This window comes from Onychostruthus taczanowskii, unplaced genomic scaffold, assembly GCF_017590055.1.
Source record: "Onychostruthus taczanowskii isolate IOZ18803 unplaced genomic scaffold, ASM1759005v1 scaffold1, whole genome shotgun sequence".
Taxonomy (NCBI): Eukaryota; Metazoa; Chordata; class Aves; order Passeriformes; family Passeridae; genus Onychostruthus; species Onychostruthus taczanowskii.
Window position 1 is genome coordinate 18,048,557 of NW_024496525.1, and position 71,526 is coordinate 18,120,082.

Genomic DNA, 71,526 nt, shown 5'->3' on the forward strand with positions numbered 1-71,526 from the left:
ACATGAAGAAATGTAGGGGGGAAAGTATTTCAAAGCCATAACTGGGCATTCTCATATTTCCTCCATTATTCCTTCATTTTTAGCAATATAATTTGCTCTTATGCTCTCTGCTGTGTGGTGCAGAGAAGGTCACCAGGAGCCAACATGCCAAAGCACACTTTCTGGCCAAAATGCTGGATCAGTAGTACAGGAGAAGACTGAAAATTTATATTCTTGGTGTAATTAAGAAAATTTCCAAAGCTTAAGAACTTTATCCTTAAGGATAAAGCTGTCTATCCCAAACCTTACACTGGTTTGGCTGCAGAGGTGGCCACAAAGGCCAACAGCATCCTTGCCTGTATCAGAAACAGTGTGGCCAGCAGGACTAGGGATGTGATCCTCCCCCTGCTGGTGCTGGTGAGGCTGCACTTTGAGTCCTGTGTTTAGTTCTGGGTCCCTCAGTACAAGACAGAACACTGAGGTGCTGGAGCGTGTCCAGAGAAGGGCATTGGAGCTGGTGAAGGGCCTGGAGCACAAGTCTGGTGAGAAGCAACTGAGGGAGCTGGCATTAGTCTGGAGAAAAGAAAGCTCGAGACCTTAAGACTCCCTACAACTACCAGAAAGGAGGTTGTAGCCAGGTGGGCATCAGTCTCTTCTCCCAGATAACAGGTGACAGGATAAGAGGAAGTGGCCTCAAGTTGTGCCATAGGAAGATTGGATATTGGGAAAAAATGCTTCACTGAAAAGTTGGTCAAGCATTGGAGCAGGCTGCTTAGGGAAGTAGTAGAATCACTGGGCCTGGAAGTGTTAAAGTGTGGATGGGGTGCTTAGAGACATGGTTTAGTGGTGGATTTGGCAGTGCTGTGTTAATGGTCGGACTCAGTGACCTTGGAGGTCTCTTCCAACCTTAACGATTCTATAATAGCTGAACTTGGCTGTCTGTATGCTGGACAGCATGCAGTAAAGATAATTTCCTGTCTTTGGGAAATGCTCTGACATCCTGGTAACTTCCTTGCCACCACCATACCTCTACAGATACTGCAGGAAACTTTGGGAACACATCAGACCTTCCTCTCGTGCTATCTCTTTGCTTGTTGTAGGCTCACCTATTAAACATCCCTGAAATAACAGCATACTGACTCTTTGAAAATTTAGTCCCTTCCAGGCTATCACAATTAAAGTTAATTTTCTCCACCTCTAGCCAGGAAGAAAGTAGCCAGCAATGGAGAGATTTTACAGTTAGTATATAATACATAGATTTCAAAAATAATATCCTTAGTTTTGTTATCTCAGTCCAATCCATATTTCTTTAAGCTAATGATCAAGTATTGTCATGAACAGTTGAAGCCCATGTTTAGTCAAGTGAGGACTGAGAAACAGTTGTAGGATCAGATCTCTGTAACTTGCTTTTCAGAATAATTCTGAAAAATTATGAAGAAGTCTAAAGACTTCTTTGAGTCAATAGTTAACTAGAATTGTTCCAGTGCAAATAGCTTCACTTGAATTAACCTAAGTGGAAGGAGACTGGGGAAGAAAGAAGAAAGGAATGGACACTTAGGGTAACATTTGAAAATAGTCTTTCTGGCACAGAAGAGGTCAAAGGTACAGCAGCCTGATGAATTTGGGGAACATATACCTGCCAGCAGAATGCCTTTTGCAGGGACTTCATGAAAATATATGTATTTAGCATGAACAGCGGGTAGGCATCAAGCTAAATGTGCTCATTTACTGAAGTCTTTTATTCTTTTTACTCTGCCTTGTTTTAGTAAAAGGAGGAAGAATCTGGAATAGGTATGAGGCAATTGATAAAGATGTGTTAGGAGGGTTGGAGGATGAGCAGAAGAAAGTATTGGCAGCGAGCAAACCCATCAGGACATTTTTATTAGTTGAGTATAATTGGTAAGACAAAAAACTTGGCTATTAACTCGAAGAGTCTGATCAGAAGATAAGTAGGACAGGAGAGGACCACCTGAATGATCAGGTGCTTCTCCTGCAATGCCAGACAGCCTGTGTACCAAACACTTGGTTCAGAGGAAAATGTTCACTCCACGCACACCATGGCACCCCAGTGTCTGATCCAATTCACAGTATGTCAGACGAGGAAAGATCATTGTCACAGGAAAGAGTTTGGTAAACTGGAACATTCTGATGTTCCCACAAATGCAGAACTCTGTCAGTCCAAACCAGAAGAGAAATTCCTTCCTGACTCAACTCTGGCAGTTGGTTTAAACCTGCACAGGACTTATATCAGATGCTTTCAGTGTTTCTTAGTATTTAGAGAATTCAGCCTCCCTGCTAACTTCCCATCTCTTGCTGTAGCCGGTTTCCATAGCTTCTGAAGACAGAGAACATACAGGAACACCACATAAAGAAAATCTGAATATATGCAAAGAATGGTAGAAAATAATTTCTACTCCTTTCTGGAGCCACCAGAAAGATTACTGCACCAGATTACTACAGCCTTACCCAATGAAGAAATTTAAGCTGCTGATCCAAGATGTAACACTTTAATTGAGGGGTAACTAAATGTGTATAATAGTGTTTGGAAGCAGGAAGAACATGAGCTATTTAAAAAAAATAACCCAAACCAACATGATGGCACCCATTAATATTACAGACTGAGCAGAATAAAAGAATAAAAATAACATATTCTGAATAGAAAAATCAGAGGGCATAATGTGAACTTAAAAGGGTTGCTTTTTTGGTAAGATTGGGTATTAAAGTCAGTGTACCTTGTCTGGTGGGAGTCAACTGTACTGCAGCCCAAACCAGATTTGAATATTGGAAAAGCATCTGTCAAGTTATTTGGAAGTTATATTTTGGCTTCCACAATGTAGGCTGGAAAGCAATTGCCCTGAAAGTGTTTAGGTACGCGTATTCCCTCATAAGGGAAGTAACAAGTCTCTTGACAATATTGAGTGACCACAACAAACAGCAAAAACAGCATGAAATAACTGTTAGTAAACTGATCACAAGAGAACTCACGTAGAGTGAATAGATCAGGAGGATAAATTAAAGGATGTTTGCAACAGGAATTCCCTGTATTGGAAGGACAGGGTTTCAAAAGCTTAGTGAGTAAACTGGCCCATAGAACTCAGGTACATAAATGCTAAGTACAGGATAATGAACAGTGGATGTGGGCTAAAAATACAAATGCTATCTGAAAGTCATATTCACTGCAAGAGAAATCTAAATAGACTGTCCTAAATAGAAAAGGATAAATAATCACCTCTAAATAAAAACAAGAGATACTAAAGAATAGAAAAGGCAGTTCTATAAGTATTAAGATAGTTTTCTTTAAGATTTGCATCTCAGTTTAATTTAGTCAAATATTTTCTTGCAGAATCATGGTGTATCTCCTCTGTGGATTTCCTGAAATTTAGCAACAAATGAACATAAAATTCAGCCTTTTCACCAGAGTGGATAAAGCTTCTTCTCTACCTAGCAATGTGATTTTCTTGATATTTCTCCTGACTGAAAAGTCCTAGGACCTTTCCTCCACACCTGCCTTTCTGCAGTGCCCAGGGATCCGTGATTCAGCAGGCATGAACTGCAGAGTGAACGTGACCAAAGTTGCTCGGGCTCGCTGTGCTGGCGGAGGAGGCCGAGCGCAGGCAGAGCACCGACGCCGCCGCCCGAGGGCCGCCACGGGGCCCGTTATACACAGCCTAGCTTGCGGAGGGCCTGCGGCACCCTACACACAGCGGAAGTCCCGGCGCCGGGCCCGCAGTGGCTCCCGTGCATCGCCAGCCCCCGTCCCGTCTCCTGTCCCGTCCCGATTGTCTGTCTGTCGCTCCGGGCTCGCCTCCCGCCTCGGCCCGCGCTGCAGGCAGCTGTCCGCTAGGCTGCGCTGTCCCCCGCCCAGCGGGGCGCTCTGGCGCGGCGCTCACGCTCGACTGCCCGGCGGGGGTGGGGCCTCTCCGCGCAGGCGCCGTGCGCCGCCCGCCGCCGCGGCCTGTGTCCGCTCCGCGCTCCGCCATGTACCCGGCCTGGGGCTTGTACGGGGCGGCCGGGCACTACCCGCCGCCGCCCCCCCCCCCCCCCCCCCCCCCCCACCCCGCCCCCGCCGCTGCCCATCCCTCCCCCCAGCGTGCCGCCTCCCGCTGTTCCGCCGATGCCGCTTCCCAGCTACCCGCCGCCGGGGCCCGCGCCCCCCGCCGCCGCGCCGCCGCCCGCCGGTTCCTCGGGGTTCCTGAGCCTGCAGGAGCAGCACCTGGCCCAGCTGCAGCAGCTCCAGCAGATGCACCAGAAGCAGCTGCAGTCCGTACTCCTGGGTCCCCCGCCGCCGCCGGGCCCGCCCCCGCCGGGGCTGCCGCCGCCGCCGCTGCCCGGCTCCTTCACCGACTGGCAGCAGCAGCCGCCGGTGCCACCGGTGCCGCCGCCGGTCCGCAGCTACCAGAAGCAGTACGCCCACCGTGAGCCACCGCCTCGCAAGCCGCCCCCCGCGGCCCGGGACCGCGACGGGCCGGAGCCGCCGGGCGGGCACGGCGACTGGGGCGAGCCGGTGCCCGCCGAGCCGGTGCCCATGGACATGGAGCTGTCCTCGCCGCCGCAGTCCCCGCAGACCGGCGCCCAGCCCTACCTGCCCCCCGCCCAGCCCTACCTGCTCCCTGCCTGCCCTGCTCCATGCTAAGCCCAGTCCCCGCCGCTCCAGCCCTACCTGTCCCGGGCGCAGCCCTCCCAGCCGCCCCCCTCCTTTTCCGAGCCGCCGCCCTCCTACCTGGAGCCCCCGACGGCCACCGCCTCCCAGCCCTACCTGCCGCCTCCTGCCCAGGGCTACATGGCACATCCCCAGCCCTACCTGCTCTCCTCCCAGGCCTCTCCCTCCCAGCCCGCCCTGGCCCCCTCCATCCCTCCCCCGGTCAAGCCGTCGCAGGCTCATTTCCCCCCGCCCCAGGCGTCCTTGCCCCCGCCCGCCGCTGCCCAGCCGGAGGCCGCGCAAGGTGCCGCCAAGGAGGGCGGTGGCACGGAGCAGCCGGACCCCTCCACCATGACTCCCCAGGTAAGGCCGCCCGGCTGGCAGCGGGGAGTCGCCAGGGCAGCGGTGGCGATGAGCCGCGGTGTACTGAGTGTTGCAAAGGTCCCCGAGTAAGGGCAGTTAATAAACACACTATATTTGCATAATATTGAAAGGATTTGGACGCAGTCCGTGGAAGTGTGGCAATGGCACAGCTCAGGGGAGCCTTCATAAAGGCTGATTGGTAGGGATGTAATAAATTGTCATTTCTCGAGAAAAAATGTTTAGGGAAAAATGTGAATCCTGGCTGACTTTAATTTTCTTGAGCGTGCGTTGGTCTCTGGAGAATGTATTCCAAAGTACAGCATGTGGGTGACCCGCCCCTAACCTCTGTTGGCTTTGTCCGGCCAGTTGTGAGATGCAGCAGCGTTTCCTTGTCGCGCATTGCAATGTCACTTGTTTTTAATGGGTTGAGTTGCAGTTGTCTGCCTGATCAGTGTAGAATTGTGACTATTTTAATCTAACAACACACAGTTAAAGTTGCAGAAATGTTTCTGTTGCAGTACGTACTTGCCCTCTTCTTTGTGCTACATGTGCTTGATCTTCCAGTATAAAATTGGATAGGGCATTGGAGGGAAACGTTCTGAAATGCCTTGAAGTGAAAAATGTTACAGTTGTGTGATTTTTATGTGTACACTCGGGCCAATATGCTGCAAGATGTTTGTGTGCTTCACTTCCTAAATGAGACCAGTTCCAGTGAACTTGATGGGACTATTCATCTGCATTGTCAGGGAGAATCCAGGCTTGAGGTTCAGCATGCACAGTGAGGCACGTGTTGGGGCCCTCAGCTATGTACATGGGTCAGGCAGATTCACTGAGGCTTTTGCAAGGGTTTAGAGTTATCTTATTGGGAGCCACTTGCAAGGACAAAATTGAACTGCATACTTGGAAATTTCTTTATTTCAATCTGTTTTTTTGGTAAATTGATCTTAAGGTTCTGATTTGAAGCTAGGTTTGCAAAAATCGTGTTGTGTCATATTGAAGTCACTGACACTTTAAATTTGATGATTGCTGGGCATGCCGTTTTTACATTTGTACCATATAACTAATTACTGCCTGGCAAAGTAGTGCTTTCAGTTCATACAGGTTTCTTTCCACTTTTTTCTCCAAGGAGATATTTTCTCCTGAACCGGTGCGGGGCGGGAGGGGCAATTGAATCTGCTTTTGTAGAGAAGCCCCTTTGGAGGTTATCTCCCAAACTTGCCCTAAACCAGGACAATCTCACTTAATTTTATGCAGGATTTGGACAGTACTAATTGATCTTTTACAGTGATAACAAGACTACTTCATTTTTTAATGACAAAACTAAAACCTCAAAAAATCACGTGTAGAAACTGGTGTTAATTTGGTATTGAGTCAGCTTGTTGACTTCTTAAGTTATTGAACTCAATGATAAAATATTGATAAAATATCTCCATAAGAGTTGCAAATAATGCTTTATTGTGGTGCACACATGGAAGCAGCAGAATACTGCCGAAGTTTATGTTGTCTGGTTTATGAGTGTTTATACAAACAGCTTCTGTCTTGAGTAGTTTGCTTGCCCTCATTCGCAGGTCAGTGTTAACCCAAAAGGAATATGATATTTTCCTGGTCATAACTTTGTTATAACAGATTGATACGATTTTGGCTATCATAGGCTGTAAAATGAGACAGGGTTTGGAGTAACAAGTTTTTACACTATAAGGAATGGGAAAAGCTAAGTGTAGTGATGCTTTCATGCCTTGTAGTAGTCTGAAAAGCCAAGTGAAGAAACAGTGTAGTTTGTCATTTGTAGTATCCTATTAAGCCGTTGTTTAAACTGGCAATTGAAAGCAATTATTTCTGTTTCTCATCCCACAGTAGCAGGGGCTGCAGACAAATATATCAGTGTTTTTCTCTTAACTCAGAAGATACTACACAATTTGCCACGAGTTGGTGTTTTATTATTTTCCTTTCCAGTCTAAAATACTGTTCTTTCCCTTGACAGTATCGTGAGTTTAGTGTAGTTTCTTCTGTGGGTATATAGTTAGATTAAATTGCTCTATTCTTGTCAAATGAAGTTAAAATAACAGTGGTATTTCCTTAGTGTTCCGTCTGATACTTGGGTAATGTGTGCTGCTATTTGTTTACCGTATCACAGACTAGGTAAGGTTGGAAGGGAGCACAGGGGGTCATCTGGTTCAACCTCCCTGCTCAAGCAGGGTCATCCCATAGCACATGGCACAGGGTTGTGTATTCCAAACAGTTCTTGAATATCTTCAGTGAGAGAGACTCCACAGTCTCTCACTGGCAATTGAAAGCAATTATTTCTGTTTCTCATCCCACAGTAGCAGGGGCTGCAGACAAATATATCAGTGTTTTTCTCTTAACTCAGAAGATACTACACAATTTGCCACGAGTTGGTGTTTTATTATTTTCCTTTCCAGTCTAAAATACTGTTCTTTCCCTTGACAGTATCGTGAGTTTAGTGTAGTTTCTTCTGTGGGTATATAGTTAGATTAAATTGCTCTATTCTTGTCAAATGAAGTTAAAATAACAGTGGTATTTCCTTAGTGTTCCGTCTGATACTTGGGTAATGTGTGCTGCTATTTGTTTACCGTATCACAGACTAGGTAAGGTTGGAAGGGAGCACAGGGGGTCATCTGGTTCAACCTCCCTGCTCAAGCAGGGTCATCCCATAGCACATGGCACAGGGTTGTGTATTCCAAACAGTTCTTGAATATCTTCAGTGAGAGAGACTCCACAGTCTTTCTGGGCAATCTGTTACAGTGCTCAGTCACCTGCCTGGTAAAAAAGTTCTTTTTTTTCTCATATTCAGGTGGAACTTCCGTGCATCAGTTTCTGCCCGTTGCCCCTTTCCTTGTTCCTTGGCACCACTAAGAAAAGCCTGGATCCTTCCTCTTGGCACCCTCCCTTCAGTTACTTGTACACATTGACGAGGTCCCCTCTCAGTTGTCTTCTCATGGCTCAGCAGGCCCAGCTCCCTCAGCCTGTTCTTATTACAGAGAGATGCTCCACTCCACTGACATTTTCATCGCCCTCCACTGGACTTGTTCCAGGGGTTCCAGTCTCTCTTGTACTGAGGAGCCCAGAACTGGACTCAACACTCAGGTGTGGCCTCACCAGGGCTGAGGGGCCGGATCACCTCTCTCAGCCTGCTGGCAATGCTCTTCCTACTCCAAGGATGCATGGGTACCTCTGTACCCATAAATATGCATTTATCTACATCTGTTAAAGCTACCTCAGCTTTACCACCTCACCATTTAGCAGACTGCTGTGCTCTTTAAACAGCCCTTTTGTTTTGTAGAGGGTACTAAACCATTATTTTGCAATTTTCATCTGGAAAGGACATAGTGTCCCCACAATAGGTATTATGTTATGGCCTAGGGTCACCTGTATTACCTGTTGAGATGAACTCTCTGTGTGTGGAGACACAAGGCTTGACTCCATTTCAGAAGGCTGATTTGTTATGTTATATGTTATATTAAAACACTACATAAAAACTATATTAAAGAACAGAGAGAAAAGAAAGATCAGAAGGCTGCAAAGAGCAGGAATAGAATAGAATGCATAACAAAAATCCTGTGACTGCTCACAGCCTTGGCACAGGTGGCTGTGATTGGTCATCAATTGAAAACAATCTACATGGACCAGTTGAAGATGCACTTGTTGCTTTCCACAGCAGCAGATAGTAATTGTTTACATTTCTTTGCTGAGGTTCTCAGCTCCTCAGGAGGGGAAAAATCCCAGGAAAGGATTTTTAACAAAATACCATAACTACAATTAGGTTTGGAGTAGTCTTTTGGTGTGGACCTCACATTAACGTTTTTGGTGGTATGTCCTGAGGCCAGGAGTTGATAGTGCTGATTTCAGTGTTCCTGTAAAATTCAACAGGCCTCATCTCTTGGTCAGCCAGAGATGGGAAGAGGCCTTTGTTGATGCTCATGGTTTCTGTGGGCTTAAGGATTATAATTAGACTTGAAAGGTGACAAGTTCAATTGAATGACAAGTCATTGTGAGGAGGTAAGCACTCAATAACTGAATTCTTCATTATGAAAAATTTTCTACACTAGCACTTCTGTTTTCTTACGACTAAGCTGTAAGGATCTACTTTCTGGTCTTCTTATACTTTCCAGATAGCACAGTAATAGATGTGACTGACTCATGTGCTGAAAATAATAGGTGATTATATTACCATAGCTCTGGAATGCCATGTCATATTATGAGTTCTAGCCCCATGTCCAGTTGGTGGAATGAGGAGGAAAAAATGGATCTGTGGGTGGAGACAAGAATTCTGTGGCAGAACATGTGTTCACCCATCATAGCATCTAGCACCGTGATGGCAGATCACCTCATAGTGGGTGCCTTTTGGGATGGATAATTGAATCAGGTTCTGTATAGCTGGGAAAGAATGCTCCTCCCTTGAGTTGCACTTACTTCAGCATGTTGTTGGAGTTTCTGACAGTCTGTTCCGCAGTGTGAATGCGTATCTTCCGCTCAAAACTATGGAACTCTTCTGAGACAGTCTTGTTTAAAAGATTCATGGCAGGAATAATTGCATGATCAATTTAAAGTCTGTGAAGCATAGTCTCTCATTTCATTGACCTCATTTTCAAGTTACAGAAGTATTTTTCTAAAAATACAGCTCCATATTTGTGTTTCCTACCTATAGAAAACATCATTTCTGATCTGAGCATGAGGTAGGTTTCTAGCAGAAAGTTACTCCTTTTCTAAACCTGTTTAGGATGGGCAGTGATTCACTTTTGAGAAATCTCATCAGACAGCACTTACTGCTTTGATGTTGTCACACTTTTGTTTTAAAATGCCTGCATTATTTGGAATCTTTTCTGTTTCTGACTGGCTTTATATAGGTGTTTTTTCTTAACTGTGCATGCTTGGATGGAAAGGAAAAACAGAAGGTATGAAGGATGGAGATAATGGAATTAATGGAATTGAGAGCACAAGAATGGTTGCACTAGGTGTCCTGGGTTGACTATATGGTGCTTTTATCCCCAATCGTCTTGTTCTGTTTATACTGAATAATAAGTTTTACACCTTTAAGACTCTCTTCCAGAGAGTGAAGAGGGGAGGGAAGAAGCGCGCAGTTTGTTTTCAGACTGCACTCACTCCTCCACATTCCTGCTCCTGGACTGTGTTGTCTGCAGATGTACAGACAGCAGGACAGAGCTCCTCTTTTCCCCTTTTTTTGCTTTTAGTTAGTTTTAGCTAGCTGAGGCAAAGAAGTTCCCTGGACTGTGATTTTTTCCTTTTTCTTGGATCTGTTCAAGCCTGCTCTGGACTGAACACCCAGAAGAGCACCGGCAGCTCCACCTGAGGCCCCTTGGCCCGGCCTGGGCCGCGGCGTTTCCAGCACCAGAGAGACTGATCAGAAACTGAGTGAGACGAGCTGCAACCCCGGGAGGGGACTGTTCTGAGTTTGTTTTTTTTGGAACAGTGAGAAGTTTTATTGTTTTATATTGTTTGGGTTCTATTGTTTAATAAACAGGTTTCTTTCCACTTTTCCTCCAAGGAGATATTTTCTCCCGCACCAGTTGGGGGGGGAGGGGGCAATTGAATCTGCTTTTGTAGAGAAGCCCCTTTGGAGGTTATCTCCCAAACTTGCCCTAAACCAGGACACTAGGTTAGACCAAAAATTAGAGTATTTTATCATTCTATCTTTGATAGTGACTAAAAGCAGATGTTAAGAGAACAACTTAAAAATCAAGGGTATAGCAATACTTTCCTAGGATACAGGAGCTGCCTTAGCTGTAAATGGTGTATTTATTTTCAAAATATGTAGATTTTTCTGAGCTATGTCTTGAGTCCACAAAATTTTAGCCCTTGGAGAGGTCTCTAGTAGGGACTCTGGTGGCACAAGATCATGTTAGGTGAAGAGTAGCCTCCCACAGATGTTTTTCTATTAATTTGGTGCCTGACATTTCTCATGTTGGGAGAGATACAGAACTGTTGATTCTTATTCAGGCTTCTTTAAGACATTACTTAAGTGTTGAGATACTTATCTCTAGTCTTTTGTTCTTTATGTTAGTGGCAGCTTATTTTTTGAAGCTTCTGTCATCTGCCTTGAGCACTTCTAATTCTACCCTGAAATATTTAAAACTGAAGGCTTGCTATTTCTTAAATGGATCATTTTTTGGGGTGCAACCATATCTGCTTCCCTCTTCAGCTGTTGAATGAATCAGGATTAATGAGAATTAGATGATACATAATCTTCACTGGTCTTTTACTTTCCATGGCTTTGTTCAAACATCTTCACCACAATTTCTCAGCTGCCATTTTCAGTCTACTTGATGTCTGTGTTCTCTGTTCATCCTCTTCATCTCTCCTGTACATTTCCTTCTTTTTCTCTTTACTGTAGTTCTTAGTTATAAAAAGCTCTAAAACCAATAGACATGGTACTTACAGCATGTCTGTAGTAATTTTGCTTATTATTGCCTGTGCTCCAGATTTTTGTTAGTATTGTTTGCTATAGTTATAGAATAGTAAGCTTGTTGGGTGTAAAAAGTAAATTCTGTTGTGGGTTCTGTACATCACATAATGGTTTATGGCTTTTGATTTAATATTCTGACATCCATTGCAGTACTGTTGCTGAAGAAGTGAATTTTGCCTCAAAACTTTTAAAAACTTTTCTACAGTATGATTCTAGTGGCTGTCATTAATGATTTTCTATTGTTTTTCTTGTGAAACTTAGAAAATCTATGTCTATTACAGGAACAGCAGCAATACTGGTACCAGCAGCACCTGCTTAGCCTGCAGCAAAGGGCAAAAGCCCATGCTCAGGGACAGCAGCAGATGAAAAGTCCAGTAGTGAAGGACTCTGAAGAAGAGAAAATGAGTGTTTCAACTCAGCAGTCTGAACCTCCTCCTCTTAATGAATCCCTGCCTCCAGCATCCAAAGAAGATGAGTCTTCTCTTACATCCACTGAAACTCAGGTAGGCTTTGTAAAGTGATGTCACTCCATTTGTATCCTAGATGAGCCAAAACCCCAGGAAAACTAATGCCATCAAATTCTCTTCTATACTTTGTAACAATAACTAAATGTTGTGAAGCAGTCTTTAAAAAACATTTACTAAAGCTGCACCAGTTAGAAAATACACTTCTTGTATATAAAATTGCATATTCACCCACACTTGCACCAAGCAAGTCTGAGCTGACTCCCCCACACCATCCACAACGTTGACATCTTTGTCTGTGAGATCACCTCGTGATATCAGAGTGCAAAACCAGGTAGGTACTCAGTTGAGGAATGCTATGTTTAAGACACTATTTCTTAATTTCTCCCTGGCACTTTGTGAATTCTGGCTCCCTTTCTCTCTGTGCGTTTGAATTGGTCTGAAAGCCAAGCATTTTGCACAGAGGTTTTTTTCATCATCATGCTCAATAACAGTTACTGTATAATAGATGGAGGTCATGATGTTTGAGCAGTATGTGCTCCACTTTAACTTACAGCATGCAGGTTCCTACAAAGTGGTGGAAATAATGCACTTGGAGTTACTTTATCATGAAAAACCACTGTTTCTCGTTAATTTGCTGTGAGCGACAGATAACAGATTTTCATTAATCTCTTTTCTGTAGGTAGTTTCTTTATGTATGAATAACCTAATTGCCATCAGCCTAACCTTTAGATTAGACTGTTCACATTAAGAAAAAATGTGTTCACATTCAGAAAAGGTGGGACTAAAATCAGCTTTCCAGAAGCTGTGTATGGCTGGAGCACTGAAATAGAGTGATAAAGTAAGGAACAGTGACAAAGTTCCTGTAAAATGTGTAGTGACCCAGTGTATTTTTTTTTCTGACAGAAGCAACTTTCCTTTGTTTATTTGCCTTTTTCTGTAGCTCAATATTGAACCTCCTGATGACCCTGAGGAGGATTTGAGATTGCAGCAATTGCAAGCAGCAGCAGCTCAATGGCAGCAGCACCCCCATCAGCGGGTTGGGTTCCAGTATCAGAGAATAATGCAGAAGCACGCTCAGCTGCAACAGATAGTACAGCAGTATCAACAGATCATGCAACAGCCTCCACACTTAGAGGTGAGACACTAAAGAGGTGGTGTTTGATATACATCCTGGGTGACCCAGCACTCGTAGTCTGCTGAAAAATACATAGTTGAATAATTTGTAATGGTTTGTTCATTTGTCTGGCAACTTTTTCTGCTTGGGTAGAAGTTTATGTCCATTTTCCCTACTGTCACTCGACTTCAGAATGAAAAAAGCATTGACAGATGGTGATGACGCTTCAGTAGGATGAGAAATACAATATTTTACACTTCTTGTAAAATTTTTTTGGATGTCCCTAGGTGATACAGGAGCAAAGCTGAAGACTGTATTGAATTTATTCAGCTTTGAATGTTTTGCCACTGGAGAAACAGTTCAGAAAGGTCAAGTAATTAGATGATTGCACGGAATAATTTGGAAGCTGCTCTTTTTTACAAAAATAAAAATGTACAATGATAACTGTAGATGCCAAAAATAGACAATAAATGTAATTTTAAAAATCAGTATCTCACATTACTTTTAACTCATGTAGTCAGTTGAAACCAGTATTGTAACCTTTAAGCTTTTAAGTAGAAGTTGATTATTGTATTAGAGAGTTGAGTCAACTCTTATTGGGTTGGAAGAGTTCGTACATTAAGCATTTCTTTGTAGGTTGGGGTGTCTGAGTTTGGATTTTTTTTTTTTAATCTTTTTGGGTAAACCTTAAAAATCTCAAGCAAAATCAAGCCTGATATTTTCACATGATGAAAGACAGAACTTGAAAGAAGCTTCATTTGTGCAAACAAGATCTGGCAAAGGCTTAAAGAAAAATAATTGCAGACTGCTGAGGCAATTCTGAGCAGGTTAATAGCAAAAACTGAAACCTTGAGAAATAGTCACATAATGTATATGTGAAGATTGATTTGAGCTTTAGCCATTGTTAGGATGTAGTAATAATACAGTTTATACAGATTATAGGTTTCTTCAGCTGTCCTGTTGAAGTCTTCTGTACATAGATATAGTATACAGTCATAAAATATATAAATTTTCACTATGTCTTTAGATGTCACTGTTGGTGTTTGCTTTTGTTTCGGTGTGTTTCTTCCTCAGGCTTGAGGCCAAGTCATCAGAAATTGTGATGTTACAAGTGATACTGAAATACATAGCTCTGAGAGTAACTGACTATCAAAGGTGTTTTGAACCTATTCTTGTCATCTCATTGCAGACAATGTCAGTGGACATGCAGCTGCGACATTATGAGGCACAGCAAAAACAGTTCCAGCAGCTTCATAAAGACTGGGAGCGATCAATGAACCAGCAGTGGCAGCATCAGCTTCAAACCTACCCTCACAAAGACCAGCTTCAAGAGTATGAGAAGCAGTGGAAAGCATGGGATGAACAGATGAAGGTTACTCAGTCACATCTGCAGGAAAAAGTGACGTCGCTCCAAAATCTGAAGAATCAATATCCTGCAAATGTTTCACTGCCACCTCCATTTATTCCATATTCCCAAACTGGTCAAGGTGGCATTCCTATTATGCCTCCAACTTTACCTTCAACCACACCTCCACTGGTCCCCCCGCCTCTCTCTTCTGTTTCTCAGTTATCCAATTCCTCTGTCCCTTCAGGATCCAGTTCTCAAAGCAGTCAAGCTACTGAAACACCAAGGCCAGCTCTCCTTCCCACCCCTGGTACCTATGCATCAAAAATAGCTAGTTCAGCTAGCTATTCACCTTACCATTCTCAAGTAGGTTCATCCTTTGGCTCATCTGATCATGGAAAGTCTCAAGGTCATCTTAGTAAACAAACTGTAAATATCTCATCCGAACAACAGTGTGGGGAACTGAAAGGCACTTCTGCAGTGTCTTCGACACACACGCCTATTGTGCAGGATAAACCGGTGAGGTCAGGTGGATTGCTTCCAGATCCTCCCAGATCAGCGCGTTTTGAAGGCCCTAGAGGCCCTAGGTAAGAATGTTTTTATTGGTTTATACATATTCCAGCCTACAAGATTTTCAGTGATTTATTAAGAAATTAAATACGTATCTTTTTCTCAGATTTTTTGAGGTTGTGGGAAGTGTGTATTTGTGCAGTGGAGGTTTTGTTTTTAATGTATGTACACCATGCTTTCTGTATTTATATTTTTAAAGCAAGGATACATAGAATGTCTTTCACCTGAGCATAATCTAGAGCAGTTTGCCTTTTTTTTTTTTTTTTTTTTTTTTTTTTTTTTTTGTAAAGTGCTTGGGGTTGCTGCCCCTTTTCATTCTCAAAGACACAATGCTCCTTCTTTGAAAATAGGAAAGCTGCTGTAAATATTTGGTATGTCTTTGCTGATTTTATACCTGCTATATAATTTAATCCAAGATCTTGTTTTTAGAATGTTTTTCTTTAATACATGATACCAGGGTGTAAAAACAACATCTGTTCTATCTGCTCATTAGTTCGAGGTGGGTAGGTGTGATGACTGCTGAATCAAAAGGCAGTGGTGTTCTGTTCAGTTGTTTCTATCCTTGCATACTCTGCTAGACTTTACAGTAATGTCTTCATGGTTATTCCCCTTCTCTTTGCTTCCAAAGTGATCGATCATGAATCATAATTTGTGAATTGCTAGCAATGTACATGAGCTTTATATAAATTAATTATTTTCTACCTCCTAGTAGTTTTAAAAAAGTGTTTCTGTTCCTCGGGATTTGTTGGATGTACAGTTCTGAACAGACTGTTTTCATGACTTGCTAGTGCATGTCTTTTATGTGTGTTGGTTTAGAGCTCAGTGATACGCAGTGACAGGCACAGGTTGTCTTTCTGGGCTGTGAGCAGGCATTTCTGGTTCATGTCCAGATTTTCATCCACCAGCAACCCCAAGTCCTTCTTGGCAGGGCTGCTCTCGATCCCAGCATCGCCCAGCCTCTATTGGGACCAGGGGCTGCCCTGCCCCAGGTGCAGGATCTTGTACTTGGCCACATGAGGTTCCCATGGGCCTACTTCTCAAACTTTTCTAGGCACCTCTGGATGGCATCCTGTCCATCAGGCATGTCACCCACACCACTCAGCTTGAGTCCTCTGTAAACTTGCTGAAGGTGCACTCAGTGCCACTGTCTGTGTCATTGATGAAGATAAAAAACAGTGCCCAGTCATCTGAGGGACACCACTTGTCACTGATCTCCCGCTGGACATTGAGCCATTGTCCCCTACCCTCTAGATGTGACCATCCTGCCAGTTCCTCATCCACCAAATAGTCCCATCTATCAAATCCATCTCTCTCCAGTTTAGAAAGAAGGATGTTTTGGAGGTGCATGTCAAAGGTCTTTAAAAAGTCCAGACAGATGACATCCATAGCCCTTCCTTTATCCATTATTCAGTCCATCATAGAAGGCCACTGGGTTGGTCAGGCAGAACTTGTCCTCGATGAAGCTGTGCTGGTTGTCTCTAGTGACCTCCCTGTCCTCCATGTGCCTTCACACAGCTTCTGAGATGATCTTCCCAGACACAGAGGTGAGACTTACAGGTCAGTAGTTTCCAGAGTCCTTCTTTCTACCCTCTTTTAAAATAGGTGCAGTGTTTTCCTTTTTCCAGTCACCTTCTCCACCTGACTTCGCCTGTCACTGTTTTCCAGATACCATGGAGAGTGACTTGGAGAGTGACTTGGCAAGTGACTTAGCAAATTCCCTGAGTATTCTGAGATGTATCTCATCAGGTCCCATAGACTTACATATATTCAGGTTCTTCAGGTCATCATGAACCTGATCTCTTATTGTGAAAGTGACTTTGCACCCCTAGTCCCTGTTTTGCGATCCATCCACTCAGGAGGCGTAGGGTTGTCAGTGAAGACAAACGCAAAAAAGTTGTTGGGTACTGAGTCTTTTCCTCATGCATTTTTACCAGTTTGCCAGTCATGTTTGTCCAAGGGGTGCACTTTCTTTGACCTTTCTTTTCTGGCTGACATACCTCTTGGAACTCTTTGCATCCCTTGCACAGTTCAGCTTCAGCCATGCTTTGGCCTTCCTGACTCATCCAGTAATGTACAACTGTGAATCCCAAACATCTAAGCAACTTGACTTTAGACATGAGTTCTCTGTTTTGTGTGAAATTAATCTATAGGACTTTCATATGACATGTTCATTTGAATAAAATTTCTATTGTGTCATCTGTAGATTTGATGGACCTCGAGGAAGAGGATATGACAAATTTGAAGGCTCAAGACAGAGAGGACCTCGTTTTGACTCCCAGCGCTCAGAAGGATACAGGTCACGTTTTGACCGACAGAATACAGATGGACAGTCTTCAAGTAGATGGGGCTCTATCCCACGAGGACCAGCAGGACAATTTTATACAACGAATGCATCACACGGACACGGTTCCCGACCTAGTGGTCCACGGTGGATGGGGCCCAGGCCTCATTTGGGACAGCAGCAGCAGCAGACACAGGTAGAATCACAGTCAGAAAGCAAAGAACCTTTTACAGACACAGCTGGTGATCAACAGTCTGTAAGCAGAACTGAGTCAGCTCCTGACGCACAGAGTGCAGGTCCCATTGAGCCAAATGAGGACCTGACGGACACTCAACAGGAGCCATCCAAACCTGAAGTCAAAGAACCTAGTTCAGACCCTCCTAAAAAGTGGACATGGAGTTCACATGATCCCAACCAGCAAGTAGAAGAGTCCAAGGCACCCACCCCACCTATTCAGAACCAGGATGCAGTAGCCCCTGCAACAGGAAATCAGGATTTGGATTCTTCAGATGGCCAGTTGACTGCTTCAGATAGTACTGAGGGCCTGCCTGGACCAGAAAGCAGAGGAAAAGGGCCATTCATGCATGAAGACAGAGGAAAGGGACCAGGAGGCAGAGGAAGGGGCCGTGGCAGAGGGCAGGGGGATGGCCGCGGCTGGGGAATGGGCCGTGGCCGGGGAATGGGAAGGATGGATGGTGGCCGGGGAATGGGAAGGATGGACGGTGGTTGGGGAATGGGCAGGATGGATGATGGCCATGGCTGGGGCATGGGCAGGATGGACGATGGCCATGGTAGAGGATATGTATACAGAGGCAGAGGGCAGGCTAGGCAGGCATCCATCCGTGGCAGAGGAGTGTTCAGGAGAGCAGGCAGCAGGGAAAGGATACCGGATAGACGGTCAGGCAGCAGGGAGAGGATGCCAGATGGACAGTCAGGCAGCCGAGACAGGGGGCTGGGACGGTCAGATAGCCATGAGAGGGTATTCTCTAACCGAGACAGAGAGCCGCCTGGACGGACAGGCGGCTGGGATAGGGGACGGGCAGGAAGCCGGGAGAGAGGACCGGTCAGACGGGCCTCTAGCCGGGAAAGAGAGCCCATGCGGCGGGCAGGTAGCCGGGAGAGGGTCCCCGTCAGGCGGGCAGGTAGCCGGGAGAGGGTCCCCATCAGGCGGGCAGGTAGCCGGGAGAGGGACCTGGTCAGGCGGGCAGGTAGCCGGGAGAGGTGTCCCATCAGAAGGGGAGATAGCCATGAGAGGGAAGCAGGAAGATCTGAAACAGGCAATATGGGTAAACCCATTCACCTGGGAGATGACTCTGACAAATTGCCTCCATACCATCGAGATGAAACATTCAGGGGTTCTTGGGGTCATGAAGATGATACAATGCAGGAGGAATTTCCTTTAGATAGTCAAGATGACCCGTCTTTGGAGCATGAGCAATTGGATGAGTGGGAAAGAGATCAATACTGGAGAGATCACAACTCTGATTATCAGGATGATTCTGTACATGCGTATGACAGAGATGACAGGTTGCAATCCCACCATTCACTGCCTCCGTTGTCTCCCCTACCACCACTACCTCCTTTATCGTCTGATCACGACAGACGAGATTCATGGTGGGATGACTGGAAAAGGCCAAGAGAAAGGGAACTAGAGAGAGATCTAGATAGAACTGGAAGATCCTCAGATATTTATGATCAAGATTTAGACAAAGAATGGGATAGAGACTGGGACAGGAGACCTATGGATGACAGAGAAATGGGGAATCGTGACCTGGATATCCCCCCTCTACCACCATTACCACCCCTTCCACCTCTGGACAGGTATCGTGAAGATAGGTGGAGGGACGATAGGAACAGAGATCATTATGACAGAGATCTCCGAGACAGGGGGGAGCTCAGGATTCGAGAATATCCGGAGAGATACGACACATGGCGGGAGAAGCAAGACTACCTTCCTGAAAGGACTGACTGGGAGAGGGAACGGTTGTCGGATAGGTGGTATCCAGATGATGGAGAGAGACTGCGGACTTTGGATGACCACTCAGATTCATCCCTTCCTCCCCCTTCACATTCCTCTGATATGCTGGGAGCAGATTCAAACCTGGACTCTGACCAGTCCTTGGGAGGAGTGATGGTCCTAAGCCAAAGACAGCATGAGATAATTCTGAAGGCTGCCCAGGAGCTCAAAATGCTTCGGTGAGTTGCCTGCTTCTGTGATTTTGTATAAGAATCCCATTCTGTGGGATCCATTTGAATCAACACAGTAATGGCTTCATTTCTTTTACCCACAGCATGATTGTAGGAGCTCATGTGGAACAAGTTATTCGGAGTACCTTTACCACAGTTTTTGTAGATGGACTTTTTTTTCTTAAATAGATGCTTGTCCCTTTCCCTGTGAATATGGTGCTCCCTGTATGTTACTTTCCAGGAAGAGATCTGTCCCATTGCCTGACCAGCCTTTTTGTTATCCTCAAATAAACTCGGGGATAATTGCTTTTCAGTATTTTTGGTGATATCAGATGAGCTTAGTGATAATTGCTCTTTAGTACTTACCTCTCAAGACCTACATTAATGTGGTTCTTAAGACTTATTTTTTTGATATTGCTCACTTTTAAGTTAAAACATAGGTGGGTTTTTGTTCATTTGTTTGGTTTTTTTACAGAGTTTCCTCATTTGAAACCCAATATTGTCAGTGAACAATTTTGTCAAATTTGGTTGATCTTAAGTTCTGGGAATCAGCATAAAAGGAGTGATATAAAAATTAGGAGGGTATAAATGCATGAGTTCATCAAGACCACATTTCTTTTTTAGAAAGCAGCTGCTAGACTTCCTAAGGCTTTAATAAGTGTTTATTATGAAATTAGTAATAGGAGAGATGGGGCTGTATGAGACTTTCAACGACCTAATCTAGTGAAAGGAAGGCTGGAACTAGATGATTTTTGAGGTCCCTTCCAACCCAATCCATTTTATGATAGAGATGTTTTGGCCTTTTCTTAAGGCTGTTTTCTTTTCAGATTTGTAAGATTGCTGAGCACCTGTCCCATATAGAAGGTCTTAGAAGCATGCCAAAATGCAAGAAAAATAATTTTTTTAAAAGGAAGAACTTTTATTCTGAACAATTTAATAATTTACTGCAATTAGATTAATTCAGTGGTGTTATTAACTGTGAAATTTGTGTTATAAAGTAGTATTTGTTGAAAGTTTGCAGTAACATTCTTTTCAGCTTCCTGACTTTCCCGTTGCCTCAGCTGCCTGGCATGTTTTGCTGTTTATTGTGACTGGCTGCAAGTCAGTCACTTAGGCTAAGGACCATAGTTTGGGAATCACTACGAGAGAAATTTATTAGGGCTTAAATAATTTAAACATAGTCACTAAAATGTTTTATGTAAAAAGTAGTTATATATACATCTTTCAAAGCCAGTAAAAAGGGGAAATATAAACATGATACTGATTTTTATTAGGGTATTAGGATTTTTATTAGAATATTAGGGTAATCTTCAAATTAGTTACAGTGGTATTTCTCATTAGGTTCTTACAGGCAGATGATTTAAGTCTGAACAGTAGGAACAACTTTATGGAGATTGCTTATTAATTTTTATGGGGATTTTTTGAGCCAAGAGTTATACCAGTAATGTGGTACATAACTGCTTTCATCTCCAAAACTAAAGCCTTCATCTGGCTTTGCTTTTATTGTGTGTAACACAGCATGGGCTCAGCTGCAGACTGTTCTGTATTTGTGATCTAGTGTAGTGCGCAGTTTACTCTTTTGTATTTATAAAACACTGAGGATTCTTTTCTTTGAGCCAAGTTCCCCTTCTGCTGAACACTGAACAGATGCATTACTGGTTAGGGTGGTTTCTGTGACATCTTCTTACAGAGGGATCCCATTCCTAGTTGTCATTAGAAACTGCTTCAATACACAGAGTTATTAGCAATTGAAAAACCTAGATTAAAAAATGCTAACAAAAACTGAAGGGAAAGGACATCATATTCACTAGAAATTTGTAATCCAGTGATGTAGTACTCACAGTGAACCTGAGCTCTGCTCTATAGACTATGTATTGGTTGTATATTAAATAGCATTTTGATACATAAACCAAAGAAGCAAAAGTTAGACTCACTGTTTGGCTTTTATATATTGGAATCTCTTGTGCTTTGTTGGCCTCAATCCTGTTACCATGTGAACCAGAGCAAGTAACTGAGACCACTTAGGTATGCATTTCCAAGGGGTTTCTTGCTTGCAGAAGGTGTTGGCAGAAGCCAAAAATCCAGTTTTTCTCTTTACTGTTCAAATGGAGTGGTTCTGGCAAAGCACAACTACATGTCTCAGGAAACGTGTAATTAAAAAGCATGCAGCTAATTCACTGAATTCCTCCATGGTTAGGTGGATGTGAAACAGGGATTTCTGAGTCACAGCATTGCCCGTGTAAAGCCTGCTGTGTCCTTTTCTTCTTTTGGCTTTTGTCTCTGATGCTAGTGTAATATGTGTTCTCACCACGAGCATTGATTTCTTTAATTTTTCATTTAAACTATGATAACACTTTCTTATGATGCATGTGCAGGGAGCAAAAAGAACAGCTACAGAAGTTGAAGGAGTTCAAACCTGACATTTCCACCCAAGAGTCTCCAAGATCACAAAACACAAGCACAAGGCCGGGTGCCTTTCAGGTAAATTCATCTTACACTGATAACATGTTGGTAGTGATTACTGTTTATGTATATTGAACCAGTTCTACACGCTCATGGTCAAATTTCTCTGTGGAATGTGTCCCCAGTAATCCTATCTTCTGTTGAGAAAAAACAACTTCTTAGTTTCTTTAAATTTTCAGAAGCATTTTCTACTCAGTCTGTTGCAGCAGACCTCTGGTTAGGGGTGGAAATGAGCCAAGACACAGACTCATTTAACAATGTGAAAATGGTCCCAGTTTATTCTTCTTTGCAGTTTAGCCATCCTGACTCCGACTACAGCAAACTCCTGCTGTTGGCTTCTCTGACAGACTCTGACTGCTGGCTATTTCCTGCTGGAATTCGACTGCAACTATTTCCTTGCTGCCTCTGACTGCAGGCTTTTACCTAGCTCAGCTATGACTGCAGGCTCCAACAGCAGGCTCCAGCTCTATCAGACCCAAACTGACCTCACAGCAGATCTTTTGCAGCAGCAGCTCTCTTCCTTGTTTTGTTCTTCTTTGTGTCTCTCTGGATCATTTCTTCTTCCACAGGGCTCCTCTACCTCCTCAAGGTCCTCTTCCTCAAGGCTCTCCCTAACCGGCCAACCCATTCCTTCTATCACACTTATCTTTATTAGTGAGAGCCCATTAAGGCAAGTCTGTTCTTCTTTGTAATTAGTACAACTGTGATTTATCAGGGGTGAGGTCACTTGTAATCCCTTCTTCTACACCTGCAAGTCCACCATGTGTTCTGAGTATGACCCATCAGGGATGGTTGCACATGAGGTTCAGCAGTCTAGATTGCTGTGTGACAATGTGCAAAAAGAAGTGAGCTCTCCCAAAACGGGGATGTAAGGTTCACAAGAAGACCCTGTTTTTCCTTGCTTAAGTTCTTTCAATTTGCACTGCTTTTCCTACTTCAGGAGCTATCTACTCTGAAGATGGAAAAGCTCGAGGATATGTCCATCAGAAATTGAGATATTTCAATGTAGCATGGGCATTAGCCTTCTGTTTGCTGTTTTTATTGGGAATTTTTATTAGCTTCTATAATATCATGAAGTGCATGGAAACTCATGTTTGTGTACCTCCATCCTGTTGTGATGCAACTACTCTACTGCTTAATTTCCTGTACAGTTCTGGGAACTGCTCTCAGGTGCTTATATTTGGGGTTTTTGATCATTCAGAAATCAACTGAACTTCTGCAGTCATGCTAAGTCAGGTTTATAAATCCTTCCTAGAATGAGTAAACAGTTCTGTTAAATGTGTATTGGAGGAGATATCTGAGTTGATGTGTTCTTCATCACATCTTAACCCCAAAGTTACTCACACTAATAAATTTAGCCATAAGGTTTTCTGGGTCTGACATTTATTTAGTCAGACCAGCCTTTTTTTGTCCCTCCATCCAGAGAAGTGCTATGTGGTGACTGAGGCACCGCAAATTTTCTTTTTGCCTGGGTGACCTCTTCCTTGTTTACAGTGTCTGTAAAGTAAAATAATGCAACTGATTTGCTACCAAGAACTGCAGGTATGTTGATTCCTTTAGGAAGTTACTTTATGCTCTTTTGATGTTTTGTATCTCAGACTACTTCACTCATCAAATTTTGTCTTCCTTGGAATTCCTGCCTCCAGATATTTCTGCTCTGACTTTGGGTTGTTATTACAGAGCTCAGCTTTGTATCTACAACCATCCTGCAATTTTTGTTGTATGTTGCTAATAAGGTTGCCTGTAACTTGACATCTGCTCTGATGCTGAAAATTCTTGTAACGTGTGGGGTTTCTTGTGGATGTTTGGTTCATGAAGGATTTGGTTTGGTTTAGTTTTCAACTAGGCAAGACCTTCCCATTTCTTATGTTCTTCTGATACTGATTTTATTAAGGTTTTTCCAGGTATTTCTGCCCTCTGAATTTTTCCAGTGGTTTCCACAAAGAAACTGGCCTTATCAATGCTTTTACGTCTCAACAAGCTGCCCTACTTTCAGATTTTCAGCCTTCACACAGACAGCAGGAATCTTTGCAGACAGCAGGAGTCTTTGAGAATAAACAGTAGACACTTTTGAACTGAGATAGGCCTACTGGAGCTAAAATTGGTAAGGTTGTTTTGAAGAAAATCAGTAGTGTTTAAGCCTTCACATATGAGGAAACACAAAATTAAATCAGGTCACCAATTTTTAAAAATAGTCCTCCTACTGTAGCACCATGATGGAGGTACTAGAAAATATGTATGATTTGACTACCAATTGCCATTGCACATACTGAGGATGAGAGAAGGTTAGTTTACAGATCTACATTAAAAGTGCTTTCTGCATCTAGGTCTCTTCTCAGCTATCTTCAGAGGCACCAGTAGAAGCCCAAGCTATTAAACCTTCTCCTGCTGTTATTATAAAGCCTCCCGTGTTGTTCAGACAGCCCACCCCTGTGACAAGACCAAGTGCCCCACTGGCAAGGCCTACTACACCTATGACAAGGCCACACGCTCCAGTTTCTACTCCAACTACAACCCCAAGTCATGGTCAATCTTTAAAACCATCACCTTCTGCTGTGGAACAGGAACGCTGGGATGAGGACTCATTCCATGGACTGTGGGACACAAATGAGGATAAAGGTGCAAATATGGAGTACGAGTTGTGTAAGCAGGAGTCGATGATGCCTCCACCTGTCTCCTCGCCTGTGAAAGTACCTGCCGTCCACACCTCCATTCCATCAGCTGTACCAGTGTCCCTTTCTCCCGTTATTCCAGCAGTTCCTAAAGCACCCATCATTCAGCAAACGGTGGATTATGGCCACGGGCGAGGTGGGTATTGCAGTGTATTTGATATGTATCAAAGAGCTAATTAATCCTCTTGACCTTTTTTCTTTAAAGGAGTGTGCCATGCAAAGTATGGGTGTTCTGCACTTGATGTGTAGACTTGTGTGCATTGATGATGTAATGCTGAGCAGTGCAGTTATAAGGAGTCTCTAACCTTTAACCTGTTATGACTCTGAGTTTAGTATTTTTCTTGATGCTTTTAGAAAGAGCTATGAACAGTGTATATTCCATGAATGGTGTATAGTCATGGGTGCTTCTAATAAATACAAAATGATGCGCTGTATTTAGGTTGATAGTGTTACTTTCCCTTAATCCCTTTGTAGGTGAGTATGGAAATAACTGGGCTAGAAGGTACTTTGGGTGGTTAGAGTTCTTAGGTGTGATTTAGTGATTTAAAACAGCATGTGGCTGGTGTTTGCATTATTTATATAATGGGTGTGAGGTACCCTCTAGCCAGAGGGGGAGACAGAGTCTGGTTCTGAAGGGCATGCACCCTATACGGTTGTTTAAAATGTAAGTAAGTAGTGGAGAGCTGTGCTTTTTACTACTGAACTTACTAAAGCTAAAATTCAGCACTAGTTTTTAAAAGAATTGATCTCCCTCCTTTAACAGGAGTGAAATAATGTCATAAAGAAGTTCTTAAATTGTGCATTGTCATTCATTTAAAGACTGTTTTTTCTCTCTCTAAAGTACCATAACAGCACTGGAAGCCATATCTGTTCCATTAGGCAGATGTTTTACTAAAAGCTGTTAGAAAAAATGTCATTGTTGTGAGACTTTCAGTTACTATTCTTGACATTGCAGTAACTCTGAGTTATTAAAACTTACAAAGCATTTTAATGTTTATAATTTTCTGACACTGCATGCTGCCTGAACTCACCTGAAAAGGCCGAAGTCCCATTGTTAAGATGGAGTGGTTTACATACACGCACACAAACCCACTTCAGCCTTTAAAAACCGTAGTGCTCTTTATTTGTGTAAAGCTCTTTTGACGTTATCCATTAAAAGAAATTATGGTAGTTTGTTCTAGTCACTTTTAATGCCATTGACTGATTATTTTTCATTAAGAGGAAAGAAAATACAAGGCGTTTTTTAAAACCTTAGGATTTTTTTGTTTATTTTTGACCAGATATAACCACGAGTAAAGTGGAACAGATTCCATATGGAGAGAGGGTAACCCTTCGTCCAGAGCCTCTGCCGGACAGGCAAACATTTCAAAAAGGTAGGAGGTGCTTGGCTAGCTTTCATAGAGTTGGTTAGCTCTTAAAGAAAAGTTGTAAGATGCTAAAAGCTTGTTCAAACTAAGTAACTCTTGTTTAAGCTACAACCACTTTATTTTCTTCAGAAGTCCATAAGAATAACAGTTTATATTTTCAAGAGGAGTCAATAACCTAGTCACTTTAAAAATTCAGTTTTGTAGCTTTAAGTAGGACTGCACAGTATGGTTGTCTGTTGTACAGTTTGAAAAAGAGTGTCTGATTAAGTGCATCCTAGCTCGCATGTCATATACTTTTCTTGCACTCTTACCTGTTGCCTTCTTTTTCCAAAGAAGTAGTTTAGATTTCTACGGGTTTCTCCCTTCAGAGCATCCAGGTCGCTACAACAGAGAAAGAGATCGTGAGCCTTATTTTGAGCGTCAAGGTAATTCCAACACAGATCATCGGGATTTCAAGAGAGAGCGGGAACTGCACAGAGACCGAGGTTCTGTGGACTATGAACGAGAGAGATTTGAAAAGGAGCGGCATCCCCGCGATGATAGGTACGTGATTTTGGAACACTATGGAGATCAATGCACTTGAGGCTGTATTGTGTATCAGGCTGTCCGTTTTGCCTGCGAGGTACATGTTCCTTTCACTCTGGAATCCACAGTGGAAATTCACAAAAATACACAAAATACTTTTTTGGCAGGGTTCTTCCTACCACACCTTCAAGAACTCAGTCTTACCGTGACAAGAAAGACCATCCATCCTCCAGGCGGGGTGGTTTTGAGCGACCACCATATGAACGAAAGACAGATCGTCCAGCATATGATCATGGGCCTTCCATGTTTGGAGGTACAGTTTCTCTATCTTGAAGTCATGCTAGAATATTATTAAAAATAATAGACTTGCAGAGGGGAAGATTAATTAGTAGAAGACTGATTTGCAGTATTTGTTTGTTCAGAATATATAATTCAGGAAAATCTCTTTAGGTGGTGGCATTTAGTTTTGTTTTTCAATGGTGTTGAGATCATGAATGAAACTGTTATATACTCTGCTAAAAACTGTCTTTGATTGCAATAGGTTTAAGATTAGAAATTTTAATTATTTATGAGGACATATCTGTGAATTTAACTTAAAATAATGAAGGTGTGTTTAAATCAGCTCAGAACATCTTAATTTTTTTATTTTACTGAACTAAGAAAATTCTTCTGTCCAAACACTGGAATTTGAAGGTGATCGTAGAAATTACCCTGAGGAAAGGATTCCTATTTCTGCTCCATCAATGCCTCGTCAGCCACCACCTGCTCCACGAGTAGAAAGGAAGCCAGAATCTAAAAATGTAGATGATATTTTAAAGCCACCAGGACGGGATAGCAGGCCAGAGAGGGTGAGTGTACATTCTGGAAGCAACAATCAGTTTGAGCAAGGTCTGTATCCAGATAAAATGCTGGTGGATGTAATATGTTGGGAACCAGTGTACATTTGAGGAAGCTCTGGAAACTTAGTTCCTTTGCAAATGCCTGGAGTGTTGTAGCACAGCTAATAGGAGTCCACAGGAGAGGTGAGCTTCATTGGAATGCTCAAAGCAAATTAGTGTGTAATATTAAGGTGTTTTGGTCTCTTCTGAGGTCTTCTCTTTGGTTTTTGATGTAACAACAGGGGAACAACTTGTCTTTACACAGAGATTTGGCAATGCACCGTACTATGTAAGAAAGAGCACAATTTAGGCTATAAAACATTTAGGTAAGTTTCATTCAGTTGAATGAAAGAAGTTAGTGAAACTGAACCAGACCTATAGCATGCAGCCTAAACTGCATTAACGTCAAAAACTCTGAATTATGTGGAGCTACTACTGTTTCTCACAGCCTGGTTTCTAAAACAGGCAGTGAGTGCTTGATGAGATACAAAAGTGTGAGCCCACAGCACATAATTCTGCAGAAGAAAATATTTGCAAAAGAGAGTCTGTTAAATGTAGTACAGTATCATATCTGCTTACGTGATTTTGTTTCAGATTGTGATCATCATGAGAGGGTTACCTGGCAGTGGAAAGACACATGTAGCAAAACTCATCAGGGTATGTAAACAGGCACTCACTGTATAGTGCTGCTTGTCTTTTACATGTGCTTCCTCTACTGTTTGCTTTCTGTTTGCCTAGAATTCAAGTCTGTAGTTATTTTATGTTCCATGTCTTCATGTGCTATGTGAATCTCCCCCAGTATTAGCAAGCAGGAGGGATACTACTCTCTTCTTGTTTTTACTATTGAGCAGGGAACTGCTCTTGACCAAAAGTCTTTTGAAGATTTTGAAGTATTTTGAAGTGTAGCAGAATGGAATTTTTACAGCAAAGGTATATCCTTTCTTTTTGCTTTCTTCTCAGGATAAGGAAGTAGAATGTGGAGGACCTGCACCAAGAGTGCTCAGCCTGGATGACTACTTTATTACTGAAGTGGAGAAAGAGGAGAGAGACCCAGATACAGGGAAAAAAGTTAAAAAGAAGGTAGTCTTAATTCTGTTACTTTTCTTGACAAAGAAACAAGACATTCTGGAAAAACAGTGGCAATCAGAATTCCAGAATGTGGGTTGGGAAGAGTGCAGAGGTCTCTGGGCTGTTGTTCAAAACAAGCCAATATAACTTAGGGTTATGTTAGGGTGGTATGAGCAAATTCTTTAGTACTGACCTGAAAGGTGTTTTTCCCACCCCAGTGTACTTTGTGGTTATGCCATTCAGGTGTTGAATATTAGCCATTTTATAGATGTCCTCTTTCTTAATGCTTTTGTCCTTGGTAAAGGTGATGGAGTACGAATATGAGGCTGATATGGAGGAGACCTATCGTACCAGCATGTTTAAAACTTTTAAAAAGACCTTGGACGACGGCTTCTTTCCCTTCATTATCCTTGATGCTATCAATGATAGAGTGCGACACTTTGAACAGTTTTGGAGTGCTGCAAAAACAAAGGGCTTTGAGGTAATGGAGCCTAAATAGCATTTGAACTTGCTGACAGCCATATGCTGATGTTTCTAAACTTTTGATTGGAATGTGTCTCCCACATTCAGGAAAAATGCTGTGGTTTACAGTTGCAAATTTACCTTTTTTTAAGTGTACAACTGCGGAGTGTGTCACAACGTAGAAAAAGAGCTCTAAAAATTGGTTTGCAATATTTAATATTGTCTTTTTCTTTCTAGGTCTACTTAGCTGAAATGAGTGCAGATAACCAGACGTGTTCCAAGAGGAATATCCATGGGCGCAAGCTAAAGGATATCAGCAGGGTAACTATCTACATCTGGAGTCATATTGTGCTTTTGGGCCCGCTGTTGTTTGAAAACTATAGACTACATAATGCTTACACTTTTCCTCTAAGAAATACTGGTAGTTATTTCATGGTATTGATTAAAATTACTGAAGTACAGATACATCTTGTTAGCAATCAGAAACAAGGTTTTCCAATGAATCTGTTAGATTTTTAGAGGTGCTTCATTTTTGTGTGTGTTTGTTAGATGTCTGATCACTGGGAGGCAGCACCACGCCACATGATGCGCCTGGACATTCGTTCTCTGTTGCAGGATGCTGCTATAGAAGAGGTGAGAATCTCTGTGCTTGTTAAAGCTGCAGATTAGGTCAATGTGACTATACTGAAAATATAGAGCAGACAAAGATGTGATCACTGGAAGGCACTTTAGAAAGCCAGAATAGCTGTGTCAGGAAAGTGTGTTTTGTTATTGTTATGAATTACCCCAAATGTAAATGTACATGTTTACCTTTTGTCACCTTTTTGAAGCCCAGACTTAGGTATCTTTCAGTGAGAGTTGAAGTCACTTTGCTCTTAGCAACTGTTGAATACCAGTTAAGGAGGTTAAAGAGAATCTTTGCACTCTCAGATGAAACTCAGCACTTTTTACGAGTTACTGAATTATTTAGATCATATTTTGAGAAAGTAAGATAAGGAAATAAACAAATTTGAACTCAGTCCTTGTTTTGAGAAATACAGATGTTTAGCAGAGAATGAAGAAACAAATCACACATAGCAGAAGGCTATAATTGCCTTTTCATTTCATTTGCAGTTTGCAGCAACATGCGTGTTTGGTGCGTCAGCTTACTGCATTGTTGCATTTGTCTTTGGCATTGTGTCAGGAGCTCTGGGCATAAATGAGTGTGTTGGTTGTGTGATCTTTGTGAATGAGCCATGACTTGTTGCTGTCAGAACAGCTCTTGACATGGCCATAAAAACTGATGAACTGCCAAAGTAGGCAGAGGGTCTTTGCAGTTTGTCACAATGTTAGCAAGTTATTATTACATCTCCAAATTATTTGTACTGGAAAATAGTGATCTTTAAGAGGACAGCAAAAGGTTCCACTCTAAAGTAGGCTCAGAGAACGGCAGATTTGGATTTACAAGGTTTTGCAAATTATATAAAGAGCTGTACAGACTTGGAGAGTTTTATGTATTCCAGAGTATATGCATGGGTCCCCAGTATAGCTGTGGAGCACAGAAGGTATTGCATTAGATGAGCAGAGTTAGATGTTATGTCTTCATTCTTCTTTTTTGTTATGCTGAACTCTGTGGTTACTATTATTCTTTACTGTGATTTAAAAATACATAAAAGATAAAGACTCAGTAGAGATGTTCTATGTAGAGACAGCCATTCCAGGTATGTATAAATGGCAAGTTTATGAACTTTTTCTAAGATTGCAAGTTTTGAAATGTGATTGTGTGGTAAGCAAGAGAAGTATCATGCTGTTACAGATAGTGGTAACACAAGAAATGCATATGAAGTAAGGGAATGAACAATTTTTGCTTTTCCCCAGAAAATATTTGTAAAGAATATTCTTTTGTCACTCTGTTGCTAGAAGAGAACGTGCTTCTTAGGAAAGCCAGAATGGACACAGGATTCATATATATTGCATCATCATACTTTCAAAGATGAATCCTTTCTTTTCTATTTGAATTTGGACATCTCTATTTACTCTGTTCAAAAGAAAATCATTTAAAGCCAGACAGTGCCTTGTAAGTCTGTGCATGTGCTTTGGAACAGGTGGAGATGGAGGATTTTGATGCAAATATTGAAGACCAGAAAGAGGAAGTCAAGAAGGACACAGCAGAGGAAGAAGAAAGTGAACTGGTAGGAGACACATCAGCCATCCCTAACAAATTGCTCATTAATGTGTCTGAGAGAGAATCTCAGTCTTACAAATGCCAAGCCATTGTTGTTCTTAGCAGTGCGATCTTAACTCCCATGTTTCTAGCAGTTTTTTACTTAAACATTTCTAGGAGAACTTTAATGATAAATCATATTATTTCTTCCTAATTTACTTCTAAGATACGTGAGTATGTGCTACAAACAGTATTGTCCGTAGAGCATGGTAACATGCCTCATAGAGACATTTTAAATTGCAGTACATAATAGTGCTGTCTTCCAGATAATCTAAGAACTACACAAAGTGGAAGGATGGGAGCAATGGGCAAAGATTAATTTAGCTTATTTCCTTTCACGTGTCTAAAGAGCTCTCCTCAACTGTCTCAGTATATGATAACAGTTATGAAGACTGCTTTTTCTGCCACGGTTGACTGACTTTGTTTGTCAGGTGGTATTTCCAAGGTGAGGCATTAGGTCTCTTGGATAAATAAAGGTTACAGAAGCACCCTGAGGGGCTGGCTTTTTTAGGTATGTATTCAAAAGGCTATGAAAGGCTTCCTGCTGTAACTTCTTGGTATGTGTTGGAGCTGCAGCTGGTCCGTGCTTGATGAGTCTAATGTCTCAAATCTTGATGCCCACAACCAAGCAGTTAAAGTTCAATAAACAGGAAGTAACCAAAAATGTCTGAGTTGAGCAAATTGTTTTTCCTTGATGGAAATTTACTATTCGTTAGGAGTGGCAGGTCAGAAAGCAGTTGAAACAGAATTTTAAAAAACTTAGGAAAAGTGGATTCTAATAAACATCTGGTTTTTTCAACATGACTCATTTATTTTCTTCACTAAATTATTCTTTGGCGCAGAATATGAGACTGCATGAAGTGTGGTTAGAACATTTCAAAGATGCATCCATGTTTACAAGAATATGGCTGCTAGTCCCATTTCCATGAGCTATAGTTAAAAGAGAAAGTTGTCTTTAGTTTTTAAGACATCTGTGCATAAATCTGTGTGTGTGTGTGTGTGTTACGGGTTCCGGGGAGTGTCCTAATGTACAGCACTTATAACAATAGGCCTTTTCTTTGAGACAAAGAGAAAGCAAAAAGTAATCTGCATATAAGAATGTGTCCTATTCAGATTCACAAGATATGAAAAAGAGCATTATCTGCTGTGGGTAATCTCTTGAATTCAGTCAGATGGCTAATCTCAGAGAATTGTGTCAGACAGAAAGTGGAACAGGACACTGTATTCGGTATCTCTTGCCCTTTTGAGAGCATTTGATGAGGGTTATGCAATTCATTTTGCTGCATTTAATCCTGTGAGAAAAGAGAGGTCTGAAGCTCCTGCCATCTGGCAGATACCTTTGAAATATCCAACTGTCTTGTATCAAAGGATAAAGTCTGAATCTTTGCTTATCCTATTTGAGGACCAGGATATTGTATAGATTCAGCACACAATAGGCCATTTCACACCATCAAAGTCACTCTTCTTGCTACTATCAACTCCCATAGGATTGTTCGTAGCATTCAGACAATTCCTGCTTTTCTGTGCTTGATGGTATGAATTATTGATACATTTAACTTAGTGTTCTCACCAGTGTATCCCACATCAGTTTGTTTAATGCAGGCTTTTAGCTGTGGTGTAAACTTTCTGAGCAAGCTTTAAAGTGCAACTTGGTTTAAGTGTATAAACATATGTATATACATGAAGTTTGTTTGTTACAAGGAAATATTGCAGCACAAACTGTTTTGGTTTGCATTAATTACAGATTTGATTAAAACCAAGAAAATCCAGAGATCGGATAACTTCAAGTCACTGATATATGCTTGATAGAAAATAGCTCATTCAAGGATTATTAAGAGCAGTGCTGGCTGAATATAATCAAATGCAGTGTGGCTCTCTGGAATTTACTGGAATACACAAATTTAGTAATACATAGAACTAACAAATGCGTATATAATTTTACCACAGTGGAAGCAACCTATAAATAAAGCAGGAAAGAAGTTAGTGTAATAAAACTGGTTTGTGAATTGTTTGTTTTCTTCCTGAAATCTTCTAGAGTAGTTCTTTTTCCTCTCTATTAAAAAACATTCTAAAAAATAATGAAATTCTCTCGGAGAGTTTCCGTTCACTACCTTGAGCTTTTTTATGTGGCTGCAGAGGAACATAAGTACTCTTATACCGAAACTGAACAGCTGAAATGAGGGTTACTTAGTAACAATTCACTAGTCAAAGAATATAAAAAGGAAATATAACAAGAGGCTAACTAAAATAAATACCTTTTTGCCAAATTTATTTTCATTATGCTCATTTACAAAGAATAAACTGGCTCAAGTTCATTACACATGGTGACATTATTTGTAGGGCAAAGTTGTTTTATAAGAATCATTGTGCTAAGAGTACCATTTTAAAATGAAAAGTAGTACTTAAATCCTAGTGACTCAGCAGATACTCTTATTTAAACAAAAAAAAAAAACCCCATTTGATTGTGGATTAACCACTCATACATGAATTTAGTATGTCCCTTCAAAAGGAGTAAGTGAAGCTTGTGTGTACTAAATCTGGGAATGTGTTCATAAAAACTTATGGTGACTATTTCATTTGTGTTTGTAAAGCTTTGAATATTCTTTATGCCTGAAAGTTGTGTTGCAGTGAGTTTGCCACCTGGAATAATACAATACAGTAACTGCACACAGTGCCTTTGCTGTCTGTCAGACTCATTCTGGAGTTCTGTGTTTGTAGAGGGCGGCACTCTTGTAATGATTGCAAGGGCTACTGAAATTACTGAATGGGAAGTGGATGCAGAAGTTCTGAAATACCGAGTAATTGGTCTCCACCTGATAATGAGAATTGTGCCTTACAAAAAGAAATACCTTAAACTCCCATTGTGTAATGCTGTTTCCAGTTCAAAAGTGATATGCATGTGTGTCTCTCTCTAATCCTCCGAGCTTCTTTCTGTGTATGATTTAGGGTTACATTCCGAAAAGCAAATGGGAGATGGACACTTCTGAGGCAAAGCTAGGTGGGTATTTATTTTTTCCTGTTTCTTATAGTTGGTATCTAATGATGCTTGCAAGACTTGAATTTTTGTTTTTACTGTGCCTCCTTACAAAGACAAATAAATGCGTTGATTTCATACATGTGTCTGAAACTGCAAAAGCATCTATACAGAACAGGAATTTATCTTCTGCCAGAGGCAGGAGACTTTACTACGTTCTAATCATCACTGTTGTATATACTCATTAATTGTTGTTCCATCTGTTCAAGGAAAGTACTGTGTCTTCAAATTTGAAAAAAACGGTATTTATATTCTTCATCTTTCTGTGTTTATTATTTTTATATAAGCAAAGAGTCAACTTAAACCACACTGTACTCTTTTTCATATTGCATACCTTTTTTCCTAAGTGTCATCTGTAACTTCTTGCACTCTTGGAGACATGTCTCATAGCTGAACTGTATTGAAGATGTTTCTCACTTTTCAAAATTGACATCTGTGAGGACGAAGTAGTGGGATGCTTTGAAATTGGTTCTGAATGATTAGATGTCAGTATATATTTTCAACATCTTAGGCATTGAAAAGTTTAAAGTTCATTTTGCTTGGCAGTTCCAGGAGAGCAATAGAATTCTTCTTGGTAGTGTGTAAAATGGACTTTCCAAAAGCACAAGAGCATGATTTCTGCTGTACTTTTTTGTTCTCATTACTGCCAATATTAGGATTCTGTCAAAGTCAAAAGCAACTTTCAGGCAGAAATGCGTGCACCACAGCTGTGGTGAAAGGATTATTCATGGAAAGGGATTTCTGGTCATTATGATCAGTTTTTTTGTGGGTTTTTTTTTACTGAACAGTAAAAGTTGTAAATGAATGTTTTATCTAGGCTGTCTGCCCAGAACTGCTATTTTTATATCATGTCCATCAGAACTCACAAATAGCTAAATGGGACACAGCATTTCTTAATAATTTTTAATTTTGAGGTTTGCTTCTTCTTGTGTGGTACAGCCTTGTGCATCATAACTTTCCAATAACCAAAATCACAACTACACCATAGAAATAGCATTAGAAGGTCTGGTTTCCATAAAGCAGCCTTTCACCTTTTGTTGTTAAGGGCTTAGCTACACCATCTCTTCTCCTGCTGTGCTCTCTTTTAAGTAATAGAAATAGTTGTGGATTATATCGATGATGTGGCACCTGCAGTACAAGCAGAGGGACCTTGTACTCAATGATTTTGGCATACCAAACAGCTAGGCAGTTAGACAATTAAGCTAGGATTGGTCTGCATTTTTGTTATAAGCAATGATTTATTTAATAATGTAAAATAATTTCTTAAGTTCATGCTAAGAACTGTGTTACGTTTCCTTCCTCAATGAAAACTCCGTAATGTAAAAAACATTATCTTTATATGGTCTCCACTTAAATGTGAAATGGGGAGTAAGCAGCAGAGTTACTTTTATGCTGAAGTAAGTTACTTGCAAGGCTGTTGAAATAATCCTTGAACAGACAAACTTCATTAACCAACTGGATGTTAGCATGCTGCAAGACACAGATCCAGGTGCTGAGACAGGCTTTCTGTGAAATCTGTATTCACAATTTTACTTTTATAACTACCCTCTAGATTCAGTTTCATGTATATGTAGGTCTATAGATTAAAAGTAAATTCTGATAGAACTTAGGTTTTAAAAAAGTGAGGCATTCCTATGTAGAGAATGCAGTTTCTTTGAAAATTACTCTGCCAGGGCAGTCAACATTTAGCTTAAGGTGTACGTTACAAGCACTTACAGTCTGTGAGTAAGAATTACTATATTTTGTTCACAATAATCCTTCATTGTAGATGATCAATTAGAATTATTTCTGGAAAGGCATGTAAGCTGTGGTGTGCATTAGTTACTCTAAAAAACTGAGTTATTTCCTGGGAGCTGGCCTGCCCATTAGGTTTATTGCATTAGTCCCAGAGGGCACACATTTGCAGAATGACGTACGTGCAGACTCCAAAAACAATGCTCTGAGTCTTGTTTTGCTTTTTTTGTTTTCTTCCTGAGTAAATATTGTTTACAGGACAGCACAGTAAGATCTTGCTGATTGTAATAAACCTCAGAAAATGTCTGAAAAGTTTGAGTTCTAGCTGCAAACACTGACTTGTGACAGTCGCCAAACATATGACCCAGAGCTCTTGCTTTAGCACAGATTTACTTTATTCTTACATTCCTCTTGAGTATGTGTGTGATTTATCCTTTCCTTAGGTGCTGTGCACAGCCACAATTTCATTCTGAAAGTCTGTTTATGGGTTTTCTCAGTGCATAGTGCACAAAGGTTCTTATATTAAAATTTAAAGTAATGGACTCTAATTTTTAATATTTGACTGGAGTGTTTATTGCAATGCTCTGTTTCAAGGTGTGGCTTAGTGGCAAGTTCTACAAAGTTTCAGGAATGGGGAAATGACTTCTGGTGTACCTGAAACTTTGATACCATTGCAAAATTTGCTCTAGAATACAAATGGGATTCTACTTAAAACTTTGTGGTTTTTGTATAAGAAGGGCAAAATTTAACTGATTGATTTATTTAGCTTTTGAAGGAGCTAGTTAAATAAGTTGCTTTCAGATGTTACTTTAAAAATTCTAAAGGTGAGTTTTTAAGTTTTGTGGGTTTTCAGAAATGCTTCTTTGTTGTTTTTAAATATGAAATGATAAAATGATGTTCAGTAGTTTAACACTAAATAATCATCAGCCATAAATGATCACAAGCACCAGTGTTACAAAATGACACCTTGTCTCATTTTCAGAAAAAAATATTCTGAAATAATCCTTTGTGGCAGGTTTTTGACATTTGTGTAGTGTCTGCTGCATGACACACGTACCTTGAACTGCAGTAGTATGGATGGAAGCAGACCTCTCTGGAAAAGCAATCCAGCTTCAAACATGGAAGGACATAACTTTTTAAAATAAATCCTGTGTAGCAGTAACAAAAAGGGACAGAGGGGAACTGCATATTGAGAACAGCTTCTGAGCTATCTACTGACGTTTGAGCATTACACATTTCTTGGCAATGTTTTCAGTTGTTTGGTGTGCAGCAGGGAGTGGGAGCCTTAACTTACTTTCACATCGGTAATGAGGTGAGCCTGCATCATAGCTTCCTTCCAACAGGAATATGTCTGTCTACAGGTACTTGCCAACAGAGAGCGCCTCCATTTTCACTTCTTCATGTTCCTAAATGCTCCTCAATGAGTCTGTTGATCTCCTTTTCAATGTTATTTTTCCTGGAAATGCTTAATGCCACAAATGATCTACACTGATTGAATGTAACTGGAGTAACAGAGGAATATTGTATAAATCAATTTTGTCTTCTAGAGGGAGTGTCACCTTTCTGTGGAGATCGAGCATCAAATTTGGCAGATTTAACTTAGAGCAAAAGAAGAACCTTAACTAAATAATGTAACTGATACAAATATTCTGAACATTTTTCTTAAGTATCAGCTATTATAAGAAGCAGGGGGATTATTATGTTTTATTAGAAGTACTGTATCTGTTCCAGGGAAATGGGGCAGAGGTGGAGTCTTTAAAAGGTTTTGAGGTGTATGAGGGAGGAATAACTTAATTAGTTTATGGACTTTAAATTTTACTAGCATGTCTACAGTACCATTGCCTTACGTTATCTCCATTGTTACTCTTCTCTCTCCCATATTAAGTAAAAAAAGTCATCTCTGAATTGAGTTTCTTTAAGTACATACCTTTTGAACATCATCTTCTGCTATCCAGAAAATAATGCTGCCTTGTATTTGGTCTATTTCTGAGGCCTTTTGTGGGTGAATTTAATTACAACAGTGACTTCTGAAACAGTATTTCTAACATCACTGGTAATGGTTTAATGAATGTAATTGCCAAGCTTAGTGTTCCTTCTACACATACTTAAATTGTTGGCTTATAAATTGGTAGTTTACATCGACAGAAGTAACAGAATTTCCTTTGACTTGTAGAGCCGGTTTTCCTTTTCATGCTTTGTTGTTCATAATCTTACGATGAATGTTTCATCTCCTTTCCAAAGACAGTTTGCCACATATTTTCAAGAAGGTGTTGTTTTCTTTACTGAGAATAAGTATCTAAAATGGAACAAAATTTTAGAACCTAGGAACGGAATTGTTTCTCCTCATGTATCGGTTCAATAAGAAGAAATTGAGGACTCTCGGACAAATGTACTGTTCAGATATTCATGACTGACCTCTTACACCATGAAAGAAAAGATTCTGAGATATTTTTCTCCCAGTCCTGGAAGACTTTTTAAGTGGTTTGCCTTATGGGGAGAGAAAAAGGGGAGGATCAGCCTTTCCAAGGAGTGTTTTGTTTAGCAGAAACAATATCTCAAAAACTTGTCTTTGATGCATTAAGTTATATAATTGCCACTTGTTCCCTGAAACTGCATGTGTGCCATGTTTGACACAGTATTCATTCCCAAATTTGGGAAAAATGCTACAGCTTTAGTATTGTGTTCAAATACAGAAAGATGGATCTGTGGTTCCTAGCTATTGTTGGCTATATTGTATCTGTAAGGGCAAACTCCATGTAGATCCAGAAGAGCAAACTTTTTCTCCCTCATATAGAAAACAACACTGAGTGTTATTGCCACACAGTTAACATGAAAGTTCAATAAAACTTGAAAACTGTGTTGAGTCTTCTTTAGTTTATTTCAACTCTCATTATTACACCTGTCAAGACAAGCTGGATGTACAAATTCTGCTGCTCGTTCTTTTGAAAACTTTTCCACTCTCATCTTGTTTGCGTGAATAATAGAAAAAATAATCTCCCTTAACGCTGAGGCTCTGTGTTTGTTCTCAGACAAGCTGGACGGTTTGCGGACTGGCACTAAAAGAAAACGTGACTGGGAAGCAATTGCCAGCAGAATAGAAGATTATCTGCAGCTTCCAGATGACTATGATACACGTGCTTCTGAACCTGGAAAGAAAAGGGTAATACATTTTCAAATGACTTACTGTCTGTATATAACCCTTTAATGGCCTCTGTGAAAGAGAGCTTATATCAAGTAATTCAACGTCTATGAATATGGGAATTTCATTGACTCCCTTTTCATTTTGCTGTTCTGTTAGCTTCTGTAAGAAATTATGCTTGCAAGTAGGGTCTTCCAGAGGTAAACATACTAGTTATAACAGAGCTAGGAATTGTAGATGATACAGATTGACTATGCAGGACATGGTCTGAATACCAAGTGCTGCCAATATTTAAATTCTGTTGTAAAGAAAGGGGGAAAATCATAGAGGGAGATGAAAGATGTAATAGAAAGAGGTAATGCTTTTTTTTTTCCTGCAAAATGGAAAGACCAGCTTTTGCCACTAGAAGTAATTTGAATTAACTATTGGTGTTTCGGTATTGTTTTGCTCTGTAATGTCAAATTAGTACTGATAGTACTGGACAGCGTGTCTGAGAGAAATTGAGGTACTTAAGGCATTGGCAGAGGAGATGATGGTGGAAGAAAAGTGACATTGCTTATCAGTAGGAATGTCTGGGGAAGTCCAGATAGACTGTGGATAGGGAGGTGCTGGCGGAAAATTGATAAGGCTACATTCCCCAGTAACATATGGGCCTGAATGAGGCTAATCAGTATGCAACGAAGAGCTCTGTCCCTTACTGTTTTTTCTTGTCCTGCAGTGGTGTTTTTCAGCTGAGTTTCTGGCCTGGAGCCTTGCTTCATTGCATCTCTCCCTTCCTCCTTCCTGTTGCTCTCCCTCCCATCGGTGTCTTGTTTTGGGGATGTCACTGTGTATGTTGAACAGGATAAGTTAAAGGGATTTGCATTACCACAAAGAGGTGCAGTGCAGATAAAGAGATGTAAAGATGGGGAAATAACATGTGTAAAGAAATAGTGTGAAAATTTAAATGGAAATATATCACGGAAGATAGAGAAGAAAACTGTCCTTCATTTATTTATTCATTGCTGACTTGCTCTTTAACGCTGTCTTTCTGTAGTTTCATAGTCATCTTCTAGATGTTTCGATTGTGCAATTTAAAGACAGATTTCCAAGAAAATTAAAACAGTAAATGAGTCTTGGAAAATTCTTCCTGCAGAAAGTGTTGCTTTGAACAGAGAAATAATTGTAGTAGTTACACTTCAACTCTCAGAACTATAGCACTGAAATGGAAAAGGCTTATCATCTATATCTTTCGTCTACTCCATAGAACACTTAGTGTATTCAATTAAAAATAATTTCCCTCTTTACCTATCAGAAAAAAAATAATACCCGTTCTAAGGAAAATTATTAGAAATTAGTATTCTTGTATTCTTACTTGCAGTGGAAAGCCTAGACTCATATCAGGATTTCTTGGATGATTATTGTACTGATAGGATGTTCTTCATAGGTGCGATGGGCAGATCTAGAAGAAAAAAAAGATGCTGACAGGAAAAGGGCCATCGGTTTTGTTGTTGGACAAACCGACTGGGAGAAGATAACAGATGAAAGTGGGCACCTTGCCGAGAGAGCCCTCAACCGCACCAAGTATATATGAAAAAGTGGTTAAGTGGATTTTTGTGCCTTTAAGGTAAATATTCATCTTCCATTGTTCCATCAGTGTTTATAGCCTTGATGTTTTTCAAGAGTTGAGGCTGCAGTTCATCCCATTGTTGGAGTTCTCCCAGACAAGGTTATTTGATTTGGAAGTTTGTGTAGTAGGTGTCAGCTGTGCCTGTGTCAACATGCACCCTACCCTTCTGTACAGCACGTGGCAATGAAGGGGAAAGGGTTGTCAGCTCTCGGATCTCCCAGCCTTATTACAAGGAAGCTTGTGGTTCCATTTAGAGTAGTTTAGCTGTGTGCCTACTAGTCCTGTTCAGTTCAGATGTTGCTTATTATATCTTAATTCTGACCACGTTAATTGCTGGTTTATGTGACATAACAAACTTTTCCTTTCTTTACAGGCCATTTGCTCTGCGGAGAACTGAACCAAGGTGTCATGAGCATCTTGCATGGGTCATGTCACTCCCACCTTCACAGTTTTTCTTTGTTATTTTAGTTTCAGCAATTTTCTTGAGATACTGGCAGATAACCAGTGCCCTCAAAAAACTCATTGAATCCCACTACTCCTAAGTGAGAGAGAAAGTTTACTTTTTAATATTTTTGGAGGGGAGGGAGGGGGAGGGTCAGTAGTTTTAGCTGCTTTTTGTGGGATAAAGTGGAAGGATTAGACAGATGTTACCTCCACTGTACCATCACAGAATGTTTATCACCTTTGCTCTGTGGATGTTCTCGTTTTATACTGTATGTACCTTGTAGCTTATTGTATTAGGAAGCAGAACAATAAATTTCACTATAAACTCAGTGTTCTTGGTGGACCATATAGTATGGTTTTTGTTTGACGTTTTAAATGTGGTCTTTGTTCACATGTTAGTGCTCAGAGCCATCCTTACCTGGAAGACATACTGTGCTCATATTCTGGAATGTGTCCTGTCTTCTAGGCTTTTTGCCTGCTCTTCTTGTCATAGACAGATCCATTAAGACCCCAGGTCTTGCTGGCCTTTAGGATTTCATGTTCCTGGAAAGCAGGAATATCATTATGTTTGGATCCTAGTTTCTCAGTTATGTCAAATTTTCATTACTTACGTGAGTATGAATTGTGTTGGGTGGTTCTGTAATGTTCAAGGTAGCAGTGTATGAAAAACTTGTCTTTAATGCTCAATAAGAAAATGGGTACTACAGAGTGTTATGAGGGGCAGCCTAGAAAATTTGTTTTGGTCTTATTATGTCTTTTAGTCAACACTGGTCCCTATCAGGGTGTTTAATTCCATTCATAAGTCTACTGAGTCATAGAGATACATCATTAAAAGTAGTGACAAAGACCAGAAGTTATATCCTTCCTTTCCTTTGATAAACGTGTTAAGCTTGATAAAAAAAATTAATGAATAACAGTCCACACTATTAAAAGTGGTACAGATTCTTCGTAGATGCTGGGATACCACTTCCGCAGAGCATCGGGTTTGCTGATGAAAACTTTCTTTTGTCCTCACAGGTTTCAAAGCAAATGCTTTGCATTAACAATGTTGTAACCAGGAAAGAGGTTTAAATTTGAAAATAACTGCTGTTTTAATGGTGAATTGAATTTTTCTCCTGATCTTTCTGAGGAAAGAAAATGAAGTCCTGGATTTTCCTTCTCTGTTGAGTGATTACATTGTACTTTGCCTCTAGGGTGGTAAATCAGCTTGTTCTGGTGTGGTGGTAGTTCAGGTTGTTGAAGGAGAGCATGGTTGTAATAGATGGGTTTGTTTGCCATTCTAATGTTTTGGTTTATTGGCTGCTTCTCAGCCTTTTCTGTGGTGCATGATTAAAAGTTCTTCAGTAAACAAGGGGAATAGCTGAACTTGTATTATGCCCTGGATATGTTTAATACAAGAAAATTGAGCTCCCTGAATGCAGCATTTTATAAATAGAAGGTATTAAATGTACATTTTCTGCGTACACTTACTTTACATAGCATATATACTTCTCAAAATATTGTGCTCAGTAAGTACTCTTTGAATTGTGATGGAGAGTTGTTGACAAAAGGAAACTAATAGTTAACAAGAAATGAGTACTGTGTATTGCTGTGGAAATCAGGTGAGCTTCACTTTGGAGGAGTTACTCTCAGGTATGTGTAAAATGGGTTTCAGTCTATACTCAGTTTTTGATAACAAAACTGGAGTTCTCGTGGCACACCATGAGTTGATGCTTCTTCTTGACTCTTAAGAACTGATAGTGATTTTGTCTGTATTTTTGATAATACAACTGTACCAGATCCTTTTCTAACATTTTTCTTTCCAGACTAAAGAATACTTCTGGAGCATTCAAATGGATAGTGTCTGTCAGAAGTTATAATATTGTTTACTGGTTTTACAAATTTTGAAATTATTTTAGCAGATAGTACTGAGAGGTTATGTCATGCTGTTTATTCTGTGGTGCATGTAGGACTAAAGAAAAATGAGCAGAGAATATACATTAAATTATATTTTACTCTGATGAGTACTGACAGAAAATATATCAGTCTTGAAGTTTAAAGCAAAATTCAGTTATGAAAACATACCATTGTAGGCTGTTGTCAGACTGTTTGACCAGAAAAGGCTGAAGGGCTTGGGTTTTGTTGTTTTCCTGAAGGTCAGTTGTTTTCCTCTTCTTTAGTACAGAAATATCAATATATCCATAATCTTTGCCATTTGTTTCAGTTGGTTTGAATGCTTACCAGACCACTCTTCAACTTCTTGATGGGAAGTGGCTCTGAAAGAAAATAAATTATGCCAGAACTACAACCTGTAGTAGATTCTACATACTCCAGACATTCAGTGACTGAAGAAATCAAGCAAAAAGGAAAAATTCATCATTGCTGCTGGCAGAACTGAGAATAGCTAGCTAATCCCTTGCTTGGCTCCTAAGCAGAGGTTGGTGATTAGTGATTTTGCTTTTGTCTGGGAAGTCCTTCAGTACAGAATACATTGTCTTGATCCTGATTTAGCTCTTACTCTTACGCTCACTGAAATTGTCAGTAGAACCTTTCACAGCACTGAGCAGAATGAATACCAGCTTTCATTGATAACTGAACAGGAAGATACGCATCTAGCACTCTCATATAATGATCCATCTTTGACCATGCATGCAGTTGTGCTGTCTCTAAGTTGAGCTGTTTCTGTGCATCACATTGAAAAATTCAGCTCTGAATAAGACATCAGCTGCTGCAGAATGGAGTTGCTATCTTCTCAACAAAGTTGACTGTTTAAACAGTATTTTCTGTGAATTATAGTTTCTTAATGACACTTCAGTTTTTTTTCAAGTCAGTTTACTTTTTTAATATTGAAGCTACCTGTCTCATGAGAGAAGTACATGTGGTTTTTGCAAGGGAATGTGCAACATGCTGTGCTATGTGAATACAGCACAGTTGTCATCTTCAGTCACCTTGTGTTTTACTGTAGGATTGCTCATTAAGTGTGATGGTCTGACTATGGTAAGAAAGAATGAAATAATAGCTGAGTATTAGGTCAGTTCTAGAAATCTGTTTTTATTTCCTTTAATGTTTACATCAACAAAGATAAATAACTTATCTTGCATTATTAGTTCCCAGTCTTTCAAAGGGAAGAATTGGTATTGGTACAAGTTAGTTTTACATTTCACACATCAAGTTGGGTTTGGCATTTTTTGGACTTTGCTTCAGTCATCTTTGTTAATCCTGTCCATTAGTTTTTCCCTGCCTGTCTGTCGATACATAGAATACATCACTGCTCTTCTCTTTGTGTAAGGCGTTGTTTTAACTATTTTCAGAAGCCTTTTAATCTCTGAGCAACCGTTTAGGTAACCATGGGGATGCTGAGAGGATTTCAGTAGAATCTTTTCTGAAAGGATTGAATTGGAAAAGTAGAGTTGTGACGTTACACTGAAACATATATTAACCTATCCCCAAAAAGCCCACATCTAATGCATTTGAATATGGTAAAAATTACCATAGAACTGTAAGTTGCAAGTCACATTAGAAAGTGTGATTCCTGCAGAATAGTCTGTAGGTACTGTGCTTTTTAATGAGAGAGAACATGATCTCACCAGCCAAAATCACTTTTTCCCAATTTGAGATTTCAACATCATTGGAACACTTTGAGAATCCTTTTGAAAGGAATAAATTAATTCTGCCTGTGGGACACCTTGCTGTCATCTAAACAAATGTATTGTTACCAGAAGAAAAAATACTTGGTTCATTTATATAAATGCAGCTGTCATGGTGAATCATTTCTTGTGCCCTTAGGACACAATTTCCCTTAGCAGGCTGTGCCATCTTATTGTTCATGTTGCTGCCACCCACACAGTACTGGACAGACCTTGGGATTTGAAGAATATGGTTGAGCTGGATTTTTTTGCTATGAAGTTCATGCTGTCTCTGGCAGTGTGCAGCTAGGTAGCTGTGAGCTGACTGAACTGAAGACCTGGAACTCTCCTGGGAGCATTGTAATTCAGCATTCAAGGACTGGAAAGGTGAAGCAGTACTGCGCTTTCTTTGCTTATGGAATGTTCACATGGCATGCATCCTCGGGAAGCTAAATAATGATGGATACATGGTTCCTTTCTGTTATGTCTCTCTTCAGTGTTTAATGTTTCCCAGATTACTTCTGGAAAACGAGTTCTGAATTCTGACCTTGGGTCCACTGACAATTTGTGATCAAACTGCAGCAGGACAACTTGCATACTATGAGGTAAAATATTTGAGGAGCAGAGGTCGCAATTTTGGTTGAGATGGGTACACTTGGAGCATCAGCTATTCTTAAGCTGTGGTTATACTTAGTCTTCTTGTCATAGTAGAAATGAGACGAGAAAGAACAAAAGTTTCATAGAATTTTAAATATGAATGGCACATTTTGGGTTTTGAGTCTCTAGGGCAATCATCCTCATTCTCTTATAAAACTTAAATCAAAATTGTTTTCTTTTCTGCTCATCTCTTTCTACTTGTGTGAGTCAGAATCCTTCAACCAACAAAAGGACTCTTTACTCCAAGGAACACTTATAATTTCTGCTCAAGATTAATCACTTTTTCATGTTGAAACTGTTTTGTTTTATTCCTACCTCTGGAGTGTTCCAGCAACTGTGATCTTCCAAATTTGTATGGTACTGAATCTGCAGCCTGGAGCCTTAAGCCTTCCTCATGCAAGTAGATTGGAAAATTAGAAATTACAACATTCCATTCAGTGAATTATCACCTTCTAGCTGATTACTACTTTTTGGAAGAAGAATTTTTATTCATGATTTTGCTTTTAAATCAGGTAAGCTGAAGTACTGTTACCAAGCAAAGGCACAGCAGGTTACTGCAAATGGAGAGGCAAGTGTGTTTTGAAGTTGCTTGTATTTTCTATTCTGTGTTAGATTTCTAGACAGGAGGCTCTAGTCTCTTTGAATTGTAGGATTTAGTATTTCAATATGCAAAACCAAAGATGTAAAGTTGTCTTGGTGGAAATGTCACGGTTTCATTTTTTCATAAGATTTTTCTACCTCATGGAACTCTTGGATTGAGTCTTTTTGGGAGGGGAGGCCTCTCCCTACAGCTTGTGCTCTGGAGTGTCTGTCAGTCAAGTGTTTCTCCATACTGTTTCCTTTGTACGTGTGTACAGGGACACCTTTTGTTCCCATAACTGGTCAAGATACACCTGTATGAATGGATGTTCAGCTTTACACAAGAAGTTCCTCATGTTCTGCTTTAGGAGGGCGTCTGAACTGTCTGCTGGGACCAGTATATTCCTCTATGAAGTTACTGTTGAACAGTTAGTAGTACATTCTTAGGAATACATGAAGACTGCAAGGTTGTCATCACCAATTCCTGTGATGTTGCTGTCTTTGGAGAGAAATTATAACTGCAGTGGTCTTTGGGGGGAAAAAGCCAAACCCAAAGAAGGAAAAGGAATTCAGGTGCTTTTACTCTAATTATCAGAGCTGGAATCTGTCTTGTGTGGGTAGAATGTGCTAGCAGCTCCACTGTCTGAGATGTCTGATTTAGCTACTGGCTGCATATATGTCTATGGAGGAGAATCTTAAATTCATCCCTGCCGTTTTTTGCCTGCAGGTCAAGAGTATAGTTGAGCAAGCTGATTTAGAAAGCAGTTTGTCTTGAAGAGGCTTTTTTAGGGTTACATGTAAACTGAAACATTACCAAAGGAAAGAAAAAAGTCTTTCAAATGTAAAATGTTTTGTGTTGTAATCTTGTAGGATGTTAATTCTCTGAGATTAGCACAGTAAGGAAACAGAGCTGCAAGTCTTCCTGGCATCAGAGTGTAAATAGCCTTTAACTGCAGAAAGTCTAAATATTTCTATTGAAAATTACTTTAGTGGTGACATACACTATATGTGTGTATGACAAGATGTCTTAAGCAGCAGTTAATTTTTTTTTCTATTTTGGTAAGTTTGATGCAAATAGTAATAAAAGTTTTATTTAACTGCTGTTACTGACCCAGGTACAAGCCTTTGTATACATGTGGCTTCTGTTTTTTTGAGAAGACCATATTACTTTGGAGGACAGAAAACCTTGCTGACAAACACCTACATTGTTTCCATGTCTTAATCTGTGGTTACTCAAAACTCTTGTGCAAGTGATGAGTCTTTACTGCTATGCTTTGAGGTCCAATTTCCATTGAACTACAGTTGCCAAATTCTTTTCTTTGAAGGCGTGGACAGATCAACTAGTCTGGTACCAGATCTCCTCAATTAGTCACACAGAAATCAAGATTTTTCAGGTAATGACAACCAGATGGCATTAAAGCATTGAATTCATGTTAGGATTAATTTGGAGGAAAAAAACATGATATTGATTACACAATAATTTGATTTTTTTTTGTGGTTTCCTATTGCCTGATACAGTTATAAACCAGTAACTTCTACTTCATGAAGGAAAGTGGCCACTTTTCTAGGAAAAAAAAATTCAGTGATTAACATTGTGCTGTTGTGTAGAGTATCACTTGCAGGTCACAGTCAAGATTTTGTGCTCCGTTGAACCTGCAGACTGTATAAACATGGAACAAGATCTTTCTTCTGCTTTAATGAGAGGTATAAAAAATAAATTGTCATATATATATCGTCCTAAAAACCTTTACAACTGCTGCCTTCTAATGGAAAATGGGTTTTAACCTGCTAATGTCTGCTTTTGGAATGTTAAGTCTTTAAATATATTGTAGTAAGAAATAATGCTTCTGAAGCCTTCCAGAGTTTCTGATTGCATCTTTTGTGGGTTTTGGTATTTGGTTTTTTCTTCTTGGAGTGAAGAAAAACAAGGACAAATATCCAAGCCAAAACACTAAGGATACTTCTTGCAGAAGAACCTGCTAACTTTACTCTGTTAAGAACACTCAGAAGTTCAGCTGGATCCAGAGGCACTACAGAGATCTGTCGTAATGGAACAAACTTGCAGCTGTAATGCAACCTGTTCGAGTAGGTTTGCACGGTGTGCAATGTGACTGCTGCACAGTCTGCAGGAGGTACTTTATAGTTAGGGAGGAACATGAATATTCTTTTCCAAGAAGTTTGCAATCTACATGTTGCTTTATTAAGAATATAACTATTTGTATCTCCTTTCCCTTTTCTCAATAGCCAGACAAAGTCTGCTGTAAGGCTGAAGGGATGGCCTGAAGTTAACTTGGGCATAAACAGCCTCATTTTTACTCCAAAGCCTACCTGTTGTAGTCTCGTTGCAGTATGTATGGTTCAGATGTAGCTTGAGAAGAATATTCAGTTGCCTTTTAAGCAATTATTTTACTAATCTTTTGGATGAGGCCCTAATTTGGTGAGTATGCTGCATTGCTAGCATTATGCTGACAGTGCATGCCAGTTATGTTATATTTGAAGACAGACTTGGAGCAAAATAAGTCTAACTCAAAAGCTAGATTTACCTCAGTAAAACCAGAAATGACTGTTTGACTTTGGTTCAGTTTTGGGGAACTGTTGAGACTTGTGACCTTCAATGATAAATTTTTCTTCATCACCTTCCTTATCAGTTGTATCAGTGCTGGCTTGTAGAAGGTTGTCTGTCTGAGTCCTGCAGACTTAACGTCTTTCTCTTGCTCCTTGGCTAGATTTACCAATGTGCTCTGTTGTAGGAAAAGACTTTCTAGAAGTTAAAATTGGCATGATTTATGTTTTGCTTGTGCAAAAATGCTGACTGTATCATGTCATATTGCACTCTGCTTGGACAGTTTTTTTGCATTATACATATAAATAATTTCATTTGAAAAGCTACAGTTGTCCAGAGAATTTCTCTCTCCAAGACTGTTCTTTACTACATCCTCTGATGCAGCAGCAGCCGTTATAGGGTTTTGGAGACAAATTCCTCAGCAGTGTCTGTTATTGCTGAACCATTTCATACAGATTGTCTTTCTCAGGGAATATTGCAATATTTGTCTCTTCATTCAGACATTTCTTGTTAGCATATGAAGTTTTTGGTGTTAAGTTCTGTGAACAGAAAATGCTGTGTTCTTGTGCATGGGCAGTTGTTTATTCCTAGTGAAACAAAACTTCATATACACACTACTTACAAGTCTGCATGAGGTCCAGGGTTAGTAATGAGATTAGTACATTCTTGCAGGAGTGTAGTATGTGACATTTCCTCTTATCTTACTTGTCCTTTACTATGTGCATCAAAATGAGGGACATGTTTTTCAGCAGTGGAAGCCACTTGCTAACCTTAAGGTACAGGAGAGGCAAATAAAGAACTTCTTTCTTGTGATAATTAACTTACTTGGGCATAATTTTTAATGCATTTTCTAGCACAGGTCATGAACAAATATGTAATACACCTCATGTATATTATATAAAATATAAATGTGTGATGCTGAAGTTGGTTTCCTTTACATTCAGTTCTCCAGCTGGATTAGTCCTATCCAACAGATATTTAAGAACTGTACATGGCCTTCAGAGCCTTCTGCACTGCTATTTTTCAAGTTTCAGACTTTGCTGTAATTTCTTTTTTCTCAGTGTTAGTGTCAAGTTGCATACACCTGGCAAGTAGACTTCAGTGTAGCTGAATGTACACATGGAGTCCGTATGTAGTTGAGACATTGCTAACTTTCTGCAGTATGTAGGTGCTTTTTTTTTATTAGTTTCTCTGTTTAAAACCTTTGATACACAAGCAATAATGGAAATTATTAGTTTAAAATCATTAACATTAAAATATTTTGCAAATATGCGTATGGTTGGCATGTTCCGTGGCAAATAGAGTATAATTGGCAGCAAAAAGAAGACTGGGCAATATTCTAGGGAGTTTTGGAAAGTGTAAAAGAATAGGAATTCCTTGTGAAAAAATAGGAATTGGAGTTCAGCATTCAGTGTCAGATTCCTCTTTTTCTGCTGATTTTCTAACTGATGATAGAGAAAGGTTTTGAAAATAGGATAATATGTAAAATACCACTTTTGCAATTAGGCACCACATTTTTTTGACTTGCACTGTTACCAACCCATATTTTTTTGTTTTGCTGTGTTTCTTTGCTGATGTCATTGTCACAGAATTTGGTTTATTTTAAGAGCAGTTTTGCTTTTGGAAGCAGCAGCCTACCTCTGGCAGTCCCTGACATGTTGCCCTTGAACCCTATGCACGCAGGGATTGTGTCCTGTGCCCAGGATATGTCTGATCCAAGCTCTGAAGGGTTCCTGTGGAGCAGATAAGCCCCATTACCTGAGCAGGAAGGGCACAAAGATGCATGTCTTCAGGGATGCTTCTCAGAAATCACCTTGTAGCTCCTCATGGACTAATTAAGTTGATTTTTATTAGGGGATTATCCTAACGAGTCCATCATCTTCCATTTTGCATTTGGGGGAATGCTACGTCTTTGTGCAGGATGGGGGATGAATTTGGAGCCGTGTATGATGTGGATTCATGTGCTGAGGCACGCCGAATGTCTGAAGCCATGCTACAGTCAAACGTATTGATGATATAACTCTGTGCTCAATCTTATCAGTGCAGACATGAGTTGTCATGGCAGGACACTTCCCCAGTGCCACAGTTGTGTTTAAGTGTCTTATGGGGAAAAACAGACATTGGAGAGGCATCTGCATAAAACCTTCCTCCCTGTTAATTCTCAATGCTCCTTTATTTGTACCAGGATTTAGAGCTATCGTATGTAGATCTTTCCCATGTAGGACTGGATTTTTTGGAATGCCATATTTACCTTGTCATTACTCCGTTACTTCTACAGATTTCTGTTTTACACCTGCATGATATTTGATTTACATCTACAGTATTTGCATTTCTCTATCCTCTCTACCTCCCTCTCCCCCAGATTTCTTAATTATTATTTTGTAAGTCTGAGAATCCTTTCTTGGCTTTAGCTTTCAGTGTGCTAGAGATGTTATGTTTTAGGTGTGGACTTGTAATTCTATGGTTTATTTCCAGTGGAAAAAGTCACTGAATGCTTGCAGACATATGACCATTCAATAACAGACTGAATAAAGACAATTGAACTGGCACAAAAGGCTCATAGGAGCAGCTTTGTGAAATGGTGAACTGAGTTTTGTGAACTGTGGAAGCAGCAAGATCCTTGGATCATGGCTATGTCTCAGGGATGATGCAAGGCACAGTAAACTTTTCTGAGAAGGCCTTTGGGGCACTACATACTGCTTTCAGGTGATGTCAGTGCAGTGCTCCCAAGGAACACCTCCCACAGTGGTTCCAGCATCGTTTACAATAAGAAGCTGGTCTGCAGAGGACTGCTACTGCCACTATTTACCAGAGAGCAGCCTCTGCAGAAAAAACAGTTGGATGGCTCTGAGGTTGATGGTTGGCTGTGGCTGGCATAACAGGCCACACAGTAATATTAAGAGAGGTAAGATCTTGTGGTGATAACTGTGGTAACTGACTGAGGCGTTCATACTCATTATTTGTCAAGTTAGAGTATTCCCACATAAATGTTGGCCTGTGCTTCATGACACAGTGAAGAGCTAAATTTGCTTTTCATTGTCAATAAATTTGGAGACAAATCGTCACAGAAGGTGGTGTGGAATTCGGAGTATATCAATACCACTAGTTACTAGGGAATGGGATAGTCATTGGTGTTGCACAAATTCCTTTTTTTTTGCTTGAAATACCCAAAGCAGTTTTATAGAAACAGCCATACAGCAGCTCAGGAGAAAGACGATTCTGTAGTTTTGTCTTAGCTACTCAGGAGTTCACACAACAAAAATTTGTTCTACACCAAAACAAATGCTCTGTGCCTCTGCAATCTTCTCCAGTGTAGCTTGTCAAGAAACACCAGTCTGAAGGTAATTCCTCCTAGCATAAGGCGGCCCCTTCAAAAAAAAGACGTGCAGTAATCTTTATGAGGAAGCCAGGATCTGCAAGTATTTTGTTTCCCTGGTCAGTACAACTATTCAAATGCAGAAAACGTTGCTGGCAGCATCCTGGTTACATTGCAGTTTGGAAGATGCTTACACAGGCAAATCATGCAGTGTTCATGGACTCCAGTTACATGCCAACAATCCAGCAAAATTTGCAAATTTCTAGTTTGGGTGACCAGGGTGGTGGTGAGTATAGTATTGTCACTTCTGTACATGTCAATAAATAATCAAAGCTCCGTGAATTTTCTGAAGCAGAATGTTTCTCACCAGATCAGACACTCCCACCTTGGCCTGGTCTGTTGCAACTTCATTACAGCCAAGAATCTGTGCCATGAATGCTTGCACTGACGAGACCGTTACCGAGATGATGTTTCTTACTTCCTGATGCTTCCAGTTCCTGTAAAAATTGCCCTGGTCTTTTGGATAACATTGCTTATTGAAAGTTTAATCAGAATTGGAGGTGATTGCTGTGAAGCTCAGGGGTTAGATAGCTGCAGAATAAGTGGTTTGTTTGAAGTCACAGCGCAGTGGAGCTCTGACAGCAGCCGTGACTCCAGGTGCTGCACTGGAACTTGTGCTTTCCCAAGATGTTATTTGAAGTGCACTGCCAAGTGAAAAGCATCTGGTGTTTTGTGCTCAGAAGGAAATGCCATTCTATGGGCACAGCCTTCCTCGAAAGAAGCAACAAACTGAAAAATCTGTGGGCTCACAGCTGCATCCTGGAACACTGGGAAACATGAACAGGTGATAGTTCTGCTTTATGATGATTGTGCAAGAGGGGCGAGCGCTCTGGGTTTTATAAACACCATTTTACAGCATTATCTTTTTGTAACTGTAGGTACTGTTCCAAAAGAGTTTTGTCTAAAACCAGCCTTTGTAATGGTTTTTATTTCAACACAGGTTGCACTGCCAATCGTAGGCACTCAGTACATGCAGAAATGTACAGAGCTGGCCTCGCTTTTCTCTTGAGCATGAATTCTTGGTGGCTTTTATTGTTCTCCCTATGGTTACTTTTTCTTAAAAACCTGGAAACTAGACATAAAAAACAATTACGTAAGCTGTTGTATATTCTGTGTTTGCTCTCTGAGAACCAGATGAGGAGAGGTTTTCTATTGAGATGTATAGATCTATGTTTATATGTATACATGTTAGGTATTTAGCTTATTTTTTTAAATAATACAAAGTATTTTCCATAATTTCTTTGTGTAAATCTATGCATGACACAAATGGGAAATCCAGTAAAATGTCTTCCTTGAAGTGTCACATTTTTTTCCTCTATTCGTAGTTTTCATATGCTCACCTTTTCACTTCACCACTTAGTTTTAGCTGCTTATTTTCTGTGATTGCAGTAAGATGAAAAGATTGATGCTGTTGGGTACAGACTGGCACATTTGAAAATGATCCTTTTAAATCTAGTAAAACAACTAGTGAGAAAGCAATAAACACTGGGAGGGAAGCTGCCACTTCAGCTCATGCCCGTTGGACTTTATGCTGTGTCATTAGGAGTTGCTTAGTAGGTAATCTGTAGTGCCTGTTTTATTGGATTAGCAAAAACAAGAACAGTGTTAACCCTTGTACATAAAGTGAAAATTACCCTATAAACTTTTAATCAAAACTCTAGTGCCAAATAACATGACTAAATTTGGAAAGCCTGTAGAAATACTGCAGAAGATGATGACAGATGGGATTGCTTGCTGTAAAAATGCTAAAAGCCATCTAAAAAGGAGAAAATCAGAAATTTTCTCAAATTTTAGGTCTCTCTAATGCCTGTACGTTACCAGAAAAAAAGGAAAATGTTGATCATGGGACTTAGTGACATGGGACTTCACCTGGCACTCAGCAGCCTGTACAGTTAGATAAGAATGAATTAGTGCATGAATATGAACTCTGTCCCCATAAGTGCTGAGTGCTGACTTAAATCTGCTTTTCCTTGAGATCTGTGCACAGCTCTCCCTGGTTTTACTTGAATAGCCATTCTGAATCCTTCTCTATCAGGCCTGCTTTTAATGGATTTATTGGTTTGGTGTATATGTATGCATGGACATGTGTGCTTTTTCTCTAGCAACCTTTCTGTCGTCTTCTCCCACCCCAGCCACCCTCCCCCCCTCCAATACAAGCACCAGCCTGTGGGGTTTGGGTGGTGGAGACAGCTTCCAGCAGAGGCTGACTGTGCTCTCACTCGTTTGTGTGCCCAGAGTATCTCCTTCAAACGCCCCTGGGTTACACAATGGCCTCCCTGTCATGGTGTGCCAGCCTGTGGTGTCTTGTCTGGGCAAAGCTGCCAATCTCCCTTCTCCAGTGTGCTCATCTCTGCCCCTGAGCTTTTGTGCTTGCACCTGAGCTGCTACAGCAGGCTGATGAGCCAGGACAGCTATGGCTGTGTGGCTCCTTTCCCACTGGCAAAACAGGGCTTTTCACTGAGTGAGTCAAGAGCGAGCAGCTCTCCTGGCTGCAGCTATGAAGCTGGCACATGGCAGAGCCCCAGTTCACATCTCCTGGTCCATGGTTCAACTAACACATTATTTCTTGGTGTGCAAAAGGAAGAAGCTTTTGCTATCAGCTAGACATACCAGTGTGTCCTGAGTGACCCCACAGCCTGTTCTATTCTCAAGACTGCTCTCCACACTCTATCTGTGCATCACTTCACCTTCTCCCCAGGTGGTGCTGGGTCTGCAGGACAGGGCAGCTCTGTGCACAAGAGGCAGAGGAAGGGCTGTCTTCTCCAGAGAAAAGTCAGATCTCTCAAATGTGGTAATTGTACTGTAGCCTAATTAGATGTAGATTAATCTGTCCTTACAATGCTTATAATGGGACAGCAAATACTGTCATTAACATGGGCTACTGGCTCACCAAGAGATACTTTCATGGAGAGCTGCCCTGATGTCAAATAAGCATCTGAGATGTGTATTTGAGGGAAGGACCCTTTCACATCTAACATTCTTTGAGCTGGGACCTTCTAGAGCTGGTTCAGTCACTGTAGACAGGTGCAAGTCATTAAATAGACAAAAAGAAAAACCAGATATGTTTTATTGTTAATTTCCTCCAAGCTATTTTGGCATACAGGGCAAACGTTCAGTAGGAACTTCTTCAAGCTCTAATTAGCTACACTTGAGTAATAAGGGCTCTTATGGTAAGTATTAACATAGAGGAGTACCTAAGGGCTCTCAGGCCCTTGCCAGCTTAGTCAGTGTGGTCACATCTCCCTCTTTCAGCAGCTGCAGCCTGGAGGCAGGAATCAGTGATTTAAAATATTTAGCAGCCTTTGCTGCTCTATAGCTATGTGGACTCGTGTGTTGTTGTGGATGGGCTGGGAATGCAATTGGAAATGTAAAAGGATAGCCCCGAGGAATTGTTCCCAGAGGAGATAGTTACGAGTGCCTGTGGGCTTTTTGCATATACCACAGAGTAAATATGGATAGAGGGAGGGAAAGATTTTTTTTATTTAAAGATGAAACTCAGCAGTAGTGACTGCACTGCCCAAGTTGCTTCCTTGGCTAATTAGTGGGAAATGGTGAAGCAAGAGCCCAGCCAAGCCTGGGAGTCATGACCATAGTCTCTGTGTGGGCAGCAGCTCTCCCTTCTCCTCTCAGCCCTCCAAGCAGACTCACCTTTTCAGTAGGACTCTCTCTGTGATGGACACCCATTAGGCTTTGTTTAAAAACTAGCTTGGGTATGACTAGAACGTAAATGATGTTACACACCATACCCTCCACTGCACAAGTAGTGAAATCTTCATTTCATAGAAGCATGGATAATGCTGAGTTGGAAAGGACTCATCAGGATCATCAACATTCAACTCCCCTCTCTTCACAAGACACCCAAAGAGTTACACCATGTGTCTGAGAGCATTGTTCAAATAATTCTTGAATTCTGTCAAGCTTGGGGCTGTGACCACTTCCCTGGAGAGTCTGTCTCAGTTTCCAGCCACCCCTTGGGTGAAGCACCTTTTCCTGATATCTAACCTAAACTGACTCAGCCTCATTTCCTCAAGTCCTGTCACTGGTCACCAGAGAGAAGAAATCAGTGCCTGCCCCTCTGCTTCACCTTCTGAGGATGGTGGAGGTGCACAACCAGGCTTTCCCCATCCCATGTGCAGAGTCCAGCACTTGCCCTTGTTCAGCTTCCTACAGTTGGTGATTGCCCATCTGCCTGATGTGTTGAGGTCTCTCTGCAAGACCTCTCTGCCCTCAAGGGAGTTAACATTGGCAGACTTAGTATTCTGAGTATTCTTTTGAGTCTGAAGTCATTAAGATGTTGAAGAGAACTAGGAACCCTGCAGAACTGCACTCGTAACTGGACAGTGTTGGAATTCACACCCTATTTCCCTCACCCTTGAGGCTCCATTGCCCTTGAGTAACTCCAGCTTTCCCACCTCCCAGCAGATGTACTGCCTTCTCCATATCAGGACTTCTGTGACTTAGGTAGGAGGAAAGGCAGTGTGAGCTCCTCCTTTCTCAGCTGGCTGCAGCTTTCCAAGGCTCACATAGGAGCACAAGGCTTTTTGATTCAGCACACTCAACTTCAAGAGCAGAGTTGTGCCTGAGTGCAACCCCCTTGCTTCCAAACAGACAAGTGGCCCTGGAGGAGGCAGCTGCATTCCAGGCTCCCCAGACAGGATCTCTGCTTGGACCACAGGGTGACAAAAAGTTGGGTAGATTCTACCTCTGCGTCTCTGACACTTCTGTGGTCTCTGTCGCACTTGGCTGAAGGTAGACAGGTTAAAAAGCTGCCAGCCAATGGCTCAAGTGATCTGTAATCTTGAGTCCTTTGCAGAGTCTCTCTAGCCATGCTGGAGGGCTTTTTGTTTTGTTTTCTGGGGTTTTGTTTTGGTTTTGTTGTTTTTGGGGGGGTGTTGTGGGGGTTTTTTTCTCTATTTTGGGGGTTCTTGGGTTTGTTTTTTTAATGTCTTTGTTAGATTGAAAATTTACATGGGCAGAATTAAACCCATGGATACAAGTAGTGAGACCTCATCACAGGCAAAGCATAACTGATGCCAGATGCTGTTTGTCGTGGTCATATTGGCCCAAATTTCCCAAAAAAAAAAAAGTGTAATACACAGCTCTCTAGTTCCCACTTGCAATTATGTGGCAACCACTGGAGCAAAAAATACTGCTGCAAATAGTCCAGTCCTGTTAAATGTCTTCATTAATGTGTGTTTGAGGGAAGGACCTTTGCACGAACATTCCCTCCTTACTTGGAGATACTTAAAACCCCTCTGACATGGTCCTGGGTAACCATCTTTCAGTGGCCCTGCTAGAGCAGGGGGTTTGACAAGATGACCTCCAGACATCTCCTACAACCTCAGCCACTGCATGACTGGGATTTGGGGAACTGTCTTGTCCTCGGTACCCCACCTGCTGTTTTACTGACACTCATGGACTTCCATTTTACCACAGGAAGCAAGAAACTGCTAGCCCCATCAGGAACTCTGTGTGAAAAGGCTTTGTTTCAGCAGCATGCCTCCAGTAAACCTGTACCTTATGTTCCGTAATTATTTAGCTACAAACAGATGAATTTGCTGTCCCTTCCCTGAGCCAGCCCATCATTCTCCTTTCCAGCAGCTTTGGTTTTGCCTGTCAAAAGCATTACTTAAGCTCTGAAGTCATTGCTGCCTCAGGAATGCCACATTCATGGTACCATCAGCAGCATTTATTTGATGTTGTACATGAGTCCAGCACCCTTTAGCTTTGGGATATGTCTCTGTGTGCCTCCAGCCCCTCCTTCCTGATCCTCGTAAGTTGTACTTCAGAGCAGACTGACCATGAGGCACTGGGATGAGGAGGCAGGTTTAAAGGAGCTGATGTTAGCTACTGGAGCCTTCCTGACCCCACAGAGATGCTGGCAGAAGGACTGCCCTTTTTCTGCGGTGTTATTTTTCCCAGCAAAAAGCAAGAAATTTCTAGGATAACTCTTTAGAACAGATGCTATCAAATAGGTATACAGGGATGTAAAAGGGTAACTTAAAGTGTTTATTTAAAAAAGAATCATGTAAATTTTGTGTTGGGGTTGTAAAATATACAAACTTGGAGAAATAAATACACAAAAAGGAGCAGGAAATCTGGGTGGCCATACTCGTAATGGGGGGAACCATTGTCAAACTGCCCCTATTTCAGAGCTAGCTCCCCACTGTGTCCTGATGTTGCCACTTCTTTACTCCCGTAGATGCATTGCCTATGGATCACCCCAAGCATTCATCTGATGCTGGAGCTGTGATTCTCCTCTCAAGAGTCACTTGGTGCACTCTAGTACCAGCTGACACCTTACAGCACATCCAAAATTACCTTGGCCTTTTCCCAGTCTTCTTCTCCCTGAGGGTTTTGTGTGAGTTTTGTTGGTCATCACTGCCCTCCCAGTGCCCTTTTGCTATGCCTCTGTCAGGACTCCCTCCACTTCACAGCCTTTTCCTCTCCACTGCCACCTCTGTGAGGATTAGAGAGCCCATAACACAGAACACTTCACCATGCTCCATCAGGTAGAAAAGTGGTCACTAAGTCTTGGCCACAGGATAAAGAAACCTCCTTGAGTTTACAACCCTCACAGCAATGGGGTTGTAGATGTCAAGGCCCAGTTCTTCCCCAGCTTGTGTTAAACCCACAGGGACTGATGGATCTCAAATTATATTCTCCTTTTTCACCAAGGGCAGAGTGCAGAACAGAGATGCTTGGGGCAGTTTTGCCAGTAGGAACACGGTGTGAGAGAACATGGATGGATATTTAACATGGAGCTGTCCTCCCAGGTATTGGGCTGATGGAGACTCTTTGGAGTGCCAAGAAGAGCTGCCTGTGCAGCCTGCTCTCCTCCAGCATCCCAGAGAATGCTGCTGGGGGGCACACACCTGCTTGGCCACAGCACACAGCTGCACAGGGGGGTCTTGTCTGACAGCACAGGGGAGGTGGAGGAGAGTGTTATTCTTGTTGGCTAGAACAAACATAGTTTTTACATATCCCAGACAGGAACAACTATCCCCATGGAGTGCTCGAAGCGCTGGAATTCACCAGCTGTTTTCTTTGGACACTGGTGTGTTGTTCCTGGACAGAAACTGAGTCATGCTTTTGGACTCAGTACATCCGCTAGTCTGCTGTGCCAAGGAAACTTTGCCCACTACTAGGACCTCTTCCTGTTTTATAAACAGCAAGGCTGTTTGCCCTGGTTTGTGACCCTCTGGAAAAGAGAATGAAGGCAGCTCAGTCAGGGTCATAGGGAGAGCTGGGGCAGGGCAGCTTCTCAGGCTCCAACCTGATGGTTTCATCTCTGTCCCTCCCTTCTGGCAGTCCTCACCAGTCTGAGCAGCAGAATACAATGCACAGCATAAAATCCCAGCACATGAGGCAAGTGATATGCCTCACCTCAGGAGCTGTCTTACAGAGAGCACATGGCTCTCAGAGAGAGAATACCCCAAATAACAGGTGCTGTACAGAGTGCCCATGAGGTGCACACGGTGGCCGCACACACAACCCAGGGCTGCTTTCACAGAGACTCAGCTGTGGAGCAGTTCTTGGGAGCAGCCAGCAGCTTTGAACCCTTCTGGGATGTCACTGTCTAGTTTGGAGATGATTTTGTAAATGGGTTTCTTCCAGGAGGGGTCGGCATCCTTGCCTGCCCTGACGGCACTGAAGAACTCCTGCAGTGTCAGGCTGGCCACCTCCAGGAACCGCCCTGGCACCTGCAGCAAGACAGCCATCAGCCAGTCACACCACCGTGTCATGGTGCCTCCCTACCCCAAAAAACACCAGCACCCCCTTTCCCCTGACCCTCCTCCTCACCTCAAAGTCATTCCCCTTGTTGTAGTGCATGTTGAGGGCACGGAAGAGCTCTGAGTCCCGGGAGACCTGGAGAGTGCAAGCATCCACAACACCCTCCAGCAGGGCCTGCCGGGCAAACTTCTCCACCTGGATGTAGTAAAACTCACGGAAGTTGCTGAACCACTTGATGAGCTGGGAGGTGATGCAGCGGCTGAACTGGGTGGGGGAGCCAGAGTATGGTGTTAGGCTAGCTTGGATCCTCCCTACCCATGAGCTTCTGCAAACCCAGCCAGGCACTGCTGGACTGGCCCAAACCCAGCCCCAAGCTGGAGCAATGACATCAGCGTGTCCGAGGTGTTCTCCACACTGAGATTTGGATCCCAGCTGCTCTGCAGTGAGAAGGCGCATTCATGGGGTGCTTTAATCTGAATATCTCAATTGCACAAAGTGAAGAACTGACAGCCCATGTCTGCCACTGCCCTGTGCACCTGCTCCTGGGCAGCCCATGCTGAAATGGGTGCTGTCCCTCATCTCCTGCCAGCAAGGCAACGGGACACAAGAGCAGCCCTTTCCTCATGGTTCCCCAGGGAGGCAGGCTAGGTGCCACACCACACGGGAGCCCAGCCCAGCACCAGTTCTGGCTGCTGCTCCTTTACCTGCACATCAAGGAAGTAGGTCTTCAGCAGAGTGGAGCTGGGGTAGCGGGTGAAGAAAAACATCAGCTTGGCCTTCTTCAGGTGCCCTGGGGTCAGCGCCTCCTGCATCTGCCTTGGGGTCAAGGAAAGCCTACACGTAGCAAACCCCGAGCTCAGCATGTCCCTGAGCACCACCCCTGACACGTGCATGCCCAGTGCCCTCGATAGCCCCCCATGGCCTGTCAGGGGGGCAGAGGGGGTTCATCCTCGGCTGGACAGCCACTGGTTTTTCCCTTGAGAATCCCTGAGGAAGCTAATGCTCCTCACAGCACTTCACAGTCTTGTGAGAACCAGAATTTCCATGAGACTCCTGTTCATGGTTTAGGGTGACAGGATCCCCAGTATGGCCCAAGAGGAGGCTTAGTAGCTCCCGTCTTACACCCACAGCTATGCTACAGCATCTGGCCAACCCTGAGAAGTGGCAGTGCTCCTCCATGGCTCAGGACTCCTTTCCTGCCCACACCTGTTTAGCCCCCTATGAAGCAGCAGGGACCTTGGCCTTGCAGAGACCAGCAGGGGCAGTGCCAAGCTCCAGAGGACAAGGGGACCACATTCCCCAGGGACCTCTAGCTGCCCCCAAAGGATATGTGGGTCGAGGCAAAGGGTGCTCCATCACTTGCAGCTGGCAGCTCACCGTGGCCATCCCTGCCAGCTGGCAGTAGTGCCAGGCTCTCCATGCTGGCAGGGCCCAAGGGCAGGGGATGGTGCTGCTGCTGTCTCACAATCGATGACCTCAGTTTAACAGTTCCCCAGGGCAACTTGAGGGGCTCTGGACAACCCCTCTCCAGAGCAGATGGGCTCTCAGGAGAGTCGCTGCCCCAGAGGCTGTGCTGGCCATAGCCCAACAGCTGGCTCAGCAGCTGGCTGTGCTGGACAGGGGTGGCTGAGCCCAGTGAATAACCCATGCTGGGTACCCGAGACGATTTTCTGACCCCCTTTGAGTTGAAGGAGGCAGCATAAGAACCCAGGCTCTTCCCCAAAGCTCCTGGCAGGACCTCAGCCTGGGGTGAGCCCAGGGAGCCTGGTGCATTCATGGGAGATGGCTTACCAAGTGGCTTTCTGCATTTCCCACCAGGAGAATACTCTCTCCTGGCATCTGGCCCCAGCATCGGAAGGCTGTGGTGCTGCTTCTGGATGTGGCTGTCTGCCTTTGGCCAGACAGTCTTCAGGACAGAGTCCACTACCTGGGATGTCACCACAGACAGCTCGTGCTTCAGTGCCTGCGAGAGTACCCTCACTGCCAAGGGCAGGCCACCTGTGTCACCTCTGTCCTCCACCTCCTCCAGCCCACATACCTCCAGGACACTCCTCCTGAGAGGCACTTTGCGTGGGTTGCTGGTGGAAGTGGCCCTGTCCTTGTTCAGTCTGTCTTCAGGCTTTCCAGGCAGTGGCTGCACTTTCTCAGAATCTTCCTGTGTTTGGGCAGCATCCTCAGAGTCACAGACTTGGTAGAACTTCTCCTGAAGCCACCTCAGCTGCTGCTCTAAAAAGCAGAGCTGCTCCTTCAGCTGCTGACAGTCCTTGGCATGGGAGCTGCGCCCTGTGGGAGCCATGCTTCCAGCTGCCCCCGTGCCCTGCTGGGGCACCCTTGGCTTCCTCTTGCTCTCCTGGGGCATCTCACCACCGCTTTCCCTCTCCTGCCTAAAAGCTGCCTCCAGGCTCGTGTCAAATGCCTGCGGGGTTGGTGGGAAGCTCATGCCCCGGATGATGCTCTCCACCCTGGCCCGCTTGGCTCGTAAGTGCTGGTCACAGAGCTGCTCCCATGGGTGCTGGTTGGAGAGCTGGTCCCCATCTCCAGCACAGGGCACAGGAGCTGGGGCACGGGGCCTGGGGAAAGCCAGGGCTTGTGCTTCTTCTCCAGGACATGCACCACATTTGTAGTCATGAGGCAAGGCCACTGCCTGAGAGGAAGGGAAAAGAATGGTGGGATCCAGGTTCCTGCCAACCATTGTGTGGCTGAGGAGCTGTGGTATCAGGGATGCACTGGGGGAAGGCAAGAGAGAGTTAGTCTGGAAACAGGGCTCCAATTTCAGCCCCTGGCCATCCCCTGAAGTGACACAGTCTCTATCCTGCTCAAAGCCAGTCCTGCTGTCCATCATATCTTCTTCCTGCCTGGACAGACTGGCAGGCCTCCCAGGTGTTTGATGTTTCAGCCTGCTAAGTGCTGTGGAACAGGAGAAAGAGCAAGAAACAGGACCTCATACAGCAGTTTTCCAAGCACAGGGCCAGGGATTTTTTTTCTTCCAGATTTCCATGGCATCCCTGCTCCACTGCAAAAACGATTTCACCAGGGAATGACCCAGGCAGAAACCTCCAAGTACTCCAAAACCTGTGAGCAGACTGTCAGATGTCACACGACAGCAGCAATGCCCTGGGCACCACCACACCTCCCACCTACCAGCCAGGCATTCATTGTGCCCAGAGTACATTTCACCTGCTTTGGGCCCAGCAGTGCCTGGCAGCACAGACTTCCCACATTCCCACATCACCAGCTGCATCTGCACCAGAGGCATTTGGGGAAGCTGCCCTCTGGGCTTGTGGACTCTGCTATGAGGGCAGGGAGCACCTGGCAGAGCCCTCCGCCACGTACACCTGGGCAAAGGGTGGGTTGGGGTGCTCCTGGGTGTTGGCAGAGCACAGAGGAGCAGCTGCACCCCTGCTGAAGGTATTCACAGCACACAGCCAGCTAGGCCATGGGTGCTGCCGGCTTCTGCCAGCCCCAGCAGCCCAGCTGAGCCCCCAGGGCACGGGGAGGGGTGGCAGCACCTGGGGCTGGGCCAGCACAAACCGGCTGGTGGAGGAGGGCACAGCGAGGGTAAAAGTGCAATGTACCTGCTGTGAGCAGGATACACCGAGATGTTCAGGCTAACTCAACATGGGGTTCCTAAGTGCTTGGCAAAACACTGAATAAAAGAAATGAGGATGGGGATTATCAGGGAAGAGAAAAAATACTGAGCCAGCAGCCCCCGGCTTAAAATTGTCCTGCTGGCTCCAAGCACGGATTCACCCCCTCCGCTCATTCCGTGCTTGCACAGCTTAGAAAAGAAGGTGTAAAACATTGTATCCTGGGCAATTACACAGTAACCCTCCCTGTGGGATGTTTCTTCCTTATCCACATGAATTAGCAGCAGCTTTGCACCACTAAATTAGGACAGCTCTTGTCTTTTCCGGACACCTTTAAAGTCTGAGATTCTTTTGCTATGCCCACAAATGCCTGATCATTTTCAACACCATCCTTCTCCTGTCCCTGTAACTGCTCCGTGCCAAGTCATCAAGGCAGTGTAGAAAATGGGTTTCTTCTCAGGGGTTTTTAGCAGGTTGCCTTTCTTCAAACACCCTGAATTCCAGGCAGGTGCCTGGGAGAGCTCTACCTTTTGCAGAGCAATAGTCCTGACAAACCAAGTATTTTCTGGGTTATCTGACACCACATGTTGATCTGTGTTTCATTTTCCTAAGAGTCTGCTGTAGGGTCTTTCAAGCTGCTCAGTTTATCCACAGCCAGCACAAGGCTGGAGTGCCAGCAGCTCCCAACATCCTGCCTTGCCCTTGTGTTACAAGCTTCAGCACTGCCTGCAGCTGCCTCTCAGCCTGCCATCTGCACCCAACAAAGTCAAAAACACATTGTGACTTTGCAAATGTGACAGCAAACACATTGCAGTCATAGATTCCATCCAACCTTAATCCTTTCCTCAATGGTGTGGTCCTGTAACCTCACTGCTTTTTCTACAGAACCACCTTCTTTTGACACTTGTTCACAGTTTCTCTCATCTGCTGAGCTCAATAGCAAGGTCAGGAGCTTACCTGTCCCCTGGGCTGAGGTTTCCCAGCCCCCTGGAACCTGGGTGATACACCCCTTTTAAGCAGATCAACTCAGAGCTGGCTAGGTCACCTCCACCTGCTAAAGGTTTCCAGCACCACCGTCTTTCTTCTGGAGATTTGGAGGGAGGGAGCAGAGCCTCCCGTCCCAGGCCACGGCAGCCCGTTGTGGGTGGCCTTGGCTCCCCTCAGCATCCCCGGCTCCGCAGGACCAGGAGGTGCTGCCCTGAGCAAACTCCTCCTGCTGATGCAGCTCTTTCCCCACGAAGTTAACAGGTGCGTGCCGTGGTGCCCACTCTTGCTGGCAGCTTTCACTAGTGCCACCCTCCAGAACACTAAAAAGCAGCCGAGTCTCTTCCTACCTGAAGAAAAAGACAGGAACGAACCGAAGATGCCCAGAAGACGAGGGCAGTGCTCCTTCTCCAGAACTGAGCCACCCCTCACGGGCTCCCTGGGCGCTCCTCGGTGGTACAGCCGTGCAGGGAGCAGCGTGCTGTCCGAGCACTCCGTGCCGAGCCGAGCCGAGCCGACCCCGGGAGCGCGGTGCCGCCGTGCCGGTCCTCCCGCCGCGCTCAGGCCTTTAAAGAGGGAGTGGGGAGGCCCGAGGCAGCCAACCAGCTGGGAACGACTCCTGAATATGCAGATGGACAGCCAGCGGGTCAGGCCCAGCAGCAGCGTCCGGCCACCTTCCGTGCCGCCTGCCGCCCGCCGAGGCCCTGCCGCCACACAGGCCAGGGCCGCCCGGTGCCTGGCTGCCCGGGTGGGCAGCGGCCCAGAGGAGCAATTTCCCCCTGGAATTTGGCCGGAAGCCCCGTTCAGGACCCAGGATGGTGAAATGTTGGCAAATACACCAGGCTGGCAAGCAGTGCCACAGCAAGGAAGGAGCTGGCCCAGATCCCACCAGCTACCCATCTTCCATGGGAAGTGGCCAGGCATTTCTCACATCCCACACCGTGGGGACACAGAGGCAATCTAGCTGTCCTGGAGGTCTGCAGCATAGGACGTAGGCAAGAAATGGGACAACACAGGAAAAGCAGCAGCAGAGAGTCCCTGGCTTGTCACAGGGTGCTTTACAGACAGCATCAGCAGAGCTGGTGTCATTCCCAGCGGAGCACGTCCTGAGCCAGCCCCAGGACAAACCCACCTGCCCCAGCAGCACACGTGCTGCTCAGACACTTCTCCTCATGCAGGAGCTGTGGGTGCGTGGGCAAAGCCTGGCCATGCATGCCCTCCTGGGGCTTCACCTGCTTTGCTTCTGCACGCTAACTGAGCACGGCAATGCCTGGTGTGTTCACTGGGTAGGCAGGAGGCTCTGGCTAAAGGCAGCTGACATCAGGTGGTCAATATTGTTCAAGGATATTAGCCTTCGAAAGACAGATCACAGAGAAATCCCTGGCACAGAGCCTTTCTGGCTCAGTTACCTTTTATTGGAGCAGCCAGCTCATCCTCAAAGCCTCAGAGACTATCCCCTGTTGATTTTTACTCAACCTCTTTCCTTTGAAAATTATCTCATATTTTGAAGCTTGAAGTTAACCATTCATATATTATTAAGCAGTGGCTAAATTAACCACATGTGCATAACCCAGACTTGGCTCCTTGAGAGATGCCTGGCTGTCAGACAGCCCTTTATAACTATCCCAGGCTGATTCTCAGAATCTGTAAATAGGTTCCTTGGTTTTTCTTCCACCTGTGGTTCCCTAGCTGGAAGCAGGCAGAAAACGGAAGCTAGCTGGGGAATTCTCAAATGTTTTCAACATACAGAGCACACCTGAGGAACAGGGCTTACTTGTGGACTCGTTTTCCTGTTTGGGATGGTGAGATGACCTCATTGCCCGTTTCTAACCATGCAGCATCCCACTGGGCGATGCCTGTGGCAATGTCATCCCACAGCAGCTCAGCGCCATGGTTAGCCAAGGTGAGCATGGAAAACACGGCTATAGCTGCCCTGCAGCGACACAGAGCTGCTTCAAAGAAGAGCGTCATGAATCAGCACTCTTCGTAATGCCTGGGGTTATTTATTACACATATACATATGCCATTACGTATAATAGCATCTATATATATATAGATACGTGTTTATATAAGCATACGTAATATTTTAAGCATACGTAAGCTATTTTATATGTACGTGACCTATAAGTAACAGAACATAGTTATACAGGATGTGTTCACACATGTATCATTACACACACGGCACCACGCAGCAACACCCCGAGCGGACCGCGGCCTTGCCCTGCGCACAGCCCAGCCTCGCCCACCATGGTCCCGCCCCGCCTGCTCCCCCCGCTCTGCGGGCTTGGTCCGGCCCCCCGCGCTTCCGCCTCGCGCCCGGCCTGCTTCCGGTGTCCGCCCTGCGGCGGGAGGTAGGGCGGCGGCTGGGCGGGCGAGGTCGGCGGCGCCAAGGGCACCGGGACGCGTCCCCTGCTGCCTGGCGCTCGGCACCGCCGCCCCGGGGACGCGGCAGGGCCGGGCACAGGAAGGGGCGGCGAGGCTGTCCCCCAGCAGGGGCCGCGGTGGGCGCGGCGCTGCCCCTTCCCAGCGGGTGCCGCTGCCCCGCTGCCGGGCCCGGCCCCGCGGGAAGGGCGGCGGCACCGGGCAGAGCTGAGCGGCGGGAAGGGCTTCCGAGCGCCGCCGCTCTCGGGCTCCGCCGTCCCGCCTGGCAGTGGCTGCAGCATCTGGGGCCCTCGCTGCTGGCAGCCACCGGCTTGCGCCGGCAGAGACCTCCCCGGCCGGGGTGCAGGATCGGCAGCAAACCGGAATGCGGTTTGTTGTTTAAATGGTGTGCTCGGCTCTCGGGGCGGTCATTGAAGCGCTGCCGACGGTGGTAACCTCTGCTGGCTGCAGCGTGGGCTGACGGAGCCCAATAGCTGCTTAACCCTGGAGCTGTCCTTGGCCACCTGGGTCCCGTGTCCTGCTGCACACATACTCCATTTAAACAGCAAACATACACAGCTTCATGTGCACACACGTGTATGTGCATACCTGCGGGATGAGAAAGATCTCTTCCAGTGACCAGCTGGAGCCTTCGAGCGTGAGACTTGATTTTAGACACCCTGTAAATGTAGGCGAGCAAGTGTTGACGACCGATTGTAATGTAATGACACCTTTGTGTTTATAAATGCGTGTGTATACTGCATTATGAACAACTTACAAGTAACTGTATAGTTGCAGTTTGTTATACGTATACGTAGAGAAAAACTGTTCGTAATGCAGTTTAAACAAGCTTATTAAAGTGGCATTTTAGCAATATTCAACCTTTGTCAGCTCTCAGTGGTGCTGTGCAATTATAAAGAACAGGAAGAAGTCAGATGGAATATTCAAACCTTTTACAAAACTAGTCTGAAAATCAGGAGGTTTTAGGCTGAATGCTAGTTAACCTGTTAGATGTACTGGAAAAATTATAGTAGTAGTTTGATTTCCATTTGAACAGCGATAAGGGAAGTAAATTTTGATTATGATGTAATACAGGTTTTTTGGGGAGGTAGAAAGAAATTCCAGAACTTGGCAAACCTCTGGTGGCAGAAGTGAGAACAGTAGACATGTACAAAATTCAGAAGTGGAGGATTGAATGGGAGAAGAGTGGAGTCGGTGAGGGTGAGAAAAGGTTGACTGGGTTTTGACTGTCTGTGAAAGAAGAAAAGGCCCTGAATTCATATCAAGTAGAAACCATGAATGTGCATCAATAGCCTGTAGCATGTAAGAGTCGGGGCAGGGGCAGGCAGACCTTGAAGGCTATGTGAAGAAGGCCAGGGAAGAGCTAGTCTGGAAAAGATAGGTTTGATCAGGAGCTGCATAAAATGCTTTGAGAATCAAATCCTGTCTATCTGGGCAGGAGTTGTAAAAAACTTTTTCTTCCCTGTATGATCCTCCCCTCATGCTGGAGGAGTTCTGAGCCTGTTGTCTTCTTAACAGTATCCACCACTCAGCATTGTTATCTCCATCCCGTCTTGGCACAGTTACATACTCCCATGCTGTATATAATTGTTTTGATAGCCATGAAAGCCCGGCAGTGGGGTTTCCACGTGTAGCAGGGGTTTGTGCTCATTCTTGTCGAAGAAGCAGCTGCTTTGCTCTCAAGAAGCCATGGCTGGAGAACCAATTGCTGCTTTGCCTGTTGTTGGAGCTGCACAGCACTGGCCTTCTGGTTTGCCTCTGTTGAAATGAGCTGTACTGTCAAGTTCTTCAGATTCCTTACCTGAGCTGGTCCCTCACTGTTGGTATAGAGGCTGTTGCTTTAGCTGATGTGTTCCATCCTTTATTTCAGTGTGTAGTGACCTGCTGGAAGGTGATGGCTCCTTGAAAGGTGTGGCCTGGGACGGTGCATGCCAGGGTCACTTTGACGTGATAACAGTTATAAAAACAATTCTGAGAAGTCATGTGAAACGAGAGGGAAATATTAATCACTCGGTACATGAGTCACTGGCTAATTGGACCAAGACTTCTTTCCCCAAGTGAAGGCTGTTTTCTTGAGCTGACCCAAAGTGCTAATGCCACGTAGCAAAACTGAAATATTTCCATTGTCACTGAAAAAGCTCCAATAGAAGGCAGAGGGCAAATTTAGCCATGTGATCCGGGAAGAGGTGCAATCAGAACAATTCCTTCAGGGAAAAAAGGGAACAGGAAGCAGCCCTGTCCAGTGTCTCCTGAAGCTGCATGTTCATCTGAGGTACTGTGATTAAGAGATAGACACACAGCAGTTCTGCAGCATGTAAGCCAGAGAAATCACAGTATATTTTATTAATGGCTTCCTCCTCACATTAAGCTCTTCTCCTAATTCCTTAACCTTAAAGGCACAGAGTAGAACGATACCAATTTTTTCCTTAATTTTGCTGCAGTTGTAGAACACAGACTTGACACCACTGGTGGAAGAGAGCTGCAGATGTTTTTTCACAGCGATTTTAGGACAGACCTTCTAAACTTTCCTTTTTGTTTTAACTCCACAGTAAACTGGTCCTCGGCAAATAAAATTGTCTGGTTTTTCATCAGTCTGAGGCTGTTCCTTTCTTAACAATTTATTGTCTGGCATGCTAGGAGTGCCTTTAACCACTTTTTTAATAAAGAACGCAGGGAAACATCAATGGATAGAGGGGAACTCAGGTCGCTTGATACTCAAATTATGATTGACTCCATGCTATCTCGGACACTACAGAAAGTGGGAAAAATTGGTCAACACAAAGTGCTGAGGATTGTGGTGCTCTAGAGAGCTGACCCAGTGGAGTTAAGTTGGAGTTTGTCTTACTGATCCTGGCTTAGAGCTGGCTCTACACAAACCAGATCTGAATTAGCAGGGGCCAGTGCTGCACCAAGATTAGGCATTGTAGCGTTCAAGATGACTCTACAAAGTCTGCACAGTGCTTCCTGCCTTCCCTTCCCCAGCTTGAGTTGGGGCAGGGGCTCCAGCAGGCCCTGCCAGAAGCTGATTTTGCAGGACTGTTGGTTCAGGATCATTGATCCCTGCAGTGAAGTGGCAAGCAGGGTGGCTGCATGGTGTTGGGCTGGAGCTTAGCAGCAAGTCAGACTGGCTGCCTGCATCCTTGGCACAGCTAATCATAGCCCTGTTGAATTGCCCATTGATCACTGAGTTGTCTCTGTGTTAATATCCAAAAGTCAAATCCATTTATGAGATTGGATAATTAAACCACCACAGGGGGGGCTTGATTCCAGGCCTGTTAGTAGTTTTGATGCAAAGTGTTCATTGAATGTGTTTTTATATGCTGCAGCACTCAGTCCTGTAGATGGTGTGCTAAGCTTAAGTATATTGTTGGTCCTTGGTCTCTGTTGTCTTACCACACAACTCCTCAAATTGTTTTGCTATTTAAGGTCAGTTATATCCCATTCTACTTGCTTTGCTGAAGCTGAAATCAGGGCTTGTATGCAAACTTCAGATGCTGAAGGTGTGAAGGAAATCTAACTTTTACCTTAGCTGCTGGATAAAGGTGGTTTGAGCTCTTGAGATGCTGTCATTCTAAGCCAGTCAAGTGTATTTCCATCATGGCTATGGTGCTATTTTCCAATTGCTTTTAAAGAGTTCTTATCTTCTCCAATCCTGCAGGTTTGATGTGAGACAAATATGTAATAACGTTAGGGGGAAGTAATTGGAATATTTTGAAATGTGTTCTACTTTTGAGCGCTGTTATGCTGAGCTAGGAGTGCAGTCAATGATTACACAGGTATGAAGTGAAACATCAAAGAATGTGGAATTCTTGACTAACTGACAGCAGTAGGAATTTTGCCACTGAAAGGAATTCTGGTCTTCTGGAGTTCAAAGGCTCCGTAGCTTTAGAAAAAATTTTTAAACCCCCTAGATGCTGCATTCATGACTGTAGGAGTGAACATCATGGGATGTTTTATCATCATATCCAGTAGCTACCCTTTACCTTCTCATTCATAGCAAATTCTACTGGAAATCTGTTCCTTCTTAAAGAGGAAGGTGTGCATGAGAAGGTCAAAACTTCTGCATCCAGAACTGGAAAATGCAAGCACCAAATTTAACATCACTGCATCATAAAGCACCCTGGGAGGAGACAAAGGATAAAGAAGGGCATAGGTGTTCTTCTCCAGCTCTAGCACACTGTGGGAAAGTGGAATGCCTGCAGACTGGAGCATGGGAATGGTGGGTCCTGTGTCTGATTCAGATCTCAGGGAAAAACCAAAGTCCTTCTGGGATGGGATTGTCTTCTTGCAGTACTGATACATCCTTTTCTCTCTGACAGGGGAACTGTACTCTGGCAAGATGCCCTCTGTCTGGTGAGTCTTACACTTTTATTTCATTTCAGGCTACCTAGAAAGAACAGAGCTGATGATGGAAGCTGCTAATAGGTCTAATTGGGGTTTATTTCTGTCAGTCATGTAGTGAAGAAGCAGTGGAATGAGCTAAGTTTCCATGGGAGTGCCTCCTTGCCTGATGTACGTGCTGCTTGATCCCTTTGGCTCTGGTGAAGATTTCACAGCAGCAGCACAGTGTATTTCAGGCACTGCACTGCTCGAAGCACATGCTGTTGCTGAGCCCTAGCTCTCTAATAAACTCCTTTGAAAATTATGGATGGATGTTAAGTGACGTGTTAGATCTGGTGTGCCTGTGAACTCTGCTTCGATGCTTAAACTGTTTTTCCTTAGAGCTGTTTTTTCTAGCTGTACTGTAGAAATTGTGCTGCTTTTTTAAAAAATCAAGTGGGGAAATGGTTCTTCCCTCTGGCATTGTGTAATTGAGATAATTATGTCCTCCAGTTACTATGCTAACTCTCTTTAAGATCAGTCTGGAAAACTGCCCAGTGGCCTGTAAGTGACAAAGGACAGGAGTCCAGTTCATAATAAAAAATGCAGTGTCAGGGCATGTGAGCAGTGTGGGAAGGGGACAGTGGGGTATCTGAAACCGAGAAGTTGTGCAAGTATTTCCCTCTTGTGAGTTTTGAAAATAATTTTCTCTGGACAGGGAGTGGGCAGAGAAGAGGGGTGATGGTGGCTCATT

At 43.0% G+C, this 71,526-nt stretch overlaps 2 protein-coding genes across 2 annotated transcripts in view; both read left to right on the top strand.

Moving 5' to 3' along the window:
- The first annotated feature begins 3,524 nt into the window (after positions 1–3,524).
- On the top strand, positions 3,525–41,315 carry YLPM1 (YLP motif containing 1). The gene is made up of 23 exons (XM_041417357.1): positions 3,525–3,977; positions 4,331–4,547; positions 4,614–4,981; positions 11,705–11,926; positions 12,831–13,025; positions 14,194–14,936; positions 17,123–19,396; positions 21,763–21,868; positions 24,415–24,658; positions 25,803–25,895; positions 26,258–26,432; positions 26,582–26,727; positions 27,108–27,262; positions 27,887–27,949; positions 28,253–28,372; positions 28,665–28,841; positions 29,060–29,143; positions 29,372–29,455; positions 30,907–30,993; positions 33,972–34,023; positions 38,823–38,953; positions 40,359–40,538; positions 40,915–41,315. The coding sequence occupies exons 1-22, from the start codon at positions 3,525–3,527 to the stop codon at positions 40,503–40,505; spliced, it is 6,336 nt and encodes a 2,111-aa protein (XP_041273291.1). The 3' UTR covers positions 40,506–40,538; positions 40,915–41,315.
- Positions 41,316–70,723: 29,408 nt separating this feature from the next.
- DLST (dihydrolipoamide S-succinyltransferase) overlaps positions 70,724–71,526 on the top strand; it is an 11,878-nt gene continuing 11,075 nt past the window's right edge. Inside the window, 1 exon segment of the mRNA XM_041417482.1 lies at positions 70,724–70,805. Within this exon segment, the coding sequence (XP_041273416.1) occupies positions 70,724–70,805 (82 nt within the window).

Bases quoted from the DNA above. Each gene is read 5' to 3' on its own strand.
- YLPM1 (XM_041417357.1), top strand. From the start codon at position 3,525: ATGAACTGCAGAGTGAACGTGACCAAAGTTGCTCGGGCTCGCTGTGCT. The intron at 19,397-21,762 runs GTGAGTTGCCTG...ATGCATGTGCAG, and splicing joins CAGGAGCTCAAAATGCTTCG to GGAGCAAAAAGAACAGCTAC. The intron at 27,263-27,886 runs GTGAGTGTACAT...ATTTTGTTTCAG, and splicing joins GGGATAGCAGGCCAGAGAGG to ATTGTGATCATCATGAGAGG.